Consider the following 72,089-nt stretch of genomic DNA (forward strand, 5'->3'; position numbering starts at 1 on the left):
ATTGTAGTATACTAGGGTCAGAATTCCTTAAATTCAGTGTATTTGCTTCCTCGTCCACTGGAAATGAACGTTCAGTGATTCGTGCTGTAGCCTCTCTACACATCCAGGGACTCTGCGTTGTGTTTTTGTTTTGTTGTGTGACTTTTCTGTCACAATGAAGGGCGGGATTATCTTGCAGACAGACTGAATATGAGCAGCCTTCCTTGTTCTCATCATCCAAAGTGAAATCCGCCAATCAGAAAATGCTGCAGATAAGAGGTTTTGCGCTTTGGCCATCGTTATATTCATTTTTACTGCTAGTTCTGTAATTACTTGGTGTAGGGTTGCCAGATGTTGCTGTTGCTGATCTTTCTAGTATATTGTTGAAATAAAATCAAAATGTAAAAGGCAAAGTAATAGCTAAAAGGTTAAAATAAAAGCTAAATGTTCAAGAAGAGCAGAAGAATTATGACCAAAACAATGGCATAAAAAATCCAGGTCCAGGTACTCAAGGTAGGTATGAAAAATAAAAGGCCTTTATTTCAGTGGGTTAGAGTCATTAAAAAACACACCAACGCATGTCGGCTTGCTTTGGTTTGAGGGACACCAGCAGTGCTTCTCTCTTTTAAAAGCTAAATGTGTTTAAAAGTGTATTTATAGTACTTATCGTTTATCATTCGTTTGTTTGCTTTACTTTTTAAACCTTTACAGAGTACTTTAGTGATCGCTGTTCTCATGCGGGGGGGATGTGATGACCCCTCCTGCTGCTACTCTGCCTGGCCTGGTTGTTTTCTCTCCTCCCCTTTCAGGAAGCAGCCAGCGGAGTGGAGGTTGTGCGTGGGAGGATTTTCACCTGGGTTGCTGGTTCAGAGGGCCTACATAGCTGGCCAGCTCAGTCTGCTCCCTTCTCTCTCTGCTCCCACATGTTCTGCTTTTGTTCTGTTTGATTTGTCATTGCTGTCAGCTTCCAACCTTCCTGCATTATTTCCCACTCACCCATAAACCCACAAACATCATGGATCTTACTGTCACACTTTATTTGTGTGCTCTCCCTCCTTCTTTGTCTGAACTGTGAGCCAATTCATGACACTTTAATCCAAGTTTTTGCAGGATTGTTCCATGTCAGTGCTCTGCTTTGACATGACAGCTGTAAAGAGCACTCCAGGTGTATGGTACCTTCCATCTGGGCTAAGATTTTACATTATGTTTTCTGTACCTGGTGCAGAGTTACACATGCATTAACTCTCAGAGTGTCTGAGAGTTAATGCATGTCAATACTGTCATCACTCTGATTTAAAGTTGCATTCATCCACAACACAACAAGCCTCATAGCTTCCCCCGTATCATCAGCTTATAAAGTTGTTAATGCTGATGTGTTGGCAAACAGCTGCCTACTTCCTATGAATTACAAAAAGGACATAATGTGAACTTAGAAAGCTGTAAAAGGAGACAAATGAACTGGGATGGAATATGATAGACAAATGGTGTAACAACTACTTAAATTGAATATTCTTTAAAAATGTTATGCAAATTATTCATAATTGAAAGACAGAAAACTAAATAAGACTATTAATTTCAACATTTAATGATCATTAATAATCAACTTTGTTACCAAGATAGTACCATCATTTAAATGTAAATTAAATGTAAATAACTCTTTAGATTGTTTCTTAAATGCATCTACTAACTAACTTATTATTATAATTAACCACTGAAAAATGGGGTCATTTTCTCTGTACACTAACACTAGTGTGGGAATAAGCATGTGGCATCAAGGTGAAATTGTCTTATCAGCTGCAGCAGGTTTATTTATACCTTCAGTCATTTCTCCTCTCATCCAGTCCTGATTACTGTTTATAACATTGCATAGAAAGAAACTCACTGACTTAACTTTCTATTAAGAATTTGGGGTTTGAGGATCATTTTAATTCATTTTTAAGCTTTGTTCACTCGAGGTTTTCAGGAAGACATGTTTGGTCTGAAGATCACCCTGGGTCTTCTGGCTCTGATGGTAGTTTGTGTCACAGCTGAGGAGAAGAAGGTGAGTTTTGGAGTCTATTCAAACTTACATTTTTTGGCTTTTACCAACAGTTCAGGTTTATGAAAAAGCCCAGAATCAGGGAAAATAAGAACAGGAGGTGAGGAGAAGGAAGTGAGGTTTAAAACGGACAGAAACTTACCCCAAGATTATAAAATGTGTGTTTTGTTTTTGACACTCAGTTATTTCAAAAACATTCACTTGTTACATATTTGCTTCTCTTCATTTGCATCTCCTCCTTTATGAATGTTGTTTGAATTGTAGTTCAATTAAAAAGTAGGACGTTTAATTGGATTCATCACATAAGTGTATTTTATAAACTGTAACTAATAATAATTTTGGTGAATTAGTGATTTAGAGTGTTTGCTGCCTTCCAACTGCAAATGTAATAAATGAAAATAGAGGAAATGTTGGGAATTCACGTAATTTTTCATATTTAAATGGATAACCCGGAACAATGTCAAACTTGTTTTTCATTTCTCATTTTCATAGTCAGATTACTGATTTTAATTTTGATAAGGTACCTGATAACTGTTATGAAAAACCTAAAGTAATCCACTAATCTCAAATTGTGACAGTACATGCCACTGTTGATGAAGTAACTTATTAACTCTAATGATGTTTTACTTCTCTCCTCTCATTACAGGTTAAATCTGTCTCTCAAAGGATTGAGGAAGCCAACAGGAACATTGGTGAGATATTTTCTAACAATTTAATAACATTGTGAAGAACAATTATTCACACAGATGGACATAGGTATGCTTGATTATTTTATTTGAATAAGATAGTCTCAAATATTTACAATTGATATATACATTTTTCAACAGTTGCAGGTAAAGAAAACACTACCAACACCAGCTAGTCCAACTTTTACAGCTGAGATACATCAACATTTTGCTTATTTCCTCGGTTTATCTGTATTTTCTGTAGTAAAAGACATCATGAGAAAAACTGCAGAAGGCTAAGACATAATATGCTCATAATACTTCTATTACTATTCATATTTTTTCCCAATTGCAAAATAAATATTTGGTCATTTTTATTTTAACATCAAAAAGTACTATTCACTACTGTTTTATCAGTTTATTTATTGATTATTTGTCATGTACAGATCAGGAAATGATAATACTTGTTTTTCTCAGTATCATTAAAGAAATAGTTTGACATTTTGGGAAATACATTTATTGGCGTACTTACTGAGAGTTAGATGAGAAGCTTGGTACCACTCTCCATCTGTACAGTACATGTGAAGCTGGAGCCAGCTGCCTGTTAGCTTAGCTTAGTTTAGCATAAAGACTGGAAACAGGGGGAAACAGCTAACCTAGCTCTGTTCAGAGGTTAAAAGGTCTGTCTACCAGCATCTCTGGGGTTGAGTTCTGCAATGGCCTAAAACTCAGAGACCCAAACCTGGCCTGTTCCTGCACCTTTCAGACCCGAGCTGACTGAACCTGCTGTACGGTACTGCCGAATTTGAGACCAGAACTCGAAAGGAGGCCATATTTTTAGTATTACTTCTTCAAAGACAAGGTTATACAGTGCTGCTCGAAAGTTTGTGAACCCTTTAGAATTTTCTGTATTTCTGTATTTCACCTACAATGTGAGCAGATATTTACACAAGTCCCAAAACTAGATAAAGTGAAACCAATTAAACAAATGAGACAAAAAAATTCATTTTTTCATTTATTTATTGAGGAAAACGATCCAATCTAACATATTTTGTGGTAGGCAAAAGTATGTGAACCCTTGCTTTCAGTAACTGGTATGACCCCCTTTTGCAGCAATAACTTCAGCCAAACATTTCTGGTAACTGTTTATCACCTCTGCACATCAGATTGGAGGAATTTTAGCTCATTCCTCCTTACAGAACAGTCTCAACTCGGTGATGTTGGTGGACTTCTTTGCATGAACTGCCTTTTTCAGGTCCCTCCACAGCATTTCTATAGGATTAAGGTCAGGACTTTGACTCAGTCATTCTAAAACATTATCTTTCTTCTGCTTTAACCATTCTTTGGTAGAACGACTTGTGTGTTTAGTGTTGTTGTCTTACTGCATGACCTACTTTCTGTTGAACTTCAGTTCACAGACAGATACCTTGACATTTTCCTGTAGAATGTGCTGGTACAACTCAGAACTCATAGCTCCTTCAATGATTGCAAGTTGTCCTGGTTCAGAGGCAGCAAAGCAGCCCAAACCATGATACTACCACCACCATGTTTAAAAGATGGGTTAAGGTTCTTATGATGGAATGCAGCAAAAATAATGCTTCTCATTCAAGCCAAAAATTTTGATTTTGATCTCGTCCATTCATAGAATATTTTTCTAATCACCTTCTGGCCTAAAATAAACTTATAATAACAATGAACTAACACAAATTATGGCACGGCAGCCCACCAGCACAGAATATATGAACTTGAGAACTTTATTGTCATATTATTATTGTTGTTGTCATATATTGCCATAGTTCCAAAAATGTCAAACAATTCTTTTAATTAATTGCTTCATAATCTCAAGACAAGTTAGTTTATGTCAAGATCGTGAATTCTTGATGCTGAGAAAACACATTTTTTTAAAAAATCTGATGCTCTATACCAAACTGACTTGTGTCTCATGTTTTGACATCAGTCAGAGCGACTGATGGGCTCTTTGTGGAGGATGACATTGCCTTTGACTCTGAAAGTGAGAGGAACGCTGACCCCTGCACCTCCCACAACTGCAAGTGGGACCAGGCCAGTGACGGCATGGTGTACGTGCCGTACGTCATCGCAGACCACTACAGTGAGTTGTTTTGACTTCAAATATAATGGTAGAATTTTTCACATCATTTATTTGTTAGAATAGCAACTATGTAGAAATACTAAAAATACTAAATCATTTTACCTTACAATTTTACAAATTGCCAATTGAAAGTATACAGAGAGCACCAGCTTTTGTTTGCTGAGTACATCCCAAGATTAACCTAGTGAGCAGAAATATTATCATAAACAAAATGTACTCATTATTTAAAAATGTATATAAAAATGTAAAAAATATATTAAAACTCACAATTAAACAAATCTACATTTTCACAGTTAAATTGTACAATTCATTTTTTTTATTTATGTCGCAGCTGGTGGCACTAATTTTATATTGTTATGTAGTTTAATCTATTGCAATGCATCATATTTTATAAGATGGTCATGTTTTATAGGTGAAGTCCTAATTTGCAAATTTAATATAACTGTAGCTGAAATTATTGTAGTACAGTAAAAATTACAGTGGAGTAGAAGTATAAAATGAGTTGAGTAATGCCTTGTGTAAACAAACAAACAACCAGAGGTGAGGAGTAAAATGTCAGTATAAGTCAGTAAAATGAAAATATATAAGAAATTATTCTTTACCTCCCTAAATTTTGTCATGATGAGTATGTAATACCTGATTTTTATACTTTCAGCTTCTCGAGAGCGGGCCATCATCGAACGTGGCCTTCAGTCCTTCAGCAGTGTCTCCTGCATCCGATTCGTCCCTCGCATCAGTGAAAGAGATTACATCCACATCCAGTCTCTGGACGGGTTCGGCCTCACTTCACATTTGAATCTCAAGGAAAACATATTGTAGACATAATGACATACAGAGGCTTGAACTTGTACATCTTCCACACAAAAAATAAACAATTAAACGGTTCCAGAAAACCACCTTAGTTAACAAAACTTTATGTGGTTCTACATTTTATAGCTGAATCAAAACAAATGTCTATGAGACAATTAAACTGGCTCATAACAATCACTTTCAATGAATTCTGATGTGATGAATTATTGTACGTAACTTTATTATATATTACTAGACACAGTTCCGAAATCCTGCATACACGAGTTTTAAATATTAGCAATGGGGTTACAAGTTAATCAAACAAAAGAGTGGGACACATTTTGTTCTTAGTCATTACTTTATCTAAAATCTTTCCAAATGTCAAGCTTCCAGTCAGTCAAACTGTTATTGATTTGTCAAAGTACTACTGACTTTCTGTGGAGACAGTAAAAGTGTAACTTTAAAGAGTTTAATTCTTTGTTTTTATTCTGGCTCAGTGTAAATGCATACAGTATATACAATAACGTACACTGTTTATCATCTCTCAGGTGCTACTCCTATTTGGGCCGGCGTTTCAATGAGCAGGCGTTGTCTCTGAAGCGTAACGGCTGTCTGTACCATGACGTAGTGCAGCATGAGCTGCTGCATGCTCTGGGATTCAAACATGAGCAGTGCCGCTCTGACCGAGATGAGCACATCCGCATCCTGTGGGAGAACGTCATTCCTCGTAGGTGACCCCCCCCCTCCCACTGACCTTTTGTTTACTATCATCCGGTCACAATTTCCCATCCTGGAATCCTAGAATCTGAGTTCATATTGGAAGTATTGTGCGATGTTGGGGTCATCAAATATCAACATGCTTACTGGCAATACGGTTTAAATTTCGCTTTGACTAACAAGGTATTTCATTGTCCTTTACATTTTCTGAGACATTTCCATCCCGAAAGATGAATCCATATGATTGTGGTGACCCCTTTACTTGTAACAGAAAAAACAAGCTATACTGTATATCAAAATCTAATGTGCAGATTGCCATGAAATTTAAAACCTTTTTATTTTAACAACCCCAATTCCTTCAGTGGAATTCTACCTGACATGCAACAAAGGTTCCTGGTCAGAATTCAATCATGGTAGTTGCGGTTATGTGGCATGTGCAATAACCATTCGGCCACTGGGTGCTCCAAATTTTACATTTTAACCCCATAAGGATCAAAGCATAACAAAAATCTTCACAATATTGCTGAGTGCATTCGACACTTAGCATCAAGACAAAAGTCTCACACATGGTTTGCTGATAAAAAGCTGGAAAGTGGAAATATTAAGCTTGCTTCAGCATTGACTTAAAGAGGACATATCAAGCTTTTTGTGATTTTCTGTCATTTATGTACTGTTATGATGTCGGATGTAGAGGTGAACATATGTAAAAATGTTCCCTGAAAGCCACGTCTTCAGCCTGCTCTGAAAACTTCATTTGCAAAGTTACCTCTACTTCCTCATCAAACTGACATCAGATCATTCATGCATGCCCACAAACGACTGTCTGTTCCAAAGCCTTCGTTGTAGTGCACCAACTCAGGTCTATACACAGCAATACTCACATGATCACTACCAATACAATGTTTTTCTTGCTTGTTCTATGCTCAGGTTGGGAGTATGCCTTTGACAAGATCAACACTCTGAACCAGGGAACCTCCTATGACTACAACTCTGTCATGCAGTACAGCAAGTAAGAACAGAAACACCAAGCATTTCTGCTGCACACAGCACATTTTATTCACCTTTCATTAGGCAACTGAATTGTCCTCCTCAGGGCAGACAGAACCAAGACGTCAAAATTAAACCTGATTTATTTATGAATGCATCAAATTTGGAGTCTGTGAATTGATTTCTGATTTATGCTGGTTAAGAGGCCTTTGCAGTAATCTAATCATGAAGAAATGAAAGCCTGTATGATGGATTCAGTATCTAAAACTCAAAATTGAATAAATCCTGGCAATGTTCCTAAGATGTAGAAGCAAGACTTTACAAAATATTTGCAGATATCTGTGAATATCTGTGTGTCATCTGCATAAAAGTAGTATGGTGCACATTATCTTGCTCAGCATCCCATCAACTTCTTTCAGAGTATAATACCTTTTAAATCCAGGTATGCCTTCTCCAAGAACAAAAAGCCCACCATGGTGCCAATCCCGGACCCCAACGTTGAGTTCGGCATGGCTACTGAGATGAGCCAGAATGACATCGACAGGCTTAACAGACTGTACAACTGCAAATAGACTGGTAAATACACACACTGCTCAATGCTTTACAAACAATTATTTCTTAAGAGAAATTACTTTTAGTATAGGATGACTCTGCAGGACATTCCAGCGTTTTAGAAGAGCGTTTTTTTTATTTAAGACCAAACTGTTTAGAAGCAGATAAAACATAAAACAGAAAGTTTATGAACTGAGATAGTGGCAGTCAAAAAACACACAAAAAAGCACAATCCTATGGCCTCAGTTGCCCATTTTATTGCTTATACAGTAAACTGGCCATGGTGTTGGGATTTTTTGTGTTTTTTGTCCAGTTCATATTTTTGTCACAAGTTCCTTTCTACATAGAGGAAGTTCACCTGTTTTGTATTTAAATCAGAATACTTTCTTGGAAAATGTGCCTACTGTGCTCTGACTGGTGGTTGAGTTTTCTGAACTGCAATTTAAGTGGAGAAATTGGCCTATTGAGATGTTTCTTTTTTTTTCTTTTTTTAATAAAATATTGTGAATGTTTGTTACCTGCCCTGTGATTTTTTTAAATTCTTGTTTGTAATGTTCTGATTTTGTCTTTGTAAAATCAGGTTTGAGAGCACCAGTCCAATGGCTGAAGCACAAGACGTGATTACTGCACCTTCGTTCAGTTTGAATCTTGTTTTCAAAATTGTTTAATTACATCAGACATAACTGGGCCTCCACATGCAGACGCTCAGTCAAAATATATTTCGATTTGTAGTCAAAAGTCACAATTAAACATTTGGCCTAATTACTTATCTGACATTACTGTGTGTTTTGTTCTGCACAGGACATTACTGTAGGTCATTTTTCTTTTTCTTTTAACCAACATCACTTGACTCCTGTAGGGATATTATTATTAAACACTTCTGCAGTGAAGGGTGCTCAAACATCTAACTCTGTGATTACAAGAAAGACTCACTGACCACTGATCCTGCCTTAAAAATGCATTCCAACTTGACTTTGAAGCAGAGGCAAATGAATAAGTCATATAAGCCACTACAGTTGCTCTAAATACAAATAAATCTACTTTTGCTTCAAAACTCTCACCTTACTCAAAGGCACAACCTAGTGGCAGAATGGAAGAAGTCATACAACATATCCATAAACATTAATACTGCATAAAATACAAAATTATGAACCCTAGAAAACATGTTAGATCAGATAATTTATTTTTGTTCAAATAGTTAATTAATGTGAAGTTAATTTATAAAGTTAATCAACCTGCATGATGTTCTTTAGTTTTATGTTGACATTCAAGATTTTAGTTGATTTAATCCCCCCCCCCCCCCCCCCCCCCAAAAAAAAACAACAACAACAACAAAAAACAAGGTATGAACTGAACCATAAATAGTTGTATTTACGAATCCTAACCATAGCCATCCCTAGTTGTAGAGACTAACAAACATGTGCAGTTCTCTCATGACATGGCTTGCCATTGTACCCTTTTCTCTCGTGTTTTAAGTGCTTCTTTCATGGTGACTGATTTGTGACTTTATTGACTTTTCTTGCTTGATGTTTAGCATTGACTTGGCTTACTTGAGTCTAAGTCACAGTGAGAGTCATAGTGATTTAAGACTTGCTTGAGCCTTTAAGGTTAAGACTTGAGACTTGCTTGTGACTTGCACATGTGTAACTTACTCCCACTTCTGATATTTGTGAACATGAACTACTTTCTCCCAGAGCCACAAACCAGAGACGTAAGACTCAAATTTGTGATGCCATCCTGAATAAAGTCTGGAGCTGCTTCATATACAATGAATGTGAAACTAATTTTGTAGTCATTTTTTAATACCCAAACAAGCTTTATTCTGTAGTAAACTTTCATATCTGAAACACATAGACCTTCTGGTTTTTGTACATTCAGAACTCCATATATTAATGTGAAATATGTCTGTAGATATATCGGGGGGTTGCTTGCAATTACTGTCACATAATGTTTATATAAAGTAAACCCTATACATTAATGGGAAAAGCCTGTAAATATATTGGAGAGCTGCTCGTAATTACTGTTAAATAATGTTTATATAAAGTTAACCTCATACATTAATGGGGAAATGTATGTAGATATATTTGATAGTTGCTTTTAAATACTATCAAATAATGTTTATATAAAGTAAACCCCATACATTTATGGGAAAAGCCTGTAAATATATTGGAGAGTTGCTTGTAATTACTGTCAAATAATGTTTATATAAAGTAATGATTATTAAAATTATGTTTTTGTAAACTATTATCACATGATTTTATTTTTTTGTACAGTATAAAACCAACATTTACCAGGGATTTACTGTAAATAGATTGGATAATCACATAAAATAACAGCTTAAAGCTCTCAAGATACCATTAATGGGTGTTAAAGGAGGGTAATTTGAATGTAATTTTACATCATTTTTCTGTGTTTTACATCCAGAAATCTGTACTTTGATGGGGAGTTCTTGTGGATGGATTGGATAATCCTATGAATTTACCAAAGATTACTGTATGAAAACAAGAGTCTTCATTTAAATTAGGTAATTTTGAGGTAGTTCTGCAATCTTTTTCATTTTTTGTGCAGATTTATACATTTGTTCAACATTCTAGCAATGTTTTATAATGAGATTTTCATTTTATTTTATAATGGTTGGACTGTAAAAATGCAGACAATGTCCAAAGTAAATATCTGTATTTTTAAAATAAATCTCTGTAGAATAACTAAAGGTTTTTTACTGTTATTTGACGGTAAGTGTTTGGCAACTTTTGCTGCCAGACTTTTTACCTTTTTTTTATGATTTTTTTTTTTTTTTTTTTACAGTGCATGCTGATTCCACAGTTATTTTAATAGATTAATGGCCAAGCTAACAGAGCTGGTTTTGTTTTCCTTTATTTATCATAACACTTTCCATTTCATCACAGTCCAAATACTAAACATTGTAAATGGAAATAATTCAATTAAGTCTAAGAAACAAGACAAGAAATACGAAATAGAAGGACAATGACAATAAAATAGAATAAAATAATAATAATGAAATAGAATATAAAACAGAAATATACAGTACTAGTCAATAAGTTTGAACACACCTATTCATTCAAGGGTTTTGTTATATGGAATACAAATATGGAATTATGTAATAATAGAGAGACTACTAAGAATGTTCAAAGCTGTCATCAAAGCAAAAGGTGACTATCTAAAATATAAAAGATATTTTGGTTTGTTTAACACTTGATTACTACATGATTCTGTACATGTTATTTAATAGTTTTAATGTCTTCAGTATTGTTCTAGGTGGATCTTTAAACTAGATTTAAAATTATCATCGGTGGAAAAGGATTTCACCTTTGGTTTTGAGGCGTGAGTTGTTGTGAGGATGACCTAAATGATCTGGAGGCAGAATATGGACTCAGCAGATCAGTAATGTATGGTGGAGCTAATTTATTTATGGCATTTAAGGCTTAAAAATTTTGAAGAAATGTTTAGAAATGTTAAAACATGTGAAATCATCACAGAAAAGAGTAAGTATTGGTTGTTGTTTTTGTTTTGTTTTTTTTAATGACATTTGTGAATAAAAAAAACAAAAAACAAAACAACTTTCACATCGTTTCACAACCATCTACGTCATTCAGAGTCGACATTCAGGCGTGTTTTACTGGTGTGCTACTGCGCATGCGCAATTCCAGGAGTCCTTGGCTGGTTGGCCTGCTGTAGGTTACCGATCCTGTGAGGGGACACAGACAAGATGCAGAGCTGGACTCAGTTATATCGCTCTCTGGCCACGGTAAGGACGCATTTTAGTAACCCACGACCGGCATGTGTTGTCCGGAGTAGTTTTAAAACAAGTCTCCCCCTCTGCGGGTCTTCTGGAAGCTGTTATCTCAGAGCTGCGGTCCGGGCCTGGTTAGCGGCTCAGCTAGCAGCAGCTAACGCCAGAGTCCGACCGGAAAACCTGCATTTTAGATTTGTTGTTGTCATTGGCGAAAAAATACGTCGCTAAATATGGATTTGACATGTTATCGCATTTTATGACTTGGCTCTTGTTAATTCGGCATAAATAAAACTATTTAAAAAGGACATATTTTAATAAAAAATACGACTTGTGCAGCTGAATGTCCCTTAATGTTTCCCAAGAAAACACACTGTAGAAGAGCTAAAATCAGCCTGCTACCTCAAATTATAATCGTTTTGAAATAAGTGACATTTGTATAATAATGTTAAAAGCTACAACTTGGAAAAACATGTTTTATTGAACAATAAATCTTTAAACAACAAGGCAAGAAGTCAACCATGGTATCATTTAGTATTATAAACCTGGGCATGTGTCTGAGTAAGAGAAAACAAACACAACAAAACATAAATTTAAATATACAAATTATAAATAACCCAACATAAATAATAGAAAAACAATAAACATAAGTCGGTTTGGTTACTACATTCAGGGTCATTAAATCTGCCGATTTTAAATCCATACTCTTCAGTAATTTACAGTAGAAATTTATCATAAACATTAGAAACAACTAGACTCAATAAATGTGTGTAACGTCACAGTGGACACTTCCTGCCCTACAAGCCATGTCAGCATTGCATTATTCCTGTGATTTCTGTGGTCTAAACAAAGAAACTATTCTTCACTTATTTTTTCATTGTATGTATTCCACAAATATTTTGGATTGATATGCAAAACTTTATATCTAGAAAAAACTGGTCAGATATTCACACTTTAAGGTCTGAAATTTTAATTGATTTTGACAATAACTCAGTGGACAAGAATGTTTACAATTTTTAATCCAACTATTTATAATTTTTGGCAAATTGCATATACATAAAATGAAATCAACCAATAGAAAACCAAACTTCACCTAATTTCTAATTGATATTGAGCTTTATTACAATTCTATAGTCAAGCTGCAAAATAAAAAACCAACAAAGACCCAAACAAATGTTTGAAACATATAGAAATTATTGACTAATGTTACTTGATTACTAATCTGTACCCCTTTTTAAAATGTTAGTTTGTTATGTCATCATTGAATTGCCTGGCACGTTGTTTCCTCTTTTTCTTCTTCATACTTGTTTATATTTTACTATTTTTTGAGTTTGACTGTTGTTAATAAAGTTGAGATGGAAAAAAAGCCATGTTAGCATGCTAAACCAGTTAGCAGAGGTTACCTAAGTCTGTGTTGTTTATGTCAGAGGTTTAGCAGCTGGTGGTTTGTCATCTCAAAGCTACGCGAGCTTAACAACCATCTAATTTAAATTTTTTGTCTCTTTTGAGTATCTATCTATCTATCTATCTATCTATCTATCTGTCTATTTAAATTTAGGTTGCTGCTAACTGAAACTTGTGACCCTTTAATATTCACAAATTAAGTACCGATAACAGATAACCAAAACTGTATTGTACATATCTGTTTTAGGGCTGAAACTAATGATTATTTTATTATTGATTAATCTGGCAATCTTTCTCAATCAATCAATTAATTGTTTTGTTTTCTTCAAATGTGTAGATTTGTCCAATCAGCAGTTTACTTTCATATATGACACGTAAAAGCTTAAAATTGTCTCATTTAAAAAGCTGCAACCAGCAAATTTGTGACATTGTTAATTAAAAAAATGACCAAAATATTTTTATTTTATTATCAAAATAGTATTTTTCTGTTGCTAGATTAATTGACTAATCATTGCAGCTCTGGTCTGTCTGTAGAGCAGGAACACCTGAATAGATGTTGTCAACACTTTGGTCTTTCTCATATAATTGATCCTCCAGTGTCACAGAACAGCTATAGATACGTGTGACTATCTACCTGTTTAACACCTGTCATAAAGAAATAATGTGATAAAGTGTAGTAGATACGTTTGCAGTGGCAATAAAGCTGAAACTCCTACTTGGGCCACTGAATTTTATCTAAGACTGTACAAACTTACAGAAGTATATGTGTAAGTGCTAGTTTTAGCTGCCAATTTTAGTTTCATTCCTCAATCAAATGTATTTAAAAGTTGATGTGAAGCTTATATGAGCAGTTAGTCATATCAAGTGGATATCTGACACATTTACAGTCTTTTTAGCATCAAATTCCCTCTTTGTGTTTCCTCGGACAGTGTTTCCCTGTTGAGCTGCAGGTGGAAGTATAGTAACAAAAAGAGGAACTTTGGCACTAAAAAGACTGTAATGTTGAAAGATATCTACTTGATTTGACTCAGTTGGACGCTGAAGCTTCATATTAGCTTCAGATAAACTTTTAAATACATTTTTTGCACAGAAGGAGGACTGTGGATTTTGTCCTCCATCACTTCCATTGTAAGGTCATTATGAAGGGATCTTCTAATGGTCAGTATGAACAGGAGGAATGATTACAGCAAGAAAAACAGGTTTCACTGTTCATTTGGGCTCCTGACTGTTGTTTTAAGACACACTTGAAGAATTGTGAACCCGTCCTTTAATGTAATTGTGCTCTGTGTGTGTTTTGTTTGTCTCCCAGCGGAGCCACCACCTGCCCTGCAAACTGCACGGAGCTGCATCTGTATCAGTCAGAACCTACGCTGACAAAGCAGCAAGTAAGATAACTGTTCAATCACCTCTACTGTACAAAGCTTATCACTCGTCTTTATTAACGGCATGTTCACCTATGAACTTTAGCCAGGTTTGTGATACAGTAGTGCTTTTACAGTTCCTCTTCCCTTACTCTCTGTCACAACATGGCGTCATGTTGTCACGGCACTGACAGCTGTTGCAATATTTCCTCCTTTTTTTCCCCACTACTGACATTTCCATATTTGTTATGTTTTCATTTGCTGGTTTCCGGCAGCAAGACTTGAGTGCAGTGTAAAATCTGGCAGGAGAGAGTTTCTGTGCTGAGCTGCAGTGAGACAAGTTTCACATTAAAAACTGTGTGATTTTGGAAGATTGCCACTTTATTAGATTAACTCAGATTCACTTAGTCTCACATTAGCTTCAGTTGAACTTTGGAGCACAAAATAAGGACTGTTGAATGTTCTTAATCTCTTACTTTGGAAGCACATTGTGAAAGAGGGAGGAGATCTCTTAATGACCAGAATGAATAAAAGGAACAAATGCAGCAAGCAAAATCTGTTTGAATGTACAGCTGAGCAGCTGACTACTGTTTTAAAGTACAACTGACATTAAATTGCATTTTTTTTGTCTGCTACAGCAACATATCTGCTGTATAAATGACTTTTTGCTTTAATGTTCTTGCTTGAGGAAAAAATCAGAAACCAAAACCACTTGTTTTACATTAATTTGATTAAATACTGTTCCATCATTAGCTTACATAGCCGGAGTCCTTATTTTAATACAGCAAATCAGATCTTAATGAAGTGATAACTTGTCGTTCTCTCATCAGCAGAGCAGACGGTCACACTGAGCCTGATTGCATCCTGCTACACAACAACAACCCGCATTAGCTTTCTTGCTAAAGTCTCCTTCTTATCTAACTTTGATTTTGTAGTTTTACTATGATCATGTGCATTTTGGTCTTTATCCCTCTGCTGTCTTATCTCTGAGCTCTGAGCTGCTGTTATAAACTGGTGATACAAGTCTCTGTGTTGCGTCTCTGTAGTCGATGCCGACGTCACAGTGGTGGGCTCCGGTCCAGGCGGCTACGTCGCTGCCATCAAATCCGCACAGCTCGGCTTCAAGGTAAACTGCTGCCTCCCTGACGTATACATTTATTTATTCCAGTCTAACAGATAGAAATGCATCTCTTTCATTTTATTTTTATTTTTACATTAGGAAAATTTACTCACCATATTTGGATGGAAACACATCTACTGGTCCCAGTTCACAGGACTGAAAGTTTAAAGTGAATCATGTCCTTTGTAGGAGAAGAAACATTAATACAGATGTCTCCAAGGCTGCAACTGATTAACTAACTTCTTGATTAATCGATGAGTTCTTTGGTCTACCTCAAATATCTTGATTTGTCCCAACCAACAGTCGACAACCCAAAGATATTCAGTTTACTGTCACAGAAACCAGAAAATATTCACATTTCAGAAACTGGAATCAGAGAAATTGTCCAAAAATCTCCAAACAATTAATCAATTATTAAAATAGTTGCTGATTAATTTTATAATTGATAGCTAAACGACCAATCGTTGCAGCTCTATTTGTGTCTAATACATTTATTCTTTTGACAGACAGTGTGTGTGGAGAAGAACGCCACACTGGGTGGGACCTGTCTAAACGTCGGCTGCATCCCCTCAAAGGTAATCAGCTGCTTTTCTTCCTGATCGTAATGATCTGATGGTCGATCCATTCAGGCTGCAAAACATTTAATCTTCTGATTAAAGAGCTTCACGTCCTTCCAAACCTGCTCTGAGTAATTAAACGTAGTAAACATCTGCAGTCTTTAGGAATATTCCAGAAATAAAGCAGCAAAATATGTTGTGAAGAAGATTCATACACAAAGTCCGAGTTTGATTCATTTGAACATCGATTCTGTTCGAGATACTTCAGTTAAAAACCAGTTTTTTTTGGATATGAAAGAGATTCTCAGAGAACTAATGCTGTAAATTGTACAAGGAACCTTCTAACAAGGTGCATTATTAAAAATATTAATGTTTACATTAAGAATTGACCCCAAAGCAGTTTACATTAATGTACTTTTTATTTGTTAGCTCAGTTAGCCGTTAGCTCCTTTAGCCATGTTGTGGTGTCCACATGGCAGCTGTCAGTTGGTCTTACGTGGTTACAGCTCCACACATCCACAGGAAGTAGTGGTTAGCTGGATATAACTCCAGTTCTGTGATCGATCTCAGCCTAGTTTAAGTTCTCAACGCTGCAGAAAAGTCTAATATTTGTGCTGTAAATCGAGTGATTATCTGCAAGTATCCATTTTATTTCATTTTAGTGAAATTTGTTTTCCAGTCAGAGGAAAACATAAAACACATGCATAGCTGAGTATGAGATACTTAAGATAATTAAAAAAAATGTTAAATATATGATAGCCAGCTGTGTTAATTGATATTTTGTGTCTGCAGGCTCTGCTGAACAACTCCTACCTGTACCACATGGCTCACGGCAAGGACTTTGAAAGCAGAGGCATCGAAAGTAAGACGTTCATGAATGTCTGAACTAATCTTTGTACCAGTCCGTCTGGTAGATGTTGAGATATTTCAGTGCATCAGTGAAAACTGAAGAGAAAAGTCATTATGATTGATCCTCCTCTGATTATGAATGTCTGAACCAAATTTCATGACAATCCATCAAACTGAGTCAAGATATTTCAGTCTGGACCAAAGTGGAGGACTGACAGACAGATTTTAGTATTTTAACTTTAAAATTTGAGAAAAACCAAAGCTGAACACTAATAACTCAGTAATTGTGATAGTAAACACTGATTGGAGTCTCTCTCTCTCTCTCTCTCAGTTTCAGGCATCTCGTTGAACCTGGAGAAGATGATGGCTCAGAAGAGCGGAGCAGTGAAAGCGCTGACCGGAGGAATCGCACATCTATTCAAACAGAACAAAGTCAGACTTCTTTCTTTCTCTCTGAACGCCCGTTCAGAACGATTTTCATTAAGTGATAAACAGTATTCACAGTGTGACATCACTCCCCTCAGGTGACCCACGTCAACGGTTTTGGGAAGGTGACCGGTAAGAACCAGGTGACGGCCGTAACGGCTGATGGCAGCGAGCAGGTCATCAACACTAAGAACATCCTCATCGCCACCGGCTCCGAGGTCACGCCCTTCCCCGGGATCCAGGTACGGCTCGGTTTCATCCTCACAGACGTTTACTGGCAGATTTATGGGATTTCATATAAAGTTAAAAACTATGTTTGTGACCGTTTGCTGAAACCTTCTTGAATGTTTTTTTCGTTGTAGATTGATGAGGACAACATCGTGTCGTCGACAGGAGCGCTGTCCCTGAAGAAAGTTCCAGAGGAGCTGATCGTCATTGGAGCTGGAGTTATCGGCGTGGAGCTGGTCAGCATCACGTTCTTCAACATATCCTGTTCTCCATTCCTCTACTAGTTTTTTCCGTTTTGTTTCGGAGCTCTTGAATCTGTTCTCTCAGTCACGCCGGTGTTTGTCCTCCGGTCCTGCAGGGGTCAGTGTGGCAGCGTCTGGGCTCTAAGGTCACAGCGGTGGAGTTCCTCGGCCACGTAGGCGGCATGGGCATCGACATGGAGATCTCCAAGAACTTCCAGCGCATCCTGCAGAAGCAGGGCATGAAGTTTAAGCTCGGCACCAAAGTCATGGGAGCCACCAAGAGGCCCGACGGCAAGATCGATGTTGCGTGAGTGAAAACACTGGCCGGGTTGAATTTTAAAAACGTAAGTGATAGCGGCCGTGTGTAACCGTGTGTGTGTGTTGATGTGTTTCAGTGTGGAGGCGGCGGCCGGAGGGAAGAACGAGACTCTGACGTGTGACGTGCTGCTGGTCTGCATCGGCAGACGACCTTTCACTCAGAACCTGGGCCTGGACTCTGTGGGCATCGAGCTGGACAACAGGGGTCGCATCCCAGTCAACAACCGCTTCCAGACCAAAGTACCCAGGTACTGCTGAGCAACAGTCCAGCTTCGTCCATCCTCAGACCACGTCTGCACTACGCCGGCTTCATTCATAAAAACATCTTTTTCTCTCCGTTTTGACCCTCCGTCGAGACTAAAATGCTGTTTTTCTCCCCTGAAAACGGAGCTTTGTAGAAACGCTGTCATATCGCTGAAAAAACAGATGGTGGCAGTAGCGCTGCATTTCATTGGCAGAGGAAGAAACACATTGACAGCAACAACAATGGCGGACGGCTTCATGCGAGTGTTGTTCTCTTTATTGTCTCCTTTGACAGCTTGTTTAGGGTTAAACGTAACTATCCACCGTCTTTCTCTGCTCAGACTGTTGGAATCTGCCGCAGAAACAGAAATAGTATACCGTTTCTTCTTCGTTGGTTTTCTGTGGCTGACCTCATCTGTTCTCCACACGTGCCCGGTAGGAGGAGGATAACGGGTTTTGGCGTTTTAATGTGGACGGAGGTGTTTGCAGAAACAAACTGAAACTCCTGCTGTGATGCAGGATGTTTTTGCTCGAAAACAGCATTTTAGAATTTAGCAGCTTAATGTTCTTATGTAGTTATAAAGCTGTGCAGGTAACATGGAATAACATAATTTCATTTTAATTAGTGCAATTTATCGTTTATTTCGTAAACACATACTTAGATTAAAAACTCTGTTCTTACACACTTGTCTAAACACTTAATGAATAACAGATTTTATTTTTTATTCATTAAGATCAGCATTAATTGATTGAGGTTAATGATAAGCTGTGTGCTGTGTATTCAGCTGTAATCACATCTAAAACAAATGAACAGAGAGAAAGTTGGAGGCGTCTTCGGCCGCAGAGACTCGACCCTCACACCTCGTTTTGCACAAACTGTTGTGAAAGCTCAGTTTTAGCCCGGATGGAGGGATGAAACGAAGAGAAAAAGATGCATTTATAAACTTTCCCAGCATAGTTTGGACGGAGGGAGACATCTGTGAAAAGAGTCTTAATATTACAAAACAAACATGCGACACAGAGCTGTAACAAGTCAGATTGGAGTAAATGGCTTCAGAAGTGATGTTCCATGTTTCTTCCTCTTTCCTCTCCCCGTCAGTATTTATGCCATCGGTGACGTGGTCGCCGGGCCGATGTTGGCCCACAAAGCCGAGGACGAGGGCATCATCTGCGTGGAGGGAATGGCCGGCGGCGCCGTGCACATCGACTACAACTGCGTTCCCTCCGTCATCTACACACACCCCGAGGTGGCCTGGGTGGGTAAGACGGAGGAGCAGCTCAAAGAGGAGGTGAGAGTCAGGAGGTGACGGTAGATGGAAACCACGGGAAACAGTAATATTAATAATTATTATTGTAGCAGCAGCAGGAGAATTAAGCACCTGTGTACAACAGAGCTGCTACGATTGATCGATTCATCGTCATTTTTCAAACAAAAATGCCAAAATACTCCAGTTTTAGCTTCTCAACTTTGAAGATTTGCTGCTTTTATGTATCATATATGACATTAAACTGAACATCTTTGTGTTTTTGATTGTTAGATGAACAAAACAAGACATTTTAATAAATATCATTGAGCCGTTTTTCACTATTTCCTGAAAGTATTCGGCAGATTAATCAATAATGAAAATGATCACCAGTTGCAGCCTTTAGTGTGTAAAATCTGCTTTTGTCTCAACAGTTTGGCTTCTAAAATCCCATCATGTCCTTTGATTGAACTGACATTTGAAATAGAAGTGGATCTAATCATAGTCATCATTTGATTAAGAGTTGATTAACCAAAAATTAATATGGAACTATTTTGACAATCAATTAATCATCTCAGTTATTTTTTTTTTCAAGCAAAAACACCAAAGATTTGATGGTTTTAGCTTCTTAAATGTAAGAGTTAACAGCTTTTTTGATCTTACCCTACAGTGAACTGCTATATTGACTAAATGATTAATCAGTTAATTGAGAAAATAATCTGCAGATTAGTTGATAATGAAAATAATGAGTTGCAGCTCTGAACGGTTGCTGTTAAATGAACGTATACACACATATACTGATATATCTGCAATAAGATGCTGATTTAGTGGTTTCACTCTAATCAAGTGTACAGTAGAGTTGAACTGGGGGTGATACTGGGACCAGTGTCAGTGAAACATGGAAGCACTGTGTGGTTTCAGACCAGTGTCCAGTCTGACTCTGAATCTTCTCGTCCTCAGAGCGTCCCGTACAAAATCGGCAAGTTCCCCTTCGCAGCCAACAGCCGAGCCAAAACCAACGCCGACACCGACGGCCTGGTGAAGATCCTCAGCCACAAGGAGACGGACAGGATGCTGGGAGCTCACATCCTCGGATCTGTAAGAGCTTTAATCCAAACACCAGACTGAGCAGATGTGACTTACTGTGAATGTATCCGATCAAAGGAATCACCAACCAGAGATCAGCTGTTATCAGTTCATATCAGTGAAAACTGGCACCTAGTTCGTCTTTCCTTCAGTTGATCAGACTCATGAAGGTGTTTTTCAGTTAGTCTGGAAGCCATATAGTTAACTGGTAACCGGATTGTGTTTATGAGGGGCTTTTATGTTATTTTCTATATTAAATTATAAGGAAGGCAAAAGTTTTATCGCTTTCTATCAACTTTTTTCACAGATCGCTTACTGTCAGAGGAGTAAAGATTATTTATGTCTGCGAAAGACTGCAGAATGAATGAATGAATTTATTTGAGGATTAAAAAACACATAACTAAAGCTGTGTCTCAAATCACATACTTCTGTTAGTACACTTTCATGTAGTACACTGTGTACACTATATATTACTAGCGTAGTGTGCAAATTTCTACAGGGTAGTGTTGTCTCAAATCAAACACAGCCGTTGTGCGCTTACCGGAAATGACGATCGCAAATTAGCATTAGCTAGCGTTAGCATTCGCGCTACCAAATAATTACAGACTGATAAATTGACCCAAAAAACATACTGATGGCTTATATCCGACAACGATATAGTGTTGCTTAGTGCTAAAAAACACATTTATAACTTACATTTGTATAATGTGGCGATGTTCACCGTAGTTACAACGTACTCACAAAAAGTGGTTCCTCCCCTTCCGCTACGTAGCCAAGATGGCGACCGTTGAGGGTGAGAAGTGTCCAAAATTCCACACTCAACTTTTTGACTGTTTTGAGTGCACCATCCGGGTTCTCACAGTGCATTACCCATAATTCTCAGTGTGAATGCACTTATGCACTCAAAATGTTAAGTGTAAGTACAGAAGTATGAGATTTGAGACGCAGCATAAGTATGTATTAAGTAAGTAAGTACACTTCTAACAGTTACCATGATAGTATAACATGCAAACATGTAGCATGTCTGGATGCTAATTTGAGTTTTAGAAGTCTTTAACATGTTTCACTTTGGATCAAAGTGTTGGACTGACCTACAAATATCACCATGACTAGAGACAAATAATAGAATCTGCTCATTGTATTGTATTATGCAATTGTTTATTTAAAAAAAAATCAAACATAATGTCTGACAGAGCGATCAAACTCATCAGTTTCAATCAGTCAAACTAAAAGCTGCTGTTTGTGTGTTTCCCTGCAGGGGGCAGGAGAGATGATTAATGAAGCTGCTTTGGCCATGGAGTACGGCGCTTCCTGTGAGGACGTCGCCAGAGTCTGCCACGCCCATCCAGTACGTGCTGCTGCTGCAACACACACACACACAAGTTCATAACAACAACACATCAGCATTTATCCGCAGTGCTATTCAGTTTACAATCACATAAGACAAAGAAAAGCAGCAAATTATCATAATTGAGAGTCTGGAATCAGGTCATTGTTTGGCATTTTGTGCTCAGAAAATGACAAGTAATCAATTATCAGACTATTTGCAAATTAATTTTCTGTTCATCACATAACTGCACATTTTAATAATAAGAAGAATAAGTTTAATAATAGCATAAAGGCTTTTAACCTGCATAAAATAACATAAAATCAGCAAAAAACTGTTAAAACATGACCAGGCTGAAGTAAAACTCAAATTGACCCTTTCTCCTTCCTCCTCTTCTTCCTCCTCTTCCTCCTGCAGACGGTGTCGGAGGCCTTCAGAGAAGCTAACCTGGCCGCCTCTTTCGGCAAAGCCATCAACTTCTGATCTGCTGGCCGCTGTCGCACCTTCAGTGTATATAACAGAGAAACAGGAAGCTGTGTGTCTGCGTCCAAAAAAAAACCCTTCATCCAACCCACCAGGATCCTCTTCGCTCACCCAGACTGTACCGCATTTAGTTCTAATGTTATTTAAATGTTCTCAATAAAATATTAAAAGAGGGTTTTTGGAGGCGCTAAATAAACACTGAATGCACATCAGTCTTTTTTGTTTTCCAACCACGTAGTTAACAGAAGCATATTATGCACTTATTTACATAGAGATATAAATACTATTTTGGCTGGATGACTGAGGTTTCTCTTTGTAAAGAAAGATGGGAGTGTTTTGTTTTTCCTTGTTTTTTTACAGTGTGAAACAATTCAACAAACATGACGTTTTATAATCAGAGCAGGAGACTGTAGCTGCTGCGGCTCCACACATTCAAAGTCTTACTGGTTAAAGTGGCCTTTTTGTGGGGGTTAAATCTTCCCAGTTTGTGACATCACAGCAGGTGTTTGGACCAGAAATTATGAATATTTAATGTAAAGAGACTGGAAAAATCAGAAATGCAACATGACTGACCAGCTAGAAAGATGGCAGGGGGCAGCATTTTTTGAGAAATTGTCGATTTTAGTGAGTCATACCTTCTTTTTTTTTAAATACATAATTTAAAATGTATTTGACAAGGTAGTGAAACCGACAGAAAGTTTCAAAGGTCCATTTAAACACCTTTTCTGGAGCCTTCAAGTCTTTGTACGTGATGCAAAGGTCATGTGATGACCGCTGACAGAAGATCGTTCACTGAGATGTCGTCGTTGTTGTGGTTGAGATAATTTTTCAAACTAGAAATTTGGAGCTTAATAAAGTAAATTTGAAAGTTTGAAAATCCTGAAAAGTAAAGACAAAATACACAATTTATCAGAAATGTTCTTCCCTGACATCCGCTGCATCACAGAACTACGACTTAATTTATTGGTTTATTTTCATTTCTCTGCAACGCGACTTTAAACTTTTCAACAACTTCAGACCAACACCTGCTGTGACGTCACCAAACATGCTTGGTGTGTAAGCGAGTGTTGATTTGCTGTTTAAAGGCCAATATAATAAATAATATACATTCGGTTTTGGAGACAAGCCGCCGATGTTGCTGTGAAACCGTTTCCTGCTCTGATTACTTCACTGTGATTGGCTCTGGTCTGTTCATGCTTCTCACGCCATTTAAACAATAAATACATTATCCGTTCGATAAGACTACAGTGTGTAACTCTACATTTACTGACATCTATGGTGACTTATTTACAATCACTACGATAATCCAAGTTCAATATTCAGCTTAAAAAAGCAACATTTCCTTGTTACATATAAACTGAGCAGAATCTTAAAGTTATAAAAATTATTCCATAAACTGACTGTTAACATAAAATATCACTTGAATTATGTAAAAACGTGAAATAAATAAATTAAACTAAAAAAACACAAGAGGTTATTTCAGCTCATGTTTGAGTCAGTAAAGCTTTGATATAGGATGAACAACAGTGGAAGAAGTATTCAGATCCTTTACTGAAGTAAAAGTACCAACTACTACGGTGAAAGTACATAAATATTATGTATTATGTTTGTATTATGGCGCCAGAGGAAAAGTCAGGATCATCATAAGTCATGTAGGAATTTGTGCATTCAAATATCTTTATGATTTTATGGGGGAATTATGAATTATTATCGTGCACAACTCCAACATGTAATTATTCATCCAGTGATATAACTCATATTAGACTAGATATAATAATAGGGAAATAGTCCTCCTTGTTGGCCGCACAAGAGAGGTCAATTAGAATTATGATTGTTATTAATTGTAATTATGAGTTTGCAAGGGTATAAGTGACTGAGATGCAAGCACAAGAAAACACAAGTCCATTTTAGTTACATACACATTTATTACTAATACTACAGCTACAAGTACTAAATACTACAACATTTTACAAACAAGACACAAGACAACTGAAACTGGAACACAAGGCTATGGCTAGTGAGTGACTTGAATGCATGATGCCAAGTTAGTTGTTTAGTTGGTATGAGAACCCTTAAAAACAGATGAGATGACTGTTACCTGAGAAGCAGTGAGTCATATCAGCGGTACCACAGCTTAGTTCTGAATTGCCAATTGAAGTTACAAATTATGAAAGCACCAGGGTTTAAACAAGTTGATGAAGGTTTTGTAGGACTACTTGCTTGCTCTCTGGGGTGACTTCTTACGGAGAATGGAGTCCAATATGCTGGGGTGAGGAGCTGGAGTCTGTATCTGGTAGTGATGAGTGAGTTGGCCGGTCTGGACTTGAGAAGTTCCCGTTGGAAGAGAGCTCCTGATTTATGCTCTCATGCTCTCTTAGGCTTGACCCTTAACTCATGACTCCAGATTCAGAAGATGCTCTGAGTCACATCTTCAGACTAGCAAATGGCAAGCTTTCCAACGGCATGTGCAAAATTTAATTGTAATCCATCCAATAGTTCTTGAGATATTTCAGTCTGGACCAGACGGACTGAACAAACTGCTACCACGGGTAGAAAAACTGGACCAAGTGAACAAACATTTCAGAAAAGTCACATCATACGGAGCCCAGCAGGGGCCACGGAGAAAAAAAATGACTAATTCATGGTCTGGATTTAACGAAATTCACCCCCACGCTATTCTTTCGTCCTGCGTAAGCCCTCACTGTCGATCTCTTGGACTCAATTAGATTAAGTAATTATTAAATTGAGAGAACAAATAACTAAATCAAGAGCACAAATTATTAATTGAGAGCATGAATTATTAAATCGAGAGCATTAATTATTAATTGAGGGCACAGATTATGAAATTAAGAGTCCAAATGATTATATCGAGAGCAAGAATTATTAATCAAGAGCACAAATTATTAATTCAAGAGCTCAAATTATTCAATCGAGAGCACAAATTAGGCTTTTTTTCCTCTGTGGCCTCTCCCAGGCTATGTAACATCATAAAAGAAATGAATGTACAACATTTTTGATACAAACATTAATGGATTAAGTGATAACAAACTGTAAAACAACATGTAGGATGCTTTATATTTAGCAGCTGCTGTTTAACTGAAGTAGCTGTCAGATGACACATATTTGAATAAGTGGTGTTTTACCAGCAAAGACTCCACCTGTGTTTGAACACTGACTACGTAGGTAACTGTACACACTGTGTGTGTGTGTGTGTTCAGCAGGTGTGGTGGCTGCTGCAGGTTGAAGTAGACACACTTGAAGAGTTGAAGATGGCCGACTGACGTTCAGCAGGACAGAAAACCAAAAATTAAACAGCCGACTGAACAAACGGAGAAGAAATGAGATTTAAATAAGAATTAAAACTTAAGAAAAGGAAACAAACTTCTGGACAGAAACTGTCATCGTTACACTCAGGTAATGTCGCTGTTAATGTTGTTTTTTCATTTAGACTCACTGTTTCTTTAATGTTACTTCCTTTAAAAAGCAAAAAACACATTATTTATTCTCATGTTTCTGTAAATGTTTGAACTGTAAATGTGTAAAAACTGGCTCTGAATGTTTAAACTGAAGCTGTGTGAATGTTTTAACTTGTTTTTTCTGAGGTTCAAAACACTTTTCACCTGTCTTACTGTCTGTTTGTCTCCTTCTTTTTGTCCATCCTTCTTCACTTCCTTCCATCTTTCTTTCTTTAATTCTTCTTTTCTTTCCATCTTCCCAACTTTTACTTCTTTATTCTCTTTACTTCTTTCTCAATGGTTTTCTTACATCCTTTTGTACTTCATTTTTAGAGCTCATCAGTTATTAACATTCTGCTTTCAGCACTCGTTTATCATCATCGTTTTATCCAGAAAAGGCATCTTTCTGTTTCTGTTCTGTTACTTTAGAGTCACACATTCAGTATTTTTGATTGATTGATTAACTGTTTGAAATAAAAGCACATATGAGTTTATGTGACATTAAACTACATCAACTGTGATCATCATGGTTCTCAGGTTCACAAATTAAAAGAGAAAAAACATTTTAAAAAGTCCAATTTACTGGACAGAAAAGTCTTACAACCAGGGTTTATACAAGCTGTCGTGTTTTTCTATGAATCTATAAATGCTGTTTGTCTTTTTAGACGTTGTGACTCTGGATCTTTTCATTCTGGCTGCTTCTTCAGTTGAACATGTGTATGTAAAGTATGTAAACAGCTTTCTGGTTTGTGGACCAAACTTGTTTTTCTGCCACATTTACTGTTTGTGTGACGATTAAACACAGAAACAGTGAAACTGTTTTGCATCTGCAGGTCTTAAAAAGTCTTAAAAAGCACAGAAGTTAGTTTCCTCAAAAGGCCTTAAAAGGTCTTAAAAAGTCTGAAATGTAAACCTGCATTAACTGATGTTTTATCCACTAGTTTTCAGCAGAAACAAGTAGTGAACACGACTCTGACACATCATCAGCTTTTAGGTTGATGTGTTGAACTTGTCAGCAAACAGTTGTTTATTTCCACATCCAGCAGTTACGGAGCAACATGATCCTCCCATTGATAATGTCAATAATAACATGTGAGGTTCCTCAGGGTTCTATTCTTGGTCCTTTATAGTTTCAATCTGGTTAAAGCTGCTTGAAATTAAGTTTTTGTCCACTTGTTTTCAGCAGAATAGTCTGTAAAAACTACTTCTGTCATATTATCAGCTTATAAAGTAGTTGTGGCTAACATGTTAGCAAACAGTTGCTTATTTTCACATCTAGCAGTTACGGAGCAACATTATCATTCATGTGGAGTCGTGTTTCTGTCCACCTGGTGAATGTGAGTCCAATATTCACTCTCTTTTAGCTTCTGTTTTTACTCTCTACTAACTCCTGAGGGAAATATCTGGCTCTTTAGCTGCTAAATGCTCCACTATGTTCACCAGCTAGTCTACAGCTAACTGTGTCTGTTTGCCGTTTGGTGCTGAGCAGGTAGTGTACAGCGGCTTTTGACAGCTTTATCTCTGAAAAACAATGCTATGAGAGTGCTGAGAGTGAACCAGAACAGTTGTGTTGTGTTTCTTGTTTCCTCCTCGTTCCCCAAATTGGACAAAAAAAGAGTTAATGCAGTTTAAGTAAAGGATTTGACTCCAGTTGTCCACCTCAGGCGAACAGAACAGAACAGGCAGTGAACTTGTTTGTCACTGAACACTTTCACTGTTTGAGTAGTCAGTTGGATGTTTGGTTGGAGGCTCCTGCTGATGCTGCTTCAGATGGATTGTTGTTGTTGTGTTTTCCTGCTGATTACAGCCAGCGTGGATGTAGATGAGGGAGCAGCCTCGTTTCCTCTCTGATCAAACAGTTTGAGGATTGTTTTTAAGGAAAAAGTCCAGTCCAGTCTCTCTGCTGGACGTCACTTCCTTCCTCCTCACTCGTTCTCCTGCACAACTCCCTTTTTTTCTGAGCACTACAAATAGTCTTGGCGCCGGTCCTCTGGTGAAAGCGAGCAGGGATGCCGACATTTCTGTAAAACTCATCATCAGTGAGTAAAATATTTCACTTACAGCTTCATTTTGGCGAATAATTGTGATCCAAATTTAAAAAAAATAAAGATCTACTTTGGTTGACAAAGAGCATCCATTGAGGAGATGGTCTGGAGCTTTCATTTGTCACACGATCTTCCTCAGCAGTTGTCGTGGAATAAAATGCTCAAATTTCCATTTTTTCCTGAGCACTTAAAGAACCTCTCATCCATGTTTCTTGGTTTTCTTTACTAAAATGTTCAGTATGTAGAAGAAAGAAATTTCTTATGTACTCAGTATGTACATGTATGTCAGTATGAGTACATGTAAGTATGTAGATTTTGATAATGGAATAATCATTTTAGTAATTTTTGAAGCAAATATGCCAAAAATGTGCTGGTTTTAGCTTCTCAGATGTTGTGATTTAACACATTTCTTTGTCTGACATGACAGTAAACTGAATATTTGCACTGTTGTTTCTGCACAGTAAGACATTTAAAGCTGTATGATGATGTACCATTAACTCTGGCAGCATTGCAAGATCCTTTACTTAAAGGTGCAGTGTGTAGAATTTAGTAGCATCTAGCAGAACGGACTTGGAAGAGATGGAATATAATATTCATAAGTTTTAATTAGTGTATAATCACCTAAAAATAAAAATCATTGTGTTTTCGTTACCTTAGAATGAGCCCTTTATATCTACATAGACAGAGGGTCCCCTTCCACGGAGCCGCCATGTTTCTACAGTAGCCCAGAATGGACAAACCAAACACTGGCCCTGGAGAGGACCTCTTGCATTTTTTGCGAGTTTGGTGGCCACCGTAGGTTGTCCTACACACTTGGAAGGGGAGGAGGAGGGGTATTCAGTTGGTTGCAATCTGCAACCTCACCACTAGATGCCACTAAATCCTACAAGCTGGTCCTTTAAGTAAAAGTACCAATACAGCAATGTAAAAATACTCCATTACAAGTTAAAGTCCTGCATGAAAAATCCTACTACAGTAAAAGTACATAAGTATTATGAGCTTGATGTAGTTAAAGTATTGCAGTAAAAGTACATAAGTATTACGAGCTTGATGTAGTTAAAGTATTGCAGTAAAAGTACATAAGTATTACGAGCTTGATGTAGTTAAAGTATTGCAGTAAAAGTACATAAGTATTACGAGCTTGATGTAGTTAAAGTATTGCAGTAAAAGTACATAAGTATTACGAGCTTGATGTAGTTAAAGTACTGCAGTAAAAGTACATAAGTATTATGAGCTTGATGTAGTTAAAGTATTGCAGTAAAAGTACATAAGTATTATGAGCTTGATGTAGTTAAAGTATTGCAGTAAAAGTACATAAGTATTATGAGCTTGATGTAGTTAAAGTATTGCAGTAAAAGTACATAAGTATTATGAGCTTGATGTAGTTAAAGTATTGCAGTAAAAGTACATAAGTATTATGAGCTTGATGTAGTTAAAGTATTGCAGTAAAAGTAGTGGTTTGGTCCCTCTGACTGATATATTATTATATATGACATCATTAGATTATTAATAGTGAAGCATCAGTGTTATCAGTGCTAGTTTCAACTACTTTATATACAGTTAACTAGTTTAGTCCAGTGGTTCCTAACCTAGGGGTCGGGCCCCTCCAAAGCGTCACCAGATAAATCTGAGGGGTTGGGCCCTTAACAATGACCTTGATAACAACCCCACAGAGGTTAAATACCTGGGACTCCCCCCCCCCACACATCGAGGATAATGATGACCTGGATCACTGAGAATCTTCACAGATGCTATAATGTGAACTGATGGAGCTCAGCCAGAGGTGCATTTGTCCAATCAGCTGTATATTTACTCATAAATGAGGAAGCGAACTTTAAATATCTGTTGAACTTTACCAAACCACGATGAGAGAGATTAAAAAAAAACTGCTCTGGCTTTGTGTTGCTCACAAGTCCATTTAAGAGCTCATTATTCTTTGAGATGAAAATCTTCATCAGTATATTTACACAGAAACTGACTGAGTGACAAACTTCCTGAAGCAGCAGTGTTTGTTCAGCTTTGCTTCAAGTAGCTTCAGTGCGCTGTGTGTTTGTTTGTGCTCTTCCAGTTCTGTCTGTGTGACAACCAAACAACATTTTAGAGCAACACATTTTTATAAGTAAGGACGTCTTTACAAAGTGGAGACATTCTGGAGACATGAGGACATTTTAGAAAAAGTGGAACATTTTTAGAAAGATATTTTTGAATGTGGGGATGTTTTTGTAAAGTGAAGTAGGACTCAAGTAGGACTTTTTTTTTTTGACAATTATGACATTTTCATTATGACAGGACATTTTTAGACAATGAAAAGGAAATTGGGATGGGAAGACATTTTTTAGTAGTAAGGACAAATTTTTGCAAAGTGAAGACTTTTCTGGGAAGTGAGGAACATTTTTAGAAAACTATGACTGACATTGTAAAATTAAAATAATTGTTTACAGTGAGGGCAACTTTAGACATTAAAAAGGCATTTGAAAGGAGAGGAAGTTTTCGAAACCAGGACATTTTCGGAAAGTGAGGTCATTTTTTTATTAGTAGGGACATTGTAAAGTGGAGATAAGTGAAGACTTTTTTCAAAGGTTGACATTTTGGCATTTTTTAACTTTTTTTTTTTAAACTGACATTTTTTGAAATGCCAGGCAATTTTGAAATGTGAGGGTATTTATATAAAGTGAAAATGTTTTTGTATAGTGAGGACAGTGGAAACATATTTGGTAGATGAAGAAATTTTCAAAAAAGGAGGTCATTTCTTGAAAGTAAATACATTCTTTGCTAAGTGGAGACATTTCTGGGAAACAAGGACATTTTACAAAAAGTAGGGACATTTTTAGAAAGTTCAGACATTAAAAAAAAAAAAAAATTCTTATATTTTTCTATGTTTATGTTTAAAACCAGAACATTTTTGCAAAGTCTAGATATTTCTGGGAAGTGAGAATATTTCAGAATAAGATAGGAGACTTTGGAAAGCATCAACATTATTAGAAAGTTGAGATATTTTTCAAAAATATTATATTTTCTTTTTAGTTAGTCTTTTTAGTACGCAGGTTTCTCTTTTGTTTTGTTTTGTTTTCTTTGAAAATTGTAAAAGTGAAGACATTTTGGGACCTTTTTTGGAAAGTGAGGATGTTTTGGCTCCTCCTCTAAAGGTTGTTTAAGTGTTGAAACTTTAAGAGGTTTTATGTTGTTAAGGTTAGAATCAGGTTTATGTGAAGGTTTGGGGGCTGGGAAATGTATTTTGTGTGTATGTTGCTTCTTTATCAGATAGATTCCTCAGGCGGTAACACAGAAACAGTGTTGAAACGTTGTGAGGTGTGTTGTTATCAGACTGTGACTTAATGTGCTGCTGCTGTTTGTTCATGGTGGAGACCTGCGGCTGGAATTCCACTCAGTCGTGTCAGCGGAGTTTAATGTTTGTTTGATTTTATACGTCACTGTTGTTGGGAAACCTCCAAACTCCAGTTTAAGACTTTTCATTGTCCAATTCCTTCCCAGTTTAAAAATAGTGTGACAGTGAATGGTTTTATATGGCGACGCTTTTTTCTACCTTCTTTTGCTTCATCAGGCATGACATTCAATAACCAAACGGCTGAAGTAAAACCATTTGCTGTGGACTGTCAGTGTAACTAAGTGACTCAAAAATAATCTTAGATCGACACTTTTCATATGTTTGATCTGGAAGTGGCGGCCATTTTGGGATTATTTTATTGTCTCAAGCCAAAATGTAGTTAATTGGCTAAAACATGCAAACTCCTAGTATGTCGTTTTAGGACTTTAGGTGGCTTCAATCATAAAAAACTTGATGGGACATTCTTGAATTATTCCTCACTGCATTATGTACCAACACAGCTTCCTGTTTCGACACAAAAATGTGACTTTTAAATCATTGGTCAATATTTTATGTTCGCTTTGATAAAACTGTATATAATGTGAAAAATAATGTTAACGTTACATTCACATTCAGCCATTTTGTCACCAGTTTCTTGACACTTCTGTTGTCCTGAACTAAACTAACTTCTTAAACAGTGAAAAGGCATTTGGAAGGTGAAGACATGATTGGATTTTCTGTAAAGTGAAAAAAAAAAAAATTGGACGTGAAAATGTTTTTGTTTTTTTGTAAACTGGGGGCAGTTTTAGACAGTGAAAAGGTATTTGGAAGATGAAGATACAGCTCTTGATAGATTTATGTCAACGTTATGTGATGGCATTCTTACCTGTTTTAAAAGGTTTGTCAGAGGACTGTGGATGAATTCAGTCTTGGCTCAGTGTCCCCAGGAGATGATTTGCCAAAGTTCAGTATCAACACTGGAATACATTTTTTGTTTATACAGTTGTACTCATAAGTCTACATACCCTTGCACAATCTGTAAGATGTGAATCATTCATAGTGTCTATAGTTGTGATGATAAAAGTCAATTTTGGTCTCATCACTCCAAATAACTTTGTTCCAGAAGTTTTGAGTCTTGTGTAGTTGCTGTTTGGCGTATTGTTATCAGGCTGTTTTGTGGCGTTGGCGTAGTAACGGCTTTTTCTGGCAACTTGACCGCGCAGCCCATTTCTGTTCAAGTACCTCCTAATTGTGCATCTTAAAACAGCCACATTCAACTGTCAGCTGAAGTTGCATGTGGGTTTTACTTTGCAATCTGAACAATTTTCCTGGCAATTGTGGCTGAAATCGTTGTCGTTCTACCTGACTGTGGTTTGGTATCAACAGAACCCTTCATTTTCCACCTCTTCATCACAGCTTGAACACTACTGATTGGCATTTTCAAATATATTTTTATATCCTTTTCCTTATTTATAAAGTTCAACTTCCTTTTTCTCGCAGGTCCTTTGACAGTTCTTTTGCTTTCCTCATGGTTCAGTATCCATTAAAGTCAGAGCAGCCCTGGATGAAATGTGCAGGAGTCTCTCAAGAGCTGAGAAACTCACTGACTATTAATACATAAACACTAATTACAATCAAACAAGTCACAGGTGTGGAAACTTACCCTTCATAGCCATTTAAACCTGTGTGTGTCAACTTGTGTGTTTATTAACTTTTGATCAGGGGCCATTTTGGTGATTTCAGTTATCATTATGATTTAAAAAGGGAAAACACAATTATGTGAAAATAAATGGCTTCACCTGACCACTATCTCTACATAAAACAAAAGTTTTCAGCATCATCAGTCATATTTTCCAAAAAATGGCCAATTTTTCACAAATTCTACCAGGGTATGTAAACTTATGAGCCATACTGTATATATTAAGGTGGAAAGTCAGGATGTGGAGGAAACAAGTGCAACTTTCCTTCATAGATTGACCTGCAAATAATATTTTTTCCTACCATTAACATACTGTAGTGCCACGTGCATTTACTGCAAAAAGTGGAAATTTTAATAACGTTGCAATTGAACGTATCATGGTTTTGTAGAATTGTACAATATCGAAGTTCTAGTCTGGCAATGTTGAGTTGTTGAGTCTATAAATCTCTACCTTTTTCCTTAAATTGACACATTACATCAATGCAAATTTTACATTATTATTTGCTTTTTGTAAACTGGGGGCAGTTTTAGACAGTGAAAAGGTATTTGGAAGATGAAGATACAGCTCTTGATAGATTTATGTCAACGTTATGTGATGGCATTCTTACCTGTTTTAAAAGGTTTGTCAGAGGACTGTGGATGAATTCAGTCTTGGCTCAGTGTCCCCAGGAGATGATTTGCCAAAGTTCAGTATCAACACTGGAATACATTTTTTGTTTATACAGTTGTACTCATAAGTCTACATACCCTTGCACAATCTGTAAGATGTGAATCATTCATAGTGTCTATAGTTGTGATGATAAAAGTCAATTTTGGTCTCATCACTCCAAATAACTTTGTTCCAGAAGTTTTGAGTCTTGTGTAGTTGCTGTTTGGCGTATTGTTATCAGGCTATTTTGTGGCGTTGGCGTAGTAACGGCTTTTTCTGGCAACTTGACCGCGCAGCCCATTTCTGTTCAAGTACCTCCTAATTGTGCATCTTAAAACAGCCACATTCAACTGTCAGCTGAAGTTGCATGTGGGTTTTACTTTGCAATCTGAACAATTTTCCTGGCAATTGTGGCTGAAATCGTTGTCGTTCTACCTGACTGTGGTTTGATATCAACAGAACCCTTCATTTTCCACCTCTTCATCACAGCTTGAACACTACTGATTGGCATTTTCAAATATATTTTTATATCCTTTTCCTTATTTATAAAGTTCAACTTCCTTTTTCTCGCAGGTCCTTTGACAGTTCTTTTGCTTTCCTCATGGTTCAGTATCCAGTAAAGTCAGAGCAGCCCTGGATGAAATGTGCAGGAGTCTCTCAAGAGCTGAGAAACTCACTGACTATTAATACATAAACACTAATTACAATCAAACAAGTCACAGGTGTGGAAACTTACCCTTCACATCCATTTAAACCTGTGTGTGTCAACTTGTGTGTTTATTAACTTTTGATCAGGGGCCATTTTGGTGATTTCAGTTATCATTATGATTTAAAAAGGGAAAACACAATTATGTGAAAATAAATGGCTTCACCTGACCACTATCTCTACATAAAGCAAAAGTTTTCAGCATCATCAGTCATATTTTCCAAAAAATGGCCAATTTTTCACAAATTCTACCAGGGTATGTAAACTTATGAGCCATACTGTATATATTAAGGTGGAAAGTCAGGATGTGGAGGAAACAAGTGCAACTTTCCTTCATAGATTGACCTGCAAATAACATTTTTTCCTACCATTAACATACTGTACTGCCACGTGCATTTACTGCAAAAAGTGGAAATTTTAATAACGTTGCAATTGAACGTATCATGGTTTTGTAGAATTGTACAATATCGAAGTTCTAGTCTGGCAATGTTGAGTTGTTGAGTCTATAAATCTCTACCTTTTTCCTTAAATTGACACATTACATCAATGCAAATTTTACATTATTATTTGCTTTTTGTAAACTGGGGGCAGTTTTAGACAGTGAAAAGGTATTTGGAAGATGAAGATACAGCTCTTGATAGATTTATGTCAACGTTATGTGATGGCATTCTTACCTGTTTTAAAAGGTTTGTCAGAGGACTGTGGATGAATTCAGTCTTGGCTCAGTGTCCCCAGGAGATGATTTGCCAAAGTTCAGTATCAACACTGGAATACATTTTTTGTTTATACAGTTGTACTCATAAGTCTACATACCCTTGCACAATCTGTAAGATGTGAATCATTCATAGTGTCTATAGTTGTGATGATAAAAGTCAATTTTGGTCTCATCACTCCAAATAACTTTGTTCCAGAAGTTTTGAGTCTTGTGTAGTTGCTGTTTGGCGTATTGTTATCAGGCTATTTTGTGGCGTTGGCGTAGTAACGGCTTTTTCTGGCAACTTGACCGCGCAGCCCATTTCTGTTCAAGTACCTCCTAATTGTGCATCTTAAAACAGCCACATTCAACTGTCAGCTGAAGTTGCATGTGGGTTTTACTTTGCAATCTGAACAATTTTCCTGGCAATTGTGGCTGAAATTGTTGTCGTTCTACCTGACTGTGGTTTGGTATCAACAGAACCCTTCATTTTCCACCTCTTCATCACAGCTTGAACACTACTGATTGGCATTTTCAAATATCTTTTTGTATCCTTTTCCTGATTTATAAAGTTCAACTTCCTTTTTCTCGCAGGTCCTTTGACAGTTCTTTTGCTTTCCTCATGGCTCAGTATCCATTAAAGTCAGAGCAGCCCTGGATGAAATGTGCAGGAGTCTCTCAAGAGCTGAGAAACTCACTGACTATTAATACATAAACACTAATTACAATCAAACAAGTCACAGGTGTGGAAACTTACCCTTCACAGCCATTTAAACCTGTGTGTGTCAACTTGTGTGTTTATTAACTTTTGATCAGGGGCCATTTTGGTGATTTCAGTTATCATTATGATTTAAAAAGGGAAAACACAATTATGTGAAAATAAATGGCTTCACCTGACCACTATCTCTACATAAAGCAAAAGTTTTCAGCATCATCAGTCATATTTTCCAAAAAATGGCCAATTTTTCACAAATTCTACCAGGGTATGTAAACTTATGAGCCATACTGTATATATTAAGGTGGAAAGTCAGGATGTGGAGGAAACAAGTGCAACTTTCCTTCATAGATTGACCTGCAAATAACATTTTTTCCTACCATTAACATACTGTACTGTCACGTGCATTTACTGCAAAAAGTGGAAATTTTAATAACGTTGCAATTGAACATAACATGGTTTTGTAGAATTGTACAATATCGAAGTTCTAGTCTGGCGATGTTGAGTTGTTGAGTCTATAAATCTCTACCTTTTTCCTTAAATTGACACATTACATCAATGCAAATTTTACATTATTATTTGCTTATTGCATGTACTCTTTATACAATGAACACATTCCTCAGTCAACATATTTTACATGTTTTTATTGTAAATTTCTATTTTATATTCATGATTACTTGACTTGTATTTGATCTTTTCTCTGATTGAACATCGAGGCAAATTCCTTTTATTTGAAAACCTGCTGGGCAATAAACCTGTTTCTGATTTTGCTTCTGATTGAATAATAGGTTACATTAGCAAACATTACTGATAGAGACTTCACAGAAATCCAAGATGCTTCTTATTACTGAAAGAGGACAAACAGTTAAATCAACTCTCAGAAGAAGATATTTTGTGGGGCGGTGGAGGAAACGTTTTATTAAGCAGAAACAGATACATGCAGGTTGTTGAATAAGACTTTGCATTAAAACTATAATTTCACATCATTGTTTAGTTTTTATTTGAAGATTTACTCATAGTTTCCTCAGTGTGTTTGCTTTGAATTATTCTTTAACTCATCTCACAAAGGTTGAGACAGGAAGTAAAACCTCCCGTTAACCACTAGAGGCCAGACTAACTCTCAACATCAACTTGTTTCACCTCTTTCTCGCTTCCAGGGCTCTTCTCTTCATTCCTCCTCATCATGTTCATCAACCATTCATCACCAAATTCATCTCATCCACCACCCTCAGGGTCCGCACCCACCCCTACACCCCTGCACCCCACCACCATCCTCTCCACCACCTTGACCCACACTAACACCACCGTCAACCCGGCCGCCGCTGCCATATCCAACTTCTTCAATGATCTGCTGGATAAGATCCCCCGTAAGTCACCAAACTAAAGCCTTCTCAGACCTGTTTGGAGGAGTTTAGGACCAAAGCTGTTCACCTGCTCAGACGCTTTTAGACTGGGTGACAACTGGGAAAGATGGGTGTAATTAAACCTTTGTTACCATCTGTGTCCAAAAAGAGTTTATGAGAAGAGAAATGTGTCATCAGCTCATCATCCATCTGCAGCTCTGATGTTTGAAAATGCAGCAAAGTCACACAAACTTCACATAAAGGTTTACGGCTGGTGATTTTCTACTTTTAAACTCAAATGTCTGTGACTGACTGACTGAGTGATGAAGTTACACCATTGTCCTGAAGCTTGGAACAGCCAAGTATCCCAGAATGCATTGTGCACCAACCAGCAGCAGCAATGGTGGAAATTTGAGCCAGGCTACAATCTGTTGTAATTTTCACTGTATGGCTGTTAATATATATTTATCAGGCGAGAAAGTAACCATTTAGATTGCCAATATCAGGTCAGTTTATCCAAATAATGCATATTTGGAAATTTGCTCAGATGTTTTGGAGATATGAGGAGCTGCTGGCCGCGTGAGACCAGCCGATCATCTCAGCTGTTAGCAGCCTAGCGACTCCTGAGATGATCAGCTGGTCAACATGTCGTCATCCTGGTGAGAACATGATCCGATGAACTGATCTGTGCGGCTCTTTGGTGATTTACCGCTGGCTCTAATGTCTCCGCAGCATATTTTGATTTATTATATAATTCCTCTTGGTAGATAAATGTTGGTTCTCACAGATGAAATCTAACACTTGTAGCTGCCACATTAATTTATCTGGATGTAAAGTGAAGCTTCATGTTTTTACTGCATAGAGCTGCCTCTGAAGCTCCATATGTACAGATACAGATCTTTATTAAATGTCACTTTATTTTATTAAGCGACATAACAGACAGAATAACATAATTTACTGCATCTCTCTGTCAGTGAGGTTGTTTTGTGTGTATTTTTTAAGTGTTAGTGGAGCTTTGAGACATTATTTTGTCACAGTTCAGTCAGGCAGGTGTGTTGAAGCTGAGCTGCTGCTGTTCCAACTGCGTTCTCCCGTCATCGGAAGTTTGTACTCCTGAGTCGAACTTACCAATTCCCAACTGGCAAATATTCAAGTTGGTGTTCTTGGTATTAAGAAAGGCCCTGTGATTAGCTTCAGTCAAAGCCTAGCGCACTTCCTGGGGGCTTGGTCGCCATGTGTCACCCTTCCTGTATCCCTCTAGTGTTTCATACACGGTCCAGCCATGTACCAGGTTTTAACCTAATCTTGTTCTTATTGTCTACAAATCTCATGTGTAGAGCCAAACCAACAATAACCTGAACTGTTTATAAGTATTGTGTGTGTATCCAAAGCCTGATAAAGTATCTTATTCCTCTGTGTCTGTATCTGCTGTACTAGGAACTTCTATCCTCAGAGTTACAATCTTATCAGTTATTGGTCTTTGGAGCCGTTTCTAAACAAACTAAAGTAACCAAACTCTTCATAATGAAGGAACATGTCTCCCAGTGCAGCAATATGGCTCACTGACCTGTTTTTAATAGTTTTTTTTGCAACAACGGAGGAATAAGATATATCAGGCTTTGATACACACACAATACTTGTTAGTAGATCAGTTCATTGTTGGTTTGGATCCAAACATGAGATTTGTTCGTTTATGCCCCACCAGGTAGTAGGCAAGTGTGTCCCACACCTGAAATGGAGCAACACACACTAGACTGAACCCCTAGTTGATGGACACAAAGTGGTTTTTAGAGCAAAGTGAGAATTTGGTCCCAAATTTCTGTCTGAATTTTGCCTCAGGCTGTCCTCAGTTTCCAAAACTCTAAGTAGGTCATCGGTGGATGGAAAGATCCCAGTGTCAGATAATTAAAAAGTTTTAAACCTATTTCAACTCTGTTTCCTTCCCATATAGCAGAAAATAACATCCTGTTGCTTTTTTTGTACAGCTCAAGAAAAACATTTTGTATGTAAATATAAAATTATAGAATGTGATTGTAAGGTACATTAAGGCAGCTTTAATGGTCTCTGTTAAGAGAAAAGACAGTTGGTTATGTGATTGAGGTTATTATTGAAGAGAAATTCCTTTTCATGTTTTATCGCTCATTATATGATTGTTGAAGTGCTAAACTTTTTCAGCTGTGAACCTTTCTGGTGTCAGAGTTTATTTGTGGACTTTGGGACAGAAGTTCTTTGTTAGAGATGTTATGTAAGAACTTACGTGGGCACCTGTATCTTCACACCATCTACCTGCACACCTTATTTCAGAAAGCAGAGTGTGAGGAAACAAACGTTTTCAATGACAAAGTGAATATTGGTTTACAGATTTTTTTTCAGTTTAAAGAAAAACGGGTCAACAAGATAATGAGCTAATTATTAAACCAGCCTAATTTAGAACATACGGTTTAATCAAAAATAAGTTTAGTACTGTCTGAAAATTATGTGAAATTTATCTCTATGTGCCAGACTGAGATGTGATATCTGACCATAACATTTGGAAACAGGACGATATGTTGGTGCTGAAGAACAGGATCAGCTTTGTCAGTTATTTATTTATTTCCCCTTATTATGATTATTATTATCACAGAAAACTAAAAACGATTACTTCTGTATGGAACATATTGAAATTATGAAAACACTTTGTGAAATGGATATTTTTGCTGGTCATTAAGAACAAAAAGTTCTATAAAGGTTGCGTTTATAATGGGTTTTTTTTTTCTGCATACATACAGTCTGTGGTTTGATGATCTATTTCTGTTTGGACTGGAAGTTGTTACTCATATGTTGTATTAATGCGTGTCATGTAATCCCAGGTGGAAAGGATCATTTTTAATGGTGTGACATGAAAACAGAAATTCATTCAATCATTGTATGTGCATGAATAAATAACACGACTAACTAACTGGCGGTCCATGTTGTCTCCCGCAGTGCCTCGATGGGCGATCTACACCATCTTTGCGGCTGGTGGTCTGCTGATTCTGCTCTGCCTTCTGTGTATCTGCATCAAGTGCTGCTGCAAAGGGAAGAAGAAGAAGCGGCAGAATAAGAACGATGAGAAGATCAACCTGAAGGGAGTGAACGGAAAAACCACCGCAGCTCTGGTGAGTGACTTTTTATACATCTACAAGTTTTTTTTTTTACTTTCCTTTATTGAAAACAACAAATTCAAAACAAAACAGGCTACTACATAAACCTGTAAAGAGCAAGGATTTATTTGCCAGCTTATGATTTAAATTATTTATTTATTTATTGCAATCGGAGGAAATGCATCATTTATTAAAAATCAGAAACACATGATACTGTAAAAATGAGCTTCTGGGTTTTTTAAGACCGCTAGGTGTTTACTTTTCTGAAAAAACAGATGCTTCAATCTGTGACTCAAAGGTGTTTACTTATAATATATGAGAAACGCAAACTGAGGCTAAACTTTCAGTCACAGTGTGCAGAAGTATACAGAAAAAACTGATCCCTGATAAATTTAAAAAGCGGTGGGGTAATCATATCTTGGTTCGGCCGAAATCCTTGTTTGCATGACGTCACTAACCAGATGTGTGTGATGTTTCCTGCGGTGTGACAGGTTCAGCCTGATGTGGCAGATGTGGACTACGGCTCGACCAAACAACAGAGAGGAAAGCTGCTCTACTCTCTGGAGTACAACGCCAATCAATCTGAGGTGACGTTTTACAGAGCAGCTCCTCTGCTATAACTCACAGTAGAGCTGAAACAATTGGTCGATTAATCAATTTGCTGCCAACTGTTATGTTAATCGCCAACTATTTTGATAATCGGTTAATTATTTTGAGACATTGTTTAAGAAAAAAGTCCTAATTCTCTGATTCCAGCTTCTCAAATGTGAATATTTTCTGGTTTCTGTAGTCTTCTATGACAGTAAATAGAATATCTTTGAGTTGTGGACAAAACAAGACATTTGCGGACGTCATGTTGGACTTTAAGAAACAGTGATCGATATTTTTCACATTTTCTGACATTTAATAGACCAAACAACCACTAGATTAATCACAGACAATAATCGACAGAGTAATTGATAATGAAAATAGTTGTTAGTTACAGCCCAATTGCAACTAAGTCAGTTTTCAAACCAGAATCAACAAACATTTGATGATTCCAGCCTTTCACATGTGACAATTTGCTGATTTTCATTGTCTTACATTGTTGTGAACTGAATATTTTTAGGTTTTGGACTGTTGGTCAGACAGAAAAGCAATCTGAAGACATCATTTTGGATTCTGGGAAATTGTGATGAGTGTTTATTATAATCAGCAGATAAATGGATAATGAAAATGATCTTTGTTCTGTGCTCATAACTCTCTCTGTTTACAGCTCACTGTGGGGATCAAACAAGCCGCCAACCTGAAGGCCATGGACCTGGGAGGAAGCTCTGACCCCTACGTGAAAGTCTACATCTGTCCCGACAAATCCAAAACCTGTGAGACCAAAGTGTTTAGACACACGCTGAACCCCGTCTTCAACGAACATTTCAACTTCCAGGTAAAAGCCGGTAATCTTGGTTAAAATGACCCTCCATAGAGTGAGCTCTTTGGCGCCTCCAGCTGCTGGCGCCCTAGTTGAACATCTATCTTGCCTCTTGCCTAAAAACGTACCTGTTGACATCACAAGGAAGTAACCTTCCCATAACTCTTTGTTTTTGTCTCCTGCTTCAAACTGCAGTGCAGCAGTCAGTAGAAATGTTGAGGTGCAGCTACGTCCATTTTGGTCGTTATTTGAAGCAGAACTGCAACTACTCGATTTGTTGCCAACTACTAAATGAATCGCCAATTATTTTGATAATCGATTAATTGTTTTGAGTCACTTTTTAGGACAAAAGCATCCAAATTGGTCGAAACAAAACAAGACATTTGCTGATGTCACCTTGGGCTTTGAGAAACAGTGATTGACATTTTTCACCATTTTCTAACAATTTATTGACTAAAGAACTAATTGTTTAATCAAGAAAATAGTCAACAGATTAATTGATAATGAAAATAATCGTAAATTGCAGCTACATGTCACACACCAGGTAAAGCTGAAATAATATTATAGCTAAAGGATATCAAGATGTTCTGCCTCTTTGTTGAGTTGCTTCATCTCCATGATGATATTTTGGCATATTTTTAGGTGAACTGACCCTTTTAATAATCTAAACTCAATGCTACAAACAAACACAAACAAAAAAAAGAGGCTTCTGTTTCTAACACGGGTAATTTTCTTTTCCCAGATAGCCAAGTCTACGCTGCTGAAGTCGACAGTGGTGTTGCAGATGTTTGACTTCAACAGATTCTCCAAACACAACATCATTGGCGAGCTCAGGCTGCAGCTCGGCGACGTTGACTGGAACCACGTCATCGAGGAGTGGCAGGACCTCGCTGAACCCGCCAAATTTGAGGTTTTCTTTGTCATTATTCCCTTTTCACACTGGTCTACATTTCATAAAGCAAGTGACAGTGGTTGGACAGGTGTTTAGGCGTTTGCTGAATTTGAACTTCGGTAGTCCAGTTTCTCATTTATGACCATTACGTTCTGAAAGATAAATCTCTGGTGTTCTTTCAAAGAGACCCTTAAGGTCATTGAAAAACACCTGCTACAGTTTTAAAGGTATTTCCAGAATCCTCAAAGAATCTTTCAATTATCTGGATCAAAAGACTTTTATTCTTCCAAAGCTTCAACCCTGTTCCCTAATCCAAAGAAAGATGGAAGCCAGAAGTGACATTTATCTGGAACTGTAGGTCATACCGACACAGTTAGATATTAGGTTAATTTATCTGTAGTAATGTTGTTTTACATCATATGTTATACATAATATGTTTATATGTTATTATATTCTTTTGTCATACAAAACAAGAATAAGAAGATATGTCATTTACCACTACCTTATGCTTTTTTAGCAGAAAGAATATTTTCGTTTTTTTGTTTTGTTTTCGCTTGAAATAAGCAGTGAAAATTTGTGCTGAATTTTGTGATGGTTGTAATACAACTTTTGTTTCTGCTGTCTTGTTTGTGTGCTGCAGGAAGAAAACCTGGGGGAGATCTGCTTCTCTCTGCGTTACGTTCCCACTGCCAGCAAACTGACTGTGGTGATCCTGGAGGCCAAAAACCTGAAGGCCATGGACATCGGAGGAACCTCAGGTCAGACTGAATCTCCTCTGATCTCCTAATGAAAATATTCACTCCCCAAAACTTCTGAACCAAACGTGTTTCATACCACTGCTCTGACGGAGAAAACACTTTAGGGTGACATGACAGTCTGGTCTCCATGTTGAAGTCTGAATGTCGAGGTTTGAGAGTTTGTTAAAGTCCGACAGAAATTGAATTTTTTTTTGTCTTCTACAGTACATATCTGCTTAGTAACTGTGCCCCCTAATTTAGCATTAGTATTCATCTGATGAAATATCATTCTGTTATCCACCTACATAGTCAGAAACTTAATTTCAACACAGCAAATCAGATCTTTACATAAAGCGATAACATGTCATTCTATCATTGGCAAAGCAGACGGTCACACTGAGCCTGATTGCAACCTGCTACACAACACAAGAGCCACAGACTCTGAACAACAACCCACATCAGCTTTCCTGCTAAAGTCTCCTTCTGATCTAACTTACAAACAAGAACACACATCTTGTCCTGCACCATAGCTTGTTGAACGAGCCACCAAACAAACATTCATTGGGGAAAAGTGCAATGTTAACATCTGTTTGCAGCTAGATAGCTAATTAGCTGCTCAGCTGCAGCACATTAAACAGCATGTAAACATACCTGCAGATGTCACTTCAGACCTGTTAGTTCTTACTCTTCAATACCATTGCTAACAACACACTGTCTGTCCAAGACTTGTACCTACAACAGTTTTTTAGCTTAAACTACGTCAACACTAAGTCAGATAAATTCTAAAATGATCTGCATCCACAGCAGGAGTTTCAGCTCGTTTTTGAAAATAGCTCCATCCACATTAAAAATGCCAAAACAGGTAATTTTCCTCCTACTGGACATGTGTGGAGGACAGATGAGCAAGTCAGCCATAGACAGTATACTAGTTCTCTTCCCACGGCGGCTTCCTGACATTTAGTTTATTGCAAGCAGATTCCAACAGTTTGAGTAGAGAAAGGTGGTCGATAGCTACGTTTAGCTCTAAACCAGTTGTCAAAGTAGACAATAAAGACTCGCATGAAGCCGTCCGCCATTGTTGTTCCGTCGCTATATTTCTTCTTCTTCCTCTGCCAATGAAATACTGCCACCATCTGTTCTGTCAGTGAAATGACAGCGTTTCTACAAAGCTCTGTTTTTTTCCCATACACATTACACCAAAACTGGCGTTTTCACATTTACACACCCTGGAGGACATTTTGCAAAAGCTCTATTTTCAGAGGAGAAAAACGCTGTTTTAGTCCATTATGACATTTTCGTAACAATTTCACAGTTTCTCCAACTTTGCCACCTCACAAAGTCTAAGAAAATTTACTTTTTGACAATGTACTGTGTATCTATCTCTGTGTTTGCAGATCCGTATGTGAAGGTGCAGTTGGCTCTGGACAAGAGGAAGTGGAGGAAAAGGAAGACGTCCATTAAAAAGAAGACGCTGAACCCTTATTACAACGAATCCTTCACCTTCGACGTGTCATTTGAACAAATCCAGGTGAATTTAATACGTAACATAATCAAGAATTTTTGATGAGGATCTCTTAAATTCGCTTTGTTTCAGAACTGTGACTAATATGCAGTGAGTGAGACATTTTTCAGTGTAAAAATCAACTTGTCAGTATGTGATGAAGACACTGTTTTTACATTACCATAATCATATCTTAAGCATTAATCTACTGACATTTCTACTTATTTTTCAGCTGATATACTGTATACACCAATACTATATATCAGCCCGGCATATTTATTGGTTTAACTTAGCTCTAATAAGAAATATTAATTAATTCAAATTAACTTTCCAAGGTTCACCTCTTGGGATGGAGGCAGTAATCTCCAGATATTTGTCTTTGTTTTTAGCTTATTTCAGCTTTCTTAACCCCTCCTCACCTGTCTTGTTTCATTAATGTGTGTAATCCCAGATGAAATATTGTGGTATATAAACAATTTGATTGTTTCAAAACTTTAAATTTAGGTGAAATTACCCTTTAATTTATCCACCCACCCAACAACATGACAACAAAGTCGTCTCTCCTGCACACTTGACTCTGTCATGATGTTTTGTGTCGACTCTGCTCGTCCTCAGAGGGTGAACCTGGTGATCTCCGTGTGGGACCACGACGCCATGACCCGCAACGACGCTATGGGGAAGATCTTCCTGGGCTGCGATGCCACAGGGAACCAGCTGAGGCACTGGGCCGACATGTTATCCAACCCACGGCGGCCGGTCGCTCAGTGGCACAACCTGCTGTCGGCCGAGCAGGTCAACTCCACCCTGACCCTAAAAAGCAAGATCCCCCTCTCCAGCAAACTGCCCTTCTGATGGAAAACACACAGCGTTGGTCCTGTCGAAGACGAATCATTTCAAACAGACAAAACCAGTATGAGGAGATTTAAATATTGTTTATTTCATCTATCGTATTGATTTCTTTGTATTTTACATTAAAGATTAACTATTATATTTTGGTATCAAATCATAAAATGATAAATGATATTTTACTTTCCAACATGAGCACTTCACTCTTCCTGTATAAACTGTATCAAACCTCAAAACAAATGTCAACCTTCAAATAGTCAATCTTCAAGTTTTCTCTGATATGAATTAAATATTATTTTATCAATTGCATCACATGTAATGTGTCCAGGTGAGTTCTCAGTGATCCTCAGGATGTGATGACCACCAAACGGATCCACGTCCTCGAAATCTTTGAAAATTGTAGAGAAGCTTTTGAGCTGTGGAAAAGTCACAGAAATAACTAATTTTATAACTAATTAACTATCCTGGAAAACAAGGCGTTGTCCTGGAAAGACTTTGTGTAAAACAAAATTCTGTTAGAGCGTCAAATTTGTTTCCGTCCAGTGTCCCTGCAGTAATTCTGTTCAGGTACGAGGTGATGATGGATGATGCACATGTTCAGTGTTCATCTGATAATAGCTTTTACATGTTAAAGCAGCTATATTCACTATTTTTATAAGATCAGTGTATAAAGTGTCAGTGTGTAATGTGATGGTTGTGGCTCGTAGTGATGAACCTACAGAGAATTATTAGTGACTCAGCAGCTCCTCTCGGCTTTACGGAGCTTTATAGTGAGTTTCAGCTCATTGTTTATCTGTCAGCTGCAACTTTACTGTTTTGGTTCACTCTCAGCGTCTCATAGAGTCATTTTGGGCTGCAACAGGCAGCTGTTTTCAGAGAAAAAGCTGTAAAAAGCTACTGTACACTACCTGCTCAGCACCAAACAGCAAACAGACACAGTTAGCTGTAGACTAGCTGGTGAACATAGTGGAGCATTTAGCAGCTAAAGAGCCAGATATTTCCCTCAGGAGTTGGTAGAGAGTAAAAACAGAGCTAAAAGAGAGTGAATATTGGACTTACATTCACCAGGTGGACAGACACACAACCCCAAATGAATGATAATGTTGCTCCGTAACTGCTGGATGTGGAAATAAGCAACTGTTTGCTAACAAGTTCAGCGTATCAACTTAAAAGGTGACAATATGTCAGAGTTGTGTTCACTGCTTGTTTCAACAGAGAGCTCGGTGTTCACTCCTCTTTCCCCAGATGAAGGTTTAAATTAAGAGCAGATATCAATCAAGCTGAGTTCAGCAGGTGTTTCTTCCTGCTGCTTCAGGCCTCCAGAGATCAAATTCATCGTCATTAACTGGTCCCTGAGCTCCGCATTCACAAACCAGCAGAGAACTGAGGGGCTGGTTTTAGTTTGTACTGTCAGCACCTGCAGCTAAAATGTGATCTCACTTTACCTGGAGGAGGAAATATTCACTCTTAATCAAATTAAAACAGCTTCCAGAGTTGATCAGATCTCAGAAACTTTGACCAAATAACATTGAAAACTTAAGCTAACTGTAGCTCAGTAGAGCTGTATAGCTACCACACCAAGGTCATATGCTTAATATTAGTTTTAACAACCTTAGGAGGGTTTAGAGTATGTATGAACTGGAGTCAGTGCCCATAAAACGCTGGTGCTCTTGGTGGGGAACTGAGGTAATTTGAAAGAGGTAACAGTCTGTCTTCATCCATGGGAGAGGTGCTGTATTAAATCCAATTGCAGGTACAGCAGTCTAATTAGTATTCAATAATTATTGGTTTGGGTCTGATTACATTTCTATGTATATATTGCTTTTAATTTTTAACCATCCATTTGCGTGCCTGTAATTAGATTTTGCACCGTGGATGAAGGCAAACTGCTTTTTCTTCATTTGAAAAACTACAAAAACATAATTGGAAGAAACAACTTGAAACACTGGAGTTTACTCTCCAGTAAAACTTACAAATTCATACAACTATGATCATTAATGCAACCTAATGCTGAAACAATGTCAGTTATAAAACTGTAATAAGACCAAATGTCCATGTGAGGCTGCACACAGCAGTGTATCATTAGCTAGATGCTAACGTCAGCTATGATTTACCTCATAGCTCACCTCAATCCTGGCCATACAGGCGTTTATGGGCATGTGCAACGAGCCAACGTCAGCTTGTCAGCAAAGGAGAAAACAACATTATTGACTTGCAGGGAGCGTTTCTACATTCACCTTAAGTTTAACAGTATATAAATAACAGAAAACCACAAAAAGCAGGATATGTCCCCTTTAACATCCAACAGATGTTGACATGCTAGCTGTGATATTAATGTGATTAGAGCTGAGCCTGACAAGCTGAGTCTGAGATGTCCCAAAATGGCCACCATACAAAGGAGGAACCCTTTTTTTGCTTAGGTCACAACGTGGCCTATTCTCTGGCGCCACCCTCAGGACAAACTTTAGGCCTACATTTTTTTACCCCACTAGTAATCAAAATATTTTATACTCAAGTTACCTCAGGAGGGTGTTCGTCAGGATCAGAGGGTGATTTTAAGGAGGCAGCAGGTCAGCGAAGGTCCTACAGATTCGACAATGATGAGCTGAGGAGCTTGAGGAGTCTGTTTGAAATGCAAATGTCCCACTCACCCACCCACCCACCCAGCTCTGCGCTGACACAACACTTAACATCAGAAGATGTTTTTTTTAGACTCACTTTCTTTCACATAACACCTTGACCAGGAAAATTCTCCCCTCTCATCTTTGCACCTGTACATCACACAATGCTGACAGCTGTCGCCTACAGAAGATCAAACCTGACTTATTGGATTCTTTTGTGTTTAAAACTTGTGCTGCGTTGTAAAAATGTTTCCTTGGATCAGTAGAATTAAGGGGTTTATAAGGGAGAAAAACCTTAAAATGGTAAAAAGAAATAAGAATAAAATATTATTATACAAAATAAAGTAAGTAAAAAACATAACATAAATAAAAAAAAGGATAAAAAGAACATTATATCCCATGACCTGTAAAGAATATTTCAGCAAAAAGGCTCAATTTTACTGGGTTCCCCCTGTATCTGGGGTTAATCAATGGATATATTTATGAAATATAATATGTCAGGGTTTTTTTAATGGCCTTTCTCCATGTTTGGAAGGATAAAATAGTTCTAAATAAAAATAAAAATGTTCAATGAGCACAGAGAAACTTTACCTCTTCAGCAGATGAAGGTGAAAACAAACTCTGCACATACATCACCAGCATCCAACTGTAGAAAAAAAACATGTTTTTGATCAGAGGGGGACTTCAAGCCAGTTATTACAGTTCATCCTGAGGGAACATTAATGTCTGAACCAAATTTCAAACCACATGATGACACTTAAAATGTATAAAGCACCAGAACATAAATCTAATGATAACAATATGGATGTCAAAGAGAAATGGGACTTGGACACAAATACTATAATAACATTTAAAGTAGGACATACACAAACTAACAGCCCAGCATGGAGGGAATTTGATTTAAGGGTGAAAATTCAGTATTTTAACACTCCATCTATCACTCCAACATACCGTAATACACCTGAACTATGTTGGAGGGGTTGTGGGTTGGTGCAGGATTTCACACATCTATTTTGGGATCTCCCAAAGCTCCTTCTGGAAGGATGTTCAACAAGAGATAAAAACAGATTTTGAATATTAACTTTACTTTAGATCCAACACTTTTCATACTGGTTATACTTCCTGGTAATATGGCAGATAGAGATTCGATTTCTTTATTGAGAATTCTGCTTTTAATAGCGAGAAAAATGATAACAGCTTCCTGGTTGAAGCAGCAGCCCTCCAGTATAAAACAATGGAGAGACAGAGTAAAAAATGTCTTTATCATGGAGAAAACACAGTGAGATTACAGCTGAAAACACTGGTTTGCTGAAACATGGTCACCATTAATACAGACAATACCAGAACTTCAGTCACCTCTTTTTTCCTGTTCTTACTTTTATTTATTTCACTTTACTTATTTTTTATTTCTATTTTTATTCCTAGTACACTTGTCTTTATTTTTTATTTCTCAAGTATAAGCCACAGAGTATGTTTGGCTTATACTACAGTTATTGTATAATTAATTCACTGGTGATGTGAGTGCATTTGTATTTGCAAATTGCATTTACATGTATTTTGTATTTGATGTGGTATTTGTTATGTGCTGCTCATGCTTATGTATTATGAAAATTATTATTACCAATGAGGAAGAATCATTTCATAACAATGTTCAGAATAGACATAAAAAGTTAAAACAAGTGTAAATGTACATACATCTCCTCCAAGTTGTACATTCTCTGTATTATGTGTTGAATAAAAAATCAGTTAAAAAAAAAAGGACATGTTTTATGTTTACATCGTTTTAATTTCTATCTTGTTTTTACGTGTTTACATCGTTTTACGTGTCTTTACTTTATTTTAATTTGATATACTTTAATCATTATTTTATTACCCTCACATTGGTGTCTTTTATTTAACAATTTTAATTGTTCTTGTTGTAATATTCTTTCATTTCATTCGCTCTGGTTATGAACTTGCGATATAAATAAAATTGCCTGAATAACAGCAAAGCTAAACCAAAAGGAAACTTGTGCTGGTAACACTTTGGGACCCAGAGAGGCTGAGTGAGTCCTGATCACTTTAAATCACATCATGGCAGAAACGGCCCTCATTGTGGGTCTTATCTCCAGTGAATTTCCCTGCCTGGTTATTGACAAAGGCAGCTAGATACACTCACACTTCATTATGGAGAGCAGTGACATCAGCACGTTGGTGGGTTACCAGGATACCCGGAGAGAGGCCTGGCTATCCAATTAAACACAAGAAGACGAAGAAGAAAGAAAAAAAAAAAACCCCTGTCTCCAGATCAACTCATAGACAATCGTTGTCAGACGGAGCTGCTGACACCTAAAACACCTAAAACCAGCTTCACACACACGGTGAGTCAAATAAAAGAAGATGTGATGTGAAAGAGTTTTAGCTTAAATTCAGACATAATGTGAAGCTTCCTGTCAATGTTTTAGATTTTCTGAATAATTTTGAGCTTTCTTAATATGAATGTGTGATTGTATCGTCTTCAGTGCTTCTGTAAAGCGTTTTTTTTATTTATATACTTCACATATTTTAAAAGTTGAGGTGACAGGAGGAAAAATTTAACTGAACAGCTGTTTGGAACATGAAGAGAATAATAACAATAACATCAATATTCTACCAAACAGATGGTCATTAAATCAAAACAGAGTTAGAGTTTGTTTTTGTGCAGATTAAAGTATTAATTAATCAGTTATAAACACGCATGTCTAGTTATTTGCTTAACTTCAGCTTCATAATTTTTCCAGTGTGTCTTAAACCAGCAGTCAGGTGTCCATATGAACAGTGAAAGAGGTTTTTTCTCGCTGTAATCATTCCTCTTGTTCATACTGGATATTAAAAGATCCTTCAAATGTGCTTTCAATGGAAGTGATGGAGGCCAAAATCCACAGTGTGTCCACACAGTCATTTAAAGTCTCTGTGAAGCTTATATTCAGCTTCAGCAGTCTGAGTTAGTCATATCAAGTGGATATCTGACACATTTACAGTCTTTTTAGCATCAAATTCCCTCTTTGTGTTTCCTTGGACAGTGTTTCCCTGTTGAGCTGCAGGTGGAAGTATAGTAACAAAAAGAGGAACTTTGGCACTAAAAAGACTGTAACGTTGAAAGATATCTACTTTATTTGACCCATGTGGACGCTGAAGCTTCATATTAGCTTCAGATAAACTTTTGACACTTGAAAAATTGTGAACCCTTCCTTTAACTTAATCTAACTGTCTTGTAGTTCTGTAGTGATTTGATAATCGGTGGAATAACTGATCAACTGGAAATGAATCAAGTGTTTTTGGTTAGCGATTAATCGTTTAAGGACTGCAGGCTTTGGCTTTTTCCAGTGTGGGGATTTGTTGATTTTATATGATTAATTTGAATGTTAATTAATTCCATTTGAGTTATTTTAGTTTTACTGTTAATCAGATTAAATCAGCATGAACATGATGTCTCTTGCTCCAGTCTAACTACACTGGTATGCCGTCTATATTTCCACCACCGCAAACTTCCATGCAACCTTGCCTCACTGAAGTGTGGAGAAAATTGGTAATACTTGGCAGTAAAGTATATGTTATTTGGCCATAAATCATAGGGTTTGTGATTTAACGATAAAATTTTATGGTAAAATGTTGTAAAAGAAACTGAAATGTATCCAGATATGAAGTTGCTTTGGACAAAAGTGTCTTATGCATGCCAAAACACTGGCTCTATAAGTGCTGACAATCAAAAATTTTAGTTAAATTAAAAATGACCTCATATATTCCTATATTTAGTCAACCCATCACATTTTTATTTTAGATTATGACTAATCCTAAAGTATTTGCTTTTTCAGTGCTTTCTCTGAATATTTTTTGTTAATCAGGGCTCAACAAATATTTATTATTCGTAAAAAAATTAACGGTTGTCCATTCAATAGTTATTTGAAACGTTACATTATTGGAGATGCATTCGTTTTAGTGTTTTGCATCAGCCGTTTGGTGAATCTAAGGAGAAACTGACTTATTCCGCCCATCTGGTAGACGCCAACGTCATTATCGAGCAAGCCATATATTGTGGGGGTTTATGTGCCGAGTTAAGCCTTTCAGGTAGTTTTCCTCTCAACATCCTGCTCTTCTTCATCATAATTCACAAATGCTAACTCTCAAATACGTCTCGCCACATTTTTTCCCAACTTTTTACACGAACAGCTGATTTATAGAGCCTGTCATGATGTTTAAACCTCATCGGGTTAACACAACCTGGAAGGCTGAGTTCGGGGTGAAAAAGTTTTCACAGGCTAACCGCATTGGAGCTCGTGCAGCAGGGGGTCGGGCTCGCGCTCACGGAGATGATGCTGCTGGGCTCGCGGAGCCGCTGGGTAACCGGCCAGCAGTCGCTCCGGCACCGTAAAAACTAACACATTAGTGGTGTTTGTCACCGACGGTATCTTGTGTTGTGTAGCAGCCGACAAACACAACAAAATGCTGCCGTAGTTGATGTTTAATGAGCCGCAAAGGAGCAACAGACAGCGGGTAGTTATGCTAACCAGCGGCGGTTAGGTTAGCCCGCAACGCTCCAGCACTTTTACCGTTAACGTTGTCTTCTCCAGGCGTCATGCGATCGCCGTCTCCCGGTGTTCACGTTTTAGTTGTTTGCGGTTTCCCATTAGGGCTGAAATAACCGACGGTTAGAGGTTTCAGCAGCTCAACAACATGACTCACACACTAGCAGGCTAAGTTAGCCGGCGAAGTTAGCCGGTGATGCTAGTGGTGCCCCCTCCAAGCCGCGGGCTGCTGAAGTGATGTCTGTCCGATGGAGCTGAAGTGTTTCTCGGCTTGCCAAAGATGACGCGCCGCCTGAGCCGGGTGTTTGTGCCTCTGTCAGCAGGAGGCGGAACATGGAAACCGAGGAAGAGTGGAACAAAGACCTGAGTGCACACAAACTGCTGGATAAAAAGGTCCTCTGCAAGGATGGAAGGATCGGTGAGCCTGCTGCTTTTTAAATGTCTTCTCTAAACTGTCAAATGATCATCGATGGGTTAAGTTTACGGCAAGGTGACCTCTCATCTATAGCAGTAACGTTAGTGGAAAGTACATTTACTCAGGTACTGTGCTGAAGTACAATTTTGAGGTACTTGTACTTTACTTTAGTATTTCCATTTGATGCTACTGTATATTTTCACTCCACTATATTTTAGCTTTAGTTACTTTTCAGATGAAGATTTGACACAATGGATAATATAACAAGCTTTTAAAATACAACACATTGTTAAAGATGAAACCAGTGGTTTCCAACCTTTTTGGCTTTTGACGTCTTACAAAAAGCAGTGTGTAGTCGGGGTCACATTTCACATGTCTATGAGTTGTTAACAGCTCCACCAAATAGTGATTTTTCCCTCTAAACTTCTCACATGCTTTCATTTCAATAAATGTTCAAATGATCCAATATTTCAGCAAAAATCAAAGATTAGAGAAAAAGTCCAAAAACTGAAAACAGATTTGTGTATCAGAACTTTGTTTTTTCTTCTTTCCTCTCCCATTAATCATCTCACGACCCCTCAGATTTATCTGCTGACCCTTTGGAGGGGCCCGACCCCTAGGTTGGGAACCACTGGACTAAACTAGCTAACTGTATATAAAGTAGTGTAAACTAGCTCCACCTCCAGCAGCTACAACAGTAACATGCTGCTCTAACACTGATGCTTCACTATTAATAATCTAATGATGTCATATATAATAATATATCAGTCAGAGGGACAAAACCACTACTTTTACTGCAATACTTTAACTACATCAAGCTCATAATACTTATGTACTTTTACTGTAATAGGATTTTTCATGCAGGACTTTGACTTGTAATGGAGTATTTGTACGTTGCTGTATTGGTATTTTTACTGCAGTAAAGGATCTGAATACTTCTACCACTACTGTCTACAGGTATAGTGAAAAGTCTTCACAGCCTGTTGAAAACCCAGAACACACTGCAGATTCAGTCCATCACCCGCTCAGAATGTGCTGGTAGGTAAAATCCTCCAAAAAGTCGACATAAATGTTAAATGTGAAAATGTGATAAAGCTGATGATTGTGCTCGGTTACTACAAAGACATAAGAGATATTTATGCCTTTATTTTGTTAACTGAGACCTTCCTCGACAGAACCTTTTGAATAATGAGGATAATGGTGATGACATGTCAGCGTGTATGAATAGCTTCAGCTTGTGTCTGTCTTGTTTTTCAAGTCACAGAGCTAAACTTCAGTTTTTCTGAAAGAAACATCCTTGACGGTAAAGTCTTTCTGTTCTGAAGGTATTTCCAAACTCCTCAAAAACTTTCCACCGTCTTGACGATAAAATATTTCTTCTGTTAGTAAGTGGACCTGAAGATCAGCATTTTTGGCAAATTACTGTTTGCAAGGTCAACAAATAACTTTCACACACTTCAGCACAGTGTTCATTTTGTCAATGAAAGTATTTGTTAAAAACCTTTTATTTCATGATTAAATTGCAAGAAAAACATAAATGAAAAAATACTGACAATCTCTCTTCATTATGCCCTGACGAGTAAAGACGAGATGAAATAGCTGGCTGTGTTCGGGTTATAGATCAAACAACTCATCGAGAAAATAACAATCAGATTAATCGATAATGAACACAATCGTTAAAACAGGTAAGGGTTAAATACTATATGTATATGCTGTTGATCTCAGGTGTGTGTGTGTGTGTGTGTGTGTGTGTGTGTGTGTGTGTGTGTCGTCTGCGTAACTCAGGCTCTTGTCCAAATCTGATGATGAGTAGGAGCGAGCACGCCGATGCGCGGCCCGTCCCCGTGGCCCTCACCCCCCAGCTCCCTCCCAGAGCTCACCGGCCCCTCTGTGTGTCGGTCTCCTCCGACAGCAGCGGACGCTTCAAAGCTCTGGAGACGCAGGAGTGGAAGAACAACCTCAAAGCTCAGGTACGTTCACAAATACACACACACACACACACACACGTCTGCTGCTGAGAAAGAACACCGAGCAAAACAAATGAGTTAAAGAAATCATACAAGAGGCAAAGAAAGAGAAGATTTACAGAAAGACTTGCTGCTGACTAGAAGGTTTTCTCTTCTAACGGTGTCACCTGGCTGCCAGGGTGAGGAGTTAGAGGGGCGTATTTAACTTTGGGGTCACGTGATTTATAGACAGGGTCAAAGGTTAGGCTGCAACGGAACTCACGGTTCAGAAGAAGATGGGAGACAAATATAAAACATTACAACTTACATGAAAACAACATTCAAGATGTCCAGTGTTTAAATAAAATCTTAAAATATGTAAAATATTCAATACCCAGTTGTTAAATCTAAGCGTTATATGACGTCTGATACCTTCTTCCTTTAAACATGGTAGTGAATGAAACAACAGCTTGATGATAACTTACAAACATGAACACACGTCTTGTCCTGCAACTTGTTGAACGAGCCTCCAAACAAACATTCACCGCTAACGTCAGTTAGCAGCTAGATGCTAATTAGCTGCTCAGCTGCAGCACATTAAACATCATGTAAACATACCTACAGACGTCACTTCAGACCTGTTAGATGCTGGTTTGATTGTTTGCTCTTTAAAATCTCTGTTAGCAACACGCTGTCTGTCTGTGACTTGTAGCTACAGCAGTTTCTTTACTTTGTCTCCAATGAGACATTCAATTCTACAGTTAATCTGCGGTTCATATGCATATATATATATATATATATATGTGTGTGTGTGTGTGTGTTTATTAATATCATCTATATGTGATTGTCCACCTTCCTCCTGCATCTGGTGTTGAACCATAATTTTAGTCCTCTCTGCAGAGACACTGCAGACATTTACTTCTTCTTACAGGCAAAAGTCTTTAGCAAAGGAAGATATTTTTCATTTTTTACATCTCTGTTTTTACTCCGCGACCTCCAGTTTTTTGTGTTTATTGATCTACATGTGTTAAAAACCTCACAGATACCAGTCCCTCTAAAAGAATAATAGGCAGAAATAACATTTGAGTAGGTTTGCAGCTGTTGGAGTGAATAATTATATAATTAAAATAATAATTTGACACGTTTTTAATCTTGTGTATTACAGCACCACCTGCGAGCAGCTAATTTTGTTATAATTTATTATTCACCTGCCTGTGTGACATTAACTCTGTCTGTAAGATATATTGATTTGATAGTGAATGTAATGTATTTGAAATGGATCATTGTTTCTATGTAACACTTATATATTGTTCATATTCTGACCCCTCACAGTGTCCCCTCATAATTATTTTATTTTTCAGTCATAAATATTTAATCAGTCATTAATAAATTGTTGATTAATCCTTAATGAAGCTTTCAGGAAGCAGAGAGAAACAGGAGAAACACAACAGCCAGCATGATTTCAATGAATGTTTTAATAAATGACGACTTGACTGTTTGTCTGCTGGGATCAACGTCAGGATCAGGATCACAGGAAGTCTCAGTAGCTTTTGTCTGATGAATCGGTGGACTACATGTGTGTGTGTCTCTTGCAGATGGAGCAGGCCCACAGCGCAGGAGCCGCCAGCAGCACAGGCTCTCTGGAGCGAGCGTCTCTGTTCTGCGCCTCGGCGTCCACCACGGCGTCCAGCTCCGGTCTGTCCAGCCCGGTGGAGATCCTCACCAAGAGCAAATCCTCCAGCCGCTTCTCTCTCTTCTCTCCGCCCTGGAACAGCAGCTCCGAGTCCGACTCCAACCCTCCGTCTCGCTCGGGCTCCAAGAAGCTGCGCAACTACAGCAGGAGAGCCGCCACGGGTCCAGCCGGAGCCAGGGGGCCCGACACGCCTGAGTCCAAACCCGGCGGCCCCGAACACTTCCAGTACTCCGAACCCGTCATCTCCAAGGTGACGGACTACATCTACGTCGGCAACCTGAACGCGGCGTACAACGGGCGCACCTTGTGTCGCAACAACATCGACAGCATCATCGACATGAGCAGCGTGCCGGGAGAACCGGGCCCAAGCCTCAACCTCATACCCTGCACCTGCTCCCGCGGCACCCGCCATAGCTGGTCCCGCCTCAAGGTGGACATCGGCGACGTGCCGGACGCTCTTGGCGACGGCCCCGCCCTGAAGCAGCGCTGCTTCGAGGACATCAACGGGTGCATCGACGCCTCCACCGAGAAGAGGAAGCGCGTTCTGGTCCACTGTCGGGACGGGTACTCCCTGGCGCCCACCTGCATCATCCAGTACCTGATGGTGAAACAGAACATGAGGCTGATCGCAGCGTACGAGCTGCTGAGAGCCAAGTACCCGGTCAACATCAGAGAGTGCCACCAAAACGTGCTGGTGAGCCTGGAGAGGGCGCTGCGGCCCGGAGGCAACGTGGACCCTGAGTGCTTCAAACAGGCCATCTCACGCAAAGTGGCGTGGACCTGACTCAGTTTCCCAACATGCTCGGCTTCTCTTTACTCCTCCACCCTGTCGCGGTATTAGATATTACTCTAAAGACAACCGAGGGCAGCTGTTGTTCTCCCTGTAGACTGCTCAACTGGATATTATTGTTCCTACCTGAGTTCAGTGGTTGTAAAAGTTATGAATTTGATGTATTTCCTCTTCAAACCTGTAAATGTGACCTGGCTGTGATGCCCCTCCCCCTCCTCCCCCCTCCCCTCACAGAGCAGGAGACGCAATAGACTTAACTGTAATGTATACAGCTTCTTGGTATAACAATGTAATCGTGTTGGCTGTATAGTTGATATAGTCCTGCTTCAGTTCTGTGCCATGCTGTCGTGGTGGTGTTTTATATCAGGGGAATTTCTTAAAGGGAGATCTCAGGAGATTATTGATGTCATTTCAGTACAGAGTGGGAAATTATTAGTTATTAGTCTGCGGCCTCCATCACACCTGGAACTAAAATGCATCTTGGTGACCTGTGTTTGAACCACATATGGTTGGAAAATATGTCCTAAAAGGTTAGAAAGATCCCGTCAGTTTATATTATGCAGCTGATTAATATGTGACACAATGTGAACAGAAAATCTACATTTAATCACACATGGTTCCAATAACTGCTTCAACGTTCTGCTGCAGGTGTAGATTAAGGCATCAGAAAATCATTTTAACAGTGAAAAGGTGGTTTAATGAGCCAATTGGCACTTTTAAACATTTATAAATATGGAAGGACACCTCTGTGTGTTCCAGTTTTCATTCACAGGGAACGATAAACGTGAACATTTGAGCCTCGTTCCTGATGTCTTGAATACTTGAGGAGGAAGAGTTAAGAAAAATTCCTGTTGCTGATTTCCATGTTTTCACCAAACTGTCCGACTATAGAAACAGATGGACAACTCAGAGAAGGTGTCCTGTGGACTTAAATTCAAACACAGATGTGTTTTCACCAAATGTGTCCTTTGGCTACATGTAGGGCTGTAACTACTGATAATATTTTCTATTAATTGAGTAATTGTTTAGTGTATAAAATGTCAAAAAGTAAATCATAACCCAGATCCCAAGATAACGTCTTCAAATATCCAACAGTCCAAAACCCAAAAATATTCCATTCATAATGATAAAAAACAGAGAAAAGCAGAAAATGATCACATCTGAAAAGCTGGAACACACTGACCTGATTAATCGATTATTAAAATCGTTGCAGATTCCTTTTCTTTCGATCGACTGATTGATTTATTGACTTTGTTTAAGCTCTACTTGCCTCACACGCTAACAGAGCACGAGATGCAAAGAAAACAGGAGCCTGTTGATCACAACGTTGCTCCACAGAGTCTCTCTTTAACAGCTTTCACTCTCCCCACACATGAAAACTCAAACTTTTATGGAAGATTTAAACACAAACGGTCACTCAAGATGGTTTTTAAACATATTTCTGACGCCAGGTGTGAACTGCAATCTGTGAACTTCAAGATTTTGACATAAATCTGCAAAGATCAGACAATGAAGCAAGTAAGGCTGTGCGATATGACCAGAATCTCAAATCCAGATAACGATACGTATCACCATACAGTAAATTCAATGAATAAATAGTTTATATAAAACGACAACATGGAAAAGTGCAGTTTTCTGGTCCGTGTTAGACTTTTCATACCTAAACCACATCCATGCATCCGCACCGTGCAGAAGAACCCAAACTATCGTCCAAATGATGAACAATATTGCCGCAAAAAGTGATTGGCGACACAACGAAATAAACGATAGAACATAATATGAAGCGATAGACGTCACATGATATATATCATCATATCGCACAGCCCTAGAAACAAGTTAACTGGCCATCTTTTGTTTGGAGGGTGTTTTTCTTCCTCTTCTTGTCTGGATGTTCTCGCCGCTGTGGTCTCAGTTGGGAAATAAAGGAATCGGTTTTCAACCCTGTCGAAACAAAAGCTGCAACTCTGCCGCTGATTCTCTAAAGACGGAGGATGTGATTCGTCACCATCGGATCACCGTCGACTGGATTTATCTGCTTCTATCGCAAGAAGAGACTTTGCACATGAACACGAGTTTAAAATCTGACCTGCTTCTGATCTTGTGACCTTTTCGTGCTGTTTTTTTTTTTTGTTTGTTTGTTTTTTTGTGTGTTTTCTGAGGTCATACTCGATGGAAGACGAACGGCCCAACCTGTCCTCTGTGAGGAAGACTGTAGCCCCGTTTTGTTTTTTTGTTTTTTTAGCCACAGTTTGGTTAAATCTCTTGGGTGGTGCTCAGACTGTGGCTTTGTGAATTTGAACTTCAGTGTATGCAGTGACAGCTGGGTGATGTGCATCTCTGTGGATTATCAGTATTAGTGCGTCGGTGCCACTGAACTGCGATTCATCGTTAAAACTGCAAGAGATGATTTTGCACTACTCACAAGATTATTGTCTGAAATGCAAAATATTGCCTTTTTATTTTAATATTGTTTGAATTATTGTTTTTATTATTTTTTTTAGAGAATGACTGATGACGTTACTTTCCAAGAGGTTTGACATTTACCACGTTTACATGCTCATTAGAACCAGATTTAGGTAAAAGTTTTAATTAAAGTGTTGGCAGCCAGATAATCTGAGTTTACATGATTTGATGTTTGACCAAAACGATACGAGTCTTAACCTCAACATGATGCTTTTTTACAACATCTGGTACTCTTTATCTTTTTCTACAAATAAAGTTGAGTCACATAATCCACAATTTTCTGCACAAAAATCAAATTATTGAAGTAATGAGACATTTTCTGAAGAAAGAATAATCTGACCAAGCATTCAGTGCCGACCAGGGCTGCAACTAACAATTATTTTCATTGATTATTTTTTGATTAAAGTCCATTTGAGTCCCAGCTGCCAGTTTTGGCCAAATATTCGTCTTTTCAGAGAAGATGTAAAAGGAAATAAAGAGTGTGCGTCATAGTTCAACAACGTCTCTCCTGCGTTGCTCCAAACATTAAGATATTACATTTACATTGATATATAACAAAAGCATCAAATCTTCACATCAGAGAAGCTTCGATCTAAGAGTGTTTGGTATTTTTGTTCAATTAAATGACTTAATTAAATGATAATTTGCCTCGCATGATTTAGATGTTTCTCTGCTCCGACACACCTGATTCGAATGATCGGCTCGTTATGAGGCTTCAGCAGAGCTTTAATGAGGAGCTGATCGTTAGAATCAGGTGTGTCGGAGCAGAGAAACGTCTAAAACATGCGGGGCAGGAAAAGACTAACGCTGGACTAATTAATTAATCAGCACTAGTGCCGATATTCGCTCTACTACAGACACAATTCAGTCAGTAGGAAGAAAGCTGTCGAGGTTTAATATCTGTCCTGTATTTGGGTTAAAGTATGTTTTTGACTAACGCTGTAATAAGCTGTCCCGCCTGCTTTTTCCCCCACTGGTATATTTTGTCTCACCAGTTCTGATTTTACCGTTTATTTTAGCGCAGTCCCTCAGTGGTTTTATGCTAAACTGTCATTTGAAGATGCAACTTATGGGAGGATTCAGGAGAACCTGGTTTATGCATCGATCTCCCTGTAAATGCAAATACGGCCTTATCATGTGAGGATAACTGCATTAGGGGCGTTAATCATGACTGCAATGTTCATGATTAAACATACAGGCCTGAGAAACTGGAAAATCCAATCTGTAGATTATTTTCTCTATTGATTAGTTGTTTAGTCCATGAAATGTCAGAAAATGGTGAAAAATGTCACTTTTTCTCAAAGCCCAAGATGACCTCATATGTCTTGTTTTCTCCACAACACAAAGATATTCAGTTTACTGTCATAGAAGACTAAAGAAACCAGAAAATAATCACATTTATGAAGATGGAATCAGAAAAAAGCAGTTTATCGATTATCAAAATAGTTGCCGATTAGTTTAACAGTCGGCAACTAAGTTAAACTAAGTTAAGCAGCTAACCGTTTGGTTCAGGTAAGCTAACAGTCCAGTTCAGTGGTTAAAATTTTGGTTTTAATCAGCAAACATCTTTTGGTTTTGTTCCATGAATGAAAACGTACCTGCTCGTAAAATTATCTTAACAATGAAGCTGTACAGTCAAAGCTGAAGGTGAAATATTAACAACAAGAAGGAAGAAGAACCAGACGGACACTAGCAAACAAACACTTAACGCTTTAAATCCATTAAGCTAACTATGGAGGACAAATCAGGCCAAGACAGGTATCCAATATTTCAAAACAAATGTTAAAAAAAAAATGTTATGACTGGCAAAATATTTTGGCACAAAACATTACTGACCACTACAACATGACAAACCTTTCTGACAGGAAATATGCAAATATTTAAATTAAGTCTTTAAAAGGGAAAACTAGCATCTGAGTGGCATCTACAAAAAGCCTTAAAGCACTACTTGGACATCCTCGTTTTTTCGTATTTTAAAGTTTTTAGGGTTTATTTTTTTAAGTTAATGGGCAATCTTAGTGAGAATCAGTTGTCAACAACAAACCGTGACATTAACCCCCAGCAGCACAGTTCAGTCGTCATGTGACCAGAGTGGAAGCGAACAGTATGGTGCCTTCATTTGGAGTCGTCTCGTGACTGTACGGTGACATTTGCACACTTTGTATGACTTTAACTTCTCTTGAGATGTTGTAAAATGTTGAATATTTTTTCGATGTTTTCTTTTGGGCAAAAAAAAAAAAAAAAAAAGTATGAACATGATATCTGTGTAAAAGTGGTCCTTGCTGTAATATATTTGCTAGTCATTAGTGCACAGTACTGGTGTTTTACTAATGATGAGACCGATCAAGACAATATATATATTTCCTCGATGGATGTTTTACTGCTCATACAGTACGCTGCAGTAGACCGACACATTTTGGTTAATCCTTCGTCGTAAATGTTTCTGCGAATTGAAATCTTCAAAGTCAAAGTCATCACATCAAACTGAATAGGTTTTCTAACTCGTTCTCTCAGGTGATTTCTCAGTGGCCCAGAATGTTCTCAATAAATATGATGTTCAGATACGTGAAGCGATGTATTTCTCATGTCAATATTCTTAAGTCAGATATAATTTGTACTGTTGAAATATTAAAGAAAACCATGTACTTAACGGTTGTTGTGGTGTTGACTTAACAAAAGAATTGTGCAGCAAATACGTTATTCGCCAAAGCACAAATAGTGGGTTTTATATGAATATTTGTTTCATACAAATAGTTTAAAAATTATTTGTTGGGGGTGTTCACCAGAGATAAAGCAAAGTGCTCCCAACGGACTCTCCATAACCTGTGTTTCCCCTTCTCTTTTCCACAAAGTTAGGTTGTAAAAAATAGGCAATAAATGAAAAGTGCAAAGCAATAATTGCCTTTGAAGTTGTTATGGGTGTATAAATAGGTAGAGGTCTGTCTGCAGTGAGGCGATGAGTAAAGTTTTAGCTCAGTAATCAGCGCAGTCGTCTATGATCTGGGAGACTTCAGTTCTGGACCCGATGTGGGGACCTCCTTCGTAAGGTAGTTTATTCATGAACACTTATTGTAACACTTTAATTTTCTAAAATTAAAAGTGTCAGAAAAACAAAAACAGGATTTTTAAGCCTCTTTCCACTTTTATTCGAATACAAATACAGATACAAATAATTTTGCTGCCTCAACAAATACAGATACAAATACAAATACTGGGATCTCTGCACATCCCTAATGTCCACACAAAGCTGCTAAATTTGTAAACCCATGTTTTTCTCTTAGTATTGTTCCTCCGTCCTGCCTGAAACGTTTTTCTCCCCTGAAAACAGCTTTTCCAAAATGGCCTCTAAGGTGTGTAAAACATGAAAACGCAGGCTTGGTGTTGTAGTGTGTACGGGGAAAACAAAGCTTTGTAGAAACGCTGTCATATCACTGACAGAACAGATGGTGGCGGCAGCGCAGTATTTCATTGGAGGAGGAAGAAACAACTACAGTGACAACAACAGCTGACAGCTACATGCAAGTGTTGTTCTATTTATTGTCTACTGACGGCTTGTTTAGAGTGAAACGTTGCTATCTACCACCTTTCTCTCCTCAAACTGTTGGAATCTGCTGCAATAAACTAAATGTCAGAATACCGCTTCTTATTCGCTGGTTTTCTGTGGCTGACTTGCTCATCTGTCCCCCGCACATGCCTAGTAGGTGGAGAATTACCCGTTTTGGTGCTTTTAATGTGGACGGAGGTGTTTGCAGAAACAAACTGGAACTCCTGCTGCATGTCGTTCATGCTTGAAATCAGCGATTTAGAATTTAGCCGGCTTAATGTGGACAAGTCTTAGTAATGAAATTTCCACAATGCTTACAGAGACAAAGTAAATTCACATCATGGATGTATAAAGAGAAGTGGATACAGGAAGGCTTTGAAGCAAATTTGACATAGCGGCCAACCGTGTAATTACAACGTCACGTGATGCACACTGGCCCAAAATGACTTTTTCCCATAGACTTACATTGTGAAAGAGACGTCTGTAAATCAGTGGATAAATTTTTCTGAGCGTCACAACCCCCACGAAATGACTTGTCTCACTATCAGAATTAAATCTGTTCGGTCCAATCACATTTCAAAAGCCTCGAAGAGCCGCATGATTGAATTGTTTTATCTCCATTCAAGTTAGCCAGAGGGCTAAACCGGAAGTAGCCGACTCGGCCAGCGACAGTCACTAGTGCGCATGCTCTATGGGCCGCACAATGCGGAAGATCCGAGTACTTTCATACCAGGAAGTCGATTTTTTATTGCTTCATGCGCCACTGAGCAACTTTCATAGGAATGAACGGGGCCCCGCCTCCGACGCTGTATCCAGTTCTCTTTATACATCCATGATTCACTCGGATCTTTCAAGTAGAGTTCGTCGTTGGTGAACTTTGACACGTGGATTTACGCTATTCAACAAACCATCTTGATGGAGCTGCCCAATAGAGAGCCGGAGAGTCCAAAATGGAGAAAGCTTATACTAGCTGTGTCACACCGTCCAATTTTATACAATGTTTTAATAGTATCATGTTAGCAGGTAGTTTGCCAGCCACAGCATCTTACTGTCTGAAAGAAGATTTCTCAACACCTAGAGACAACAGTGTCCATCCCCTAAATGCCTCATGCAGACTATCAGTAGACGCTACATTTTACCTGCGTAAGTTCCTGCGTCTGAGGAACGTGAATAGAAACTCTAAACTTTTGCAGTTCATTCTCTGGTAGTACGGATGTAATCCCATCTCTGACCACAATGTGGGTTGCAATGGCAGAGTGGCGCTGTCTGTATTTCTGCTTGTTGAATCCTTGTGCAGAAGAAGAGGAAGCAGAAGCAACGTTGTTTATTAGGTATTTTTATGTATTTCTGAATATGCCTTAGACATCCAGCACTAAGTCTTGTGCATACATGCCAAGTTTCGTTCACAGTAACATTACACAGTTCAACAGTACAGCTTAAGTCTCTTAAACGTTTTCATCATTAACACTACAGATGTAATCCCACCTCCGACCACAGTGTGGGTTGCAATGACAGAGTGACAGGTCGCTAGCTGCAAGGTGGCTTGTTTCAGCAACCAGGCTTCATTTGGCCTTTTGAGCTTCAAAATCTCTCTTCAGAGACCAATGGGTGATGTCACGATGGCTACGTCCATATTTTTCTTACAGTCTATGGCTCTAACATACAGCGAGTGACTATTTTAGGAAGACACTGTCAGTGAACTCTGTGTGTGTTTGTCTGTTGGAAGAGAGAGAGAGAACAGCAGCGGTTGAGCAAGAACAAAGCTGTGAATCAGATAAATAAAACGTAATTTTCTGATTGTTTCACAGCAGCTAAGTTCTAAAGCACAAATAAAAACACCCACACCCCCAAATGACCCTGCAGGAAGGTGCCACATTGCCAGATTTTGTGTGAATGCAGAGCTTCATCCCGTTGTGGGAAATCTTCAGATGGGCCAATAAATCTTCAGGTCACCCACAACTTAGTATAAAACTCAAAACTTATAAGAGACAGACTCAAAGAAATACACTGGAAGCTGGTAGAGTTCAATGTGAATAGGTTTACTCTGCATAAAGAGCAATACAAAGCAAACCGTGGATCCCGGGATAAAGAACCTAATGAAAAACCATAAGACATTAAATTATATACCTCCTACCCTTATTATATACCCTCCTTATGTGGGGCTTATTCGCTTAACCCCACCTTGTTTGATCTTAACACTTTGGTAATAATCCAAACATGACTCACCTCAGAAAACAATGGTGTCTCACACTTCTCTAACATGTATCAGTTGTACTTAGCCTCTTCCACATTTCTCATAATAAACGTGGCCTAGCGGCCTTCCCTCATCACACACAGAAGATTAAAATATGACATTGCTGATTCTCCCCTTCCGTATTCCCATAGAAACTATCTGCTAAATGTTTTCTTTGCACAATTACTGGCCAATTCATGGAAGGACAGTTTTCCACCACAATCCTCTCCGCTGTGGCCTCTCTGCTCTGTGTATGTGTTGCTCAGCACCGCCCTCAATCAAACAGACACAGACAGACAGCAGAGGAGAGGGACGGAGATGGTGACCAGCCTTTTACCTTCTCCGCTTCTCCTGACTGGAACGTACCATCTACTCAGGTGACCACAGGATGAGCAAGACTAATACAAAGCTTTCAAAACATAGAGAACATTGATTTCTCTGTTACTGCTGACTGTCACGACGTCCTATGATCACACGCTCAGCTATGAGTGCACCAAATTATACAGCATTTCAGTTACTATCCCTCCTACCTCAACTTGACAGAGCTGTGACTCACTTCTTAGTGTAGCTAAAGATACACACCTGTTCTCACTATCACTGACTAAGCAGACAATCAGTCCACCTTCACAAAACTCTTAAAAAGAATAACAGGACTGGAGCCCCTCAACAAAATATAACATTGGGAACCAGGGCCTTTTCACAATCCTCCAAAAAAATAAACACATTGCTTTTCACAGATAGTGCTTTATTCCAGTGTACTACATTTCAATTCCCACAATTCCCTACTTCCTGGTTTGCACACCACAATAGGAATTCTTGGCTAAAGCCGGCATTACATGAAGTACATTTACAGATATCATTACATAGCAGGGTGTGTTTCCAGACCGTGAAAGGCAATACTTCGCACTCCTTTTCTGGAAGGTCCTGGCTCCGAAATCTGCGTTGCTGCAAATCTGGGCTTCAAATGGGCTCCAATGAAACCAACAGGTGACGTCATTCCTCACTATGTCCATCTTTATATAGTCTATTTGTGCAATAAAGAAGCACACATATTCCACCAGCAATAGCCCAGCAACAACTCACAGAGGCCATAAAAACCATGTAGCAACCACCTAGAAACCAACCAGCTTCTCAATATGAAACAATTATAACTCTGTTGCAACTCATTAGCCACCACTCTGAAAATGCCAAGTGCTAGCTAATGCTTTACGCACCAAGCATACATCAGATTTTCCGATTGAATAAAGCCATTCTGATATCCTATTAAAGCTAATGAACTGTAATAGTCTTGGTTCTCTTATCATTAGTGTGTTCATGGTTTCACATGCTGCAGTTTGTCTGTCACCAGCAGCCCTGACTGGACCCCCATGTGTGTAACCCACCCCGCCCTCACAGAAAAAACACCACAGCAAATGCTTTTCTGCTTTTACATCTGTCAGGAATACATTAGTGACAGAGAGAGTGTATTTATTGTTTAATATTGACTTTATTTTAATCTTCACTATGTCCCTTTAACACCAAAAGGTAATTTTTTGCTGTAGTTGTGAATTTTTACTCAAATATCCTCATTTTCTTTTATCTGGATGAATCTTTTGTTTTTCAATTTGATTGTTTTTTGCTTTTTTTCATGTATTTGTTTGCATTTATTTATGTTCTTATTTATATTACATTTAATATTTTTGTATTTATTTGCATTTTGTTGCACATTTCCAAAAATATATATATATTTTTACCATTAATGGAATACATTATTGTTACATAAGGTGACTTCCTGCATAATTTGTGCAATTTCAAATTAGCAACTACTTGCATTTACACTGTTACTTTTTTTTTGCTGTATTTCCATCTATGTTGCTGGCTTATATTCACCTCAAATATCATTTAGCCAACGAGTCAGTACAACTTTTATTTAGAGGCTTTGCTGCTCATTTAGCTTCAGTTTGATGAATAAGTTTGGAGGAACAGATCTTTCTTTTCTATTTATGACCTTTTTATTGTAATATTTCTGCTCTTTTCACTCCCTCTGGCTTCTCCGTCTGCTCCTGAATTATATTTATTCAGAAAGTTTCCATCTCCTCTCACTTTCCTTCCCTTACAGGCCGGCTCCTGTTAACAGTTTCTTAATAGTGTCCATTTAGTGTGTCTTAAATGACTGTCATGAAACTCCACTCTTGACTTTGTCGGCCTTTCCACCTGCTGTGCCCTCAACTTTCATCACTGCTGCTCCCTGGACTCCTTCACCGAAAAACTGCCTCAGAGCCCAGTCCTGTTTGATCCAGTGAGCATACCAGTGTTAATCTGCGATAAAAAAAAACATGTTAAGCGAGACATTTGCCTCCTCTCTCTACTCTACTTCTCCTCATTTTCACCTCCTGGCTTTTTAGCAGCGCCTTCTTTTTGGGGGGTCGGGGGAGGATAATGCAATCTGTGAAACAATCTAGAAGCAAGGGGTTATTTATAATGTTTGGATAGGGAGGAGATTAGGGGATGAAGTGGGGGTCAGATATAATATTTCAGGAGCTGGTGAGCCTATTGGTCTGTGAGAAAATCGACTTCCATAAAGAGGAAGATGGAATGCAATATAAACCCAACTTATAATGCCAAAACTGAGCCCCTAAACAAATCTGTCGCTCTGTTCTGTTTCCAACTTCAGTTAAAAGGTGAGAAACCTTCTTCTTTCTTGTGCTGCTGCAGGAAGTTTTTTCCAATTTTTATTCATATACAAGTTGTTTGGTTCTGTCATCATGCAGTTAGCAACAGTAAATAAGGTTTTTGGTGTTTTTCTTTGAGCTTTTGCTGGAACAGAGGTCTTGCTTTGGATGTTTAAACTGTTGGTAAAATGAACCAGGTCATTAGAAGCTGTTGCTGTAGGATGATGAAGGTGATGATGCAGACTGGGGAGTTTTTGAATGTTATATATGGTTAGTTTTGGGATGAAGCAGTCAGTGCTGCAGACGTGTGATGAGGAGTGTCGCTGAAAAGTGATAGTCCCAGTGTTTATCGCTGTGTCATCACATACTGTTTGAATAGGTTTAATGTGTCAGAGCTTAGTCTAAACCTGACGGCTTTATCTAATAAAATGATCTTTGGCTTCAAGTCTTATCCAGTTATGCTCACAATGATCTGCATGTATATGAATCCAAGAAAATCTGTTTGAATATGAGATGGAATCACACATACATGTGTACAAAAACATTTATTTTTCATTTATAGGCAGTCTGTATATTAAAAAAAATATAAATCTATTTATAAAAGAAAACTTGACGTGACATAAAACTATTTAAAAGATAAATATGATGGTAAAGATTGCAGTATGTTTCTTTACATTTATCTTACAAATTCATATATATGTAGTTTTTCAGAATTTTCATGTAATTTCCTTCCAACACAACAACAGAATGGCATTAATATATTTTACAGAATTTGGACACAAAGTCTTCTTACATTCCAAAAATCAGAAATGTATATTATTATTTTAAATTAGCACACCTTTAAGGCATAATGATGCTATTTAACTCTGAGGTACATTACTGTTTTTCAGGATTAACTTAAAAAATATATAAGAATAATGAATGAAATGAAGAAAAAAAACTTAAGGAAAATAAAAAGTGTAAAGAAAGTCTTGGCTGTTTTGTCTGTAGCTGTGGTCCGGAAAGGAACAACTGAGCCTGAGTGATATTTGATATATAAGGAAACATTCATACAGTATTTCAGTAAACTGATTTATTGGTAAATTTGCAGTGTGCTATGATGAAATGGTTATTATTGTATTTATAATTAAGGAATTCTGTGAATATCAGGAGAGATTGACATTTGACATTTCACTCATTAAAAAGTTATTTGGCACCAATTTAAAATATGACAGATTTCCTTATGCTGATGATACTTTGCCTTATAGTGACAAAATTTTTGTCTTAATCAGGCGTTAATGTCTTAGTAGAAAAATCTACATATGGATACTTTGTTTTTTTTTAGTAGTCATTGTGATGTGACCAACATTAAAAATATAAAGTATTAATTGTAACCCCATGATCAATTCAAAGTAAGTTTTTAAAAGTACTTGTATGTAATAAGAGTTTGACAGTTTAAGTTGTATATCTAAATAAATGTCTAAAAAAGTGAACTCATGAAAAAGTATTTTTCTAAAAATGTACTTGACGTCCCATAACCCCAGCTTTGTTGTTTATAAATTGTCAACAATTCTTGTGTTTGGATAATGCAGCTGTTCTCTGATTCTGTTATAGTAGCATCAAATCCCCAAAAATTCACTGCTTATATCTTTGAAAATTCCACCGTAATCTTGGTTGAGTTTCAAAACGTTAGTGTTGATCCAGGAAATGTGATTTGGAGGTGCTATTGTCCACATGGTGTTGTAAGAGAAGTATTGGATCAAACTTGGTATTGGTCTTGGCAGATGTTGAAGGACTTAAAGTACTGGGAGCAAAAAAACATTATTGCGACAGCCGTAGTTTTTTCCCAACTCTGTCCCAGTGGAGAACACATTGTTGTGATGTCTTTTAAGCATTTCGGTGAAGAAATGAGAGAGTTTACTGCTCTGTTTTCTGTTTGGGATGCAGTGATTGTTGATCTAGATTGCTCAGCACAGTCTCTATTTTCAGAGAATATGGATAACGTGTCGGACATGTCAGAGATGTAAGTGCCAACGGAGGAGGTATCAGGTGTTTTCTGATAATCTTCCAGTAGACAGATCTTTCATGACATTGATGCCCAGGGGGGGACAACTGGACCCCAGATCCTTGTCCTAATTTAGACTAGATGTTTTTCCTTGAGGAGGATTACGGCTGCTCGAGACAGTGTCGTGTTTCCTCTAAGTGGAGTTATTATTTCAGAAACACCAGGCCTGTTCCTCCTCAGCCTGACCGGGCCTTCACCTCTGTTTGTTAATGACTCCTCTGTGTTTCTAAGATATCTTCCAAATAAATAACCACTTGTTATTTGACAATCATTCATCTATCTGTCCATTTTTTTTCCTGTCTGTGTGTCCTGACCTTTCAGTATTTCAAAATGGAAAATCTTATTTTTTCTGCAGGGTGTGACGCCAAACAAACGCCAAGATGTCGGAGTGAGTAATTCTTCTTCTTCATGTATATTTCATTTTGGATCTATAACACTGAATCTAAACTTCAAAATGGCAAAATCATATCAAACATTTTAAACTTAAAAAACTTCTGCAAATTATTACAATTTTAAAATATTAATATTAGAACTGTAAAAATCATATATTGTATTGTAATTGAAATTTCTTATCATCCCATTTGGTCTATTATTAAGTCCTAAAAACTTCCTTTTCGAACTTTCAGAAAGTTAGTAAAAAGATGTTTTCAATCAAACATGATTTGATCTCAGGACCTTCCAAGAATAAAGTCACTTTTCTTACATATTGGGTTAGTTATGCAGATAAAATATTTTTTAATCAAGAATAAGAAATAATGTATGTCATAACAAATTGATGTTTTCTCAAACCCTTCAGGAAAAAGATGTCTTCGAGTCGCAAGCATCATCTGAAGGTAAAAGATTCCTTTAAATTTTTTTTACAGTCCACATTGAGTTATAAAAGAAAAGGGGATGCTGACATAGGAGGTATTTTTTATGTGATATTGATGTTAATCCAGATGTTAATCCAGATGTTTGGCAAAAATCTATTCACATACTTAACTGACTTACTTAAGTAGGATTTTGCATGCAGGACTTTTACTTGTAATGGTGTATTTTTACATTGCTGTATTGGTACTTTTCTTTAAGTAAAGGCTCTGAATACTTCTTCCACCACTGATTGTTTGGCAGAGTTTGATGCTGTCCATCGCTAAAGGTTTGCTGGAGGAGGAAGAGAGGGAGCAAGAGCGAGAGAGGACTCGGTACATGGCTGAGAACTGCCCTCCTCTGTCCATGCCCAGGAGCATGCAGGAGCTGCAGGTATACATCACAAACACCAACACATTTCCTGTGCTGAGGATGAACATATACAGTACTGGTCAGAAGTTTGGACAGACTTTCTTATCCAAGTGAATGGGAAGGTGTGTTCAAACTTTTGACTTTTGGTACTGTATGTCTTGTAATGCAGTTCACAGTTCAGAACGATACCTGGTTCATGGTGCAAAAACAAAGACTGAAGACATATTGTGACATGCTGTGCCATGATACACTGTTTTACTACTAATGTTTACATGTGTGTTTAGGAACTGTGCAGGGAGATTCACCACAAGATC

General features: G+C 37.9%; 4 protein-coding genes and 1 pseudogene across 8 annotated transcripts in view; all 5 read left to right on the forward strand.

The window, feature by feature from the left end:
* Positions 1–1,718: 1,718 nt before the first annotated feature.
* Positions 1,719–8,458, forward strand: LOC122985679 (annotated as a pseudogene).
* Positions 8,459–11,475: 3,017 nt separating this feature from the next.
* dldh (dihydrolipoamide dehydrogenase) lies at positions 11,476–22,685 on the forward strand. Its single transcript, XM_044355911.1, has 14 exons — positions 11,476–11,603; positions 14,302–14,377; positions 15,400–15,479; positions 15,980–16,048; positions 16,823–16,892; positions 17,211–17,311; positions 17,404–17,547; positions 17,668–17,769; positions 17,892–18,082; positions 18,171–18,341; positions 19,436–19,625; positions 20,541–20,678; positions 21,925–22,014; positions 22,411–22,685. The coding sequence occupies exons 1-14, from the start codon at positions 11,565–11,567 to the stop codon at positions 22,474–22,476; spliced, it is 1,527 nt and encodes a 508-aa protein (XP_044211846.1). The 5' UTR covers positions 11,476–11,564; the 3' UTR covers positions 22,477–22,685.
* A 13,578-nt stretch (positions 22,686–36,263) lies between these two features.
* Positions 36,264–45,922, forward strand: syt8 (synaptotagmin VIII). The gene is made up of 8 exons (XM_044355926.1): positions 36,264–37,131; positions 40,072–40,244; positions 40,721–40,816; positions 41,485–41,652; positions 42,380–42,547; positions 43,170–43,287; positions 44,661–44,794; positions 45,383–45,922. Exons 1-8 carry the CDS (start codon positions 36,948–36,950, stop codon positions 45,617–45,619), a joined length of 1,278 nt encoding a protein of 425 aa, XP_044211861.1. The 5' UTR covers positions 36,264–36,947; the 3' UTR covers positions 45,620–45,922.
* Positions 45,923–52,357: 6,435 nt separating this feature from the next.
* On the forward strand, positions 52,358–61,111 carry LOC122985346. The gene is made up of 4 exons (XM_044355928.1): positions 52,358–53,196; positions 54,151–54,231; positions 54,979–55,163; positions 56,735–61,111. Exons 1-4 carry the CDS (start codon positions 53,112–53,114, stop codon positions 57,614–57,616), a joined length of 1,233 nt encoding a protein of 410 aa, XP_044211863.1. The 5' UTR covers positions 52,358–53,111; the 3' UTR covers positions 57,617–61,111.
* A 5,476-nt stretch (positions 61,112–66,587) lies between these two features.
* LOC122985379 (troponin I, fast skeletal muscle-like) overlaps positions 66,588–72,089 on the forward strand; it is a 21,043-nt gene continuing 15,541 nt past the window's right edge. For 2 of the 5 annotated variants that reach the window (XM_044355982.1, XM_044355983.1), the window contains exons 1-5: positions 68,292–68,522; positions 70,913–70,945; positions 71,354–71,390; positions 71,668–71,796; positions 72,060–72,089. The exon at positions 72,060–72,089 is cut by the window's right edge and continues 60 nt beyond it. In XM_044355982.1, the coding sequence (XP_044211917.1) occupies positions 70,938–70,945; positions 71,354–71,390; positions 71,668–71,796; positions 72,060–72,089 (204 nt within the window). In that variant the 5' untranslated portion in view covers positions 68,292–68,522; positions 70,913–70,937. Of the gene's footprint in view, positions 66,850–67,644; positions 68,141–68,291; positions 68,523–70,348; positions 70,516–70,912; positions 70,946–71,353; positions 71,391–71,667; positions 71,797–72,059 lie in introns of those variants that run through there. The other 3 variants (XM_044355986.1, XM_044355984.1, XM_044355985.1) reach the window with 3 other exon arrangements.

Source organism: Thunnus albacares, chromosome 7 (genome assembly GCF_914725855.1).
Source record: "Thunnus albacares chromosome 7, fThuAlb1.1, whole genome shotgun sequence".
NCBI lineage: Eukaryota > Metazoa > Chordata > Actinopteri > Scombriformes > Scombridae > Thunnus > Thunnus albacares.

Coding starts and splice junctions, on each gene's coding strand:
- dldh (XM_044355911.1), top strand. CDS start 11,565: ATGCAGAGCTGGACTCAGTTATATCGCTCTCTGGCCACG. Junction 17,548..17,667: donor CGCCCTTCCCCGGGATCCAG/GTACGGCTCGGT, acceptor TTTTCGTTGTAG/ATTGATGAGGACAACATCGT. Junction 18,342..19,435: donor TTCCAGACCAAAGTACCCAG/GTACTGCTGAGC, acceptor TCTCCCCGTCAG/TATTTATGCCATCGGTGACG.
- syt8 (XM_044355926.1), top strand. CDS start 36,948: ATGTTCATCAACCATTCATCACCAAATTCATCTCATCCACCACCCTCA. Junction 41,653..42,379: donor ACGAACATTTCAACTTCCAG/GTAAAAGCCGGT, acceptor TTCTTTTCCCAG/ATAGCCAAGTCTACGCTGCT. Junction 44,795..45,382: donor TGTCATTTGAACAAATCCAG/GTGAATTTAATA, acceptor GCTCGTCCTCAG/AGGGTGAACCTGGTGATCTC.
- LOC122985346 (XM_044355928.1), top strand. CDS start 53,112: ATGGAAACCGAGGAAGAGTGGAACAAAGACCTGAGTGCACACAAACTG. Junction 54,232..54,978: donor CACCCGCTCAGAATGTGCTG/GTAGGTAAAATC, acceptor TGCGTAACTCAG/GCTCTTGTCCAAATCTGATG. Junction 55,164..56,734: donor AGAACAACCTCAAAGCTCAG/GTACGTTCACAA, acceptor TGTCTCTTGCAG/ATGGAGCAGGCCCACAGCGC.